The following is a 64,982-nucleotide window of genomic DNA, read 5'->3' on the forward strand; positions in this document are numbered from 1 at the left end:
AAATCACTGTTCCATCCTAAAATTTTGGGATATGACTAGAGAGGTCAAGAGGGAATCTGCGGATTCATAGATGATGGGGTTTGAACATCATCTTTCCTTACAGGTAAGAAGGGGAAGGAAGTGGAAACGATAGAGAAGGGTAGTTAGTATTGAACCGAGTCCCAGTATGATGTTAGGAGAATTGTGTTGATAAAGAAGTTGTCTTGAAAACAAAATTTAAAAAAGTGTTCTAACCTCTTGGGGTCCATGAGGCTTCTTGCAAGAGTAATAGTATTAACTCTGATCAAATTCCAGTTTGCATGATTACATTTTGCCTCTCTAAAACTGTCCACATAATTTATATTGGACATTTTTCTTTACTTCATCCTCTATAAAATTAGTGTATTGTTGATGGTGCAGAAATCAAGGGCCCTGCAATGAAGTTTGACATCATTGTATCTACAAAGATATAGCAGCCTGAGAATAAGGTCATGGAGAAAACCTAAGGTCTATTGCGAAGAGATAGGAAAGAATGTAACCAAAGCTATCACCACCTGAAAAAATATGTTTGGTTCAATTTGGGGATGTGCAAAAATTCAGGCTGGTGATTATTTTGCCTGGAGCACTTCTCCACTCTCTAGTTTCAGCTCACTCAGAAAAGTATTTGTAACATATTAATATGCCTGAGTAAACCTCAAATTCAACAATCTATGTCATCTCACATATAACCGGGTGATAACCCACGCTGTAACTCACGTTGCTTGGAACCCAGTGTCACTGTGCAGGAAACTCCATTTGACATTGCATTGTTAGAAAACTGGAACTTTATCAGCTTTAAATAATATGCTGACTGTCTAATAATATTTTGCTAACAGCAGATAAGTCATAGATGCTCACTAAATATTTTCCAGTGCTCAAGAAGTAATGTCATCCCCTCCTAGTTTACAATACTTTTTTTCTTCTTTGTTTTACATTAATTTAAAAAATAATAAGCAGAGTACTACATTATATAGGCACTGTACTTCTTTGGCATAGGACTAGAAAATTAGCCAAGGAAAAAAGCTATTAGCTTTTGAGATATGCCCCTACCCATATCTATACGGTAGTGATATTAGAAGGAGCTTTAGAGTAGCTTTCAGAATCTTGCAATTTGTTCCTGCATTTATTCAAAAGTATATGTATGTGAGAGACAGAAACAACAGTAAGAAGTGAAGTGTAAAGTTCAGTAACAAGAGACACAGTAAGCACGAGGTATAGTGTGTTGACTGCTGGTGATACTGAACTGAGAAGAGTTCTCTCTTAAGTACCAGGCAATGAAGGCTGAGAACTGTTGTTATAATTGAGGAATTCAGTGAGAGATGGAGTCCTTAAGAATCAGGGAAAGCCATACATAACTGTAAAAGGGCAGTAAAATGGAGGTGTTCACCAGTTAGTTACCTCTGACCAGACCCAAGAAGGAAGCAAGGTGAGAAAAGGAGGAGGAGGAGGAGAGGGGAGAAGAGAAATATGGTGGCTCAACTGACCACCCATTGCTCTCTACCACACAGTGCACTCAAGGGCCACATTCCGGCAGGGTATATGCAAGTGCAACTGCATTAAGGTCTTAATATGTCTCAAAAATGTTTACAGACAGACTTAGCCCTGGTCTACACTATGGGGTTAGGTCAAATTGAGCTGCATTAGGTCGTTTTTAAAATGAATGCATCTACACAACCAACCCTGTTCCGGTGACCTAAAGGGCTCTTAAAATCTATTTCTGTACTTCTCCCCGGCGAGGGGAGTACCGCTAAAATCAACCTTGCTGGGTCGAATTTGGGGTAGTGCAGACGCAATTCGATGGTATTGGCCTCCGGGAGCTATCCCTGAGTGCTCCAATGTGACTGCTCTGGACAGCACTTTGAACTCCAATGCATTAGCCAGTTACACAGGAAAAGCCCCAGGAAATTTTGAATTTCATTTACTGTTTGGTCAGCATGGCGAGCTCAGCAGCACAGGTGACCATGCAGTCCGCCCAGAATCACAAACGAGCTCCAGCATGGACCGAAAGGGAGACACTGGTTCTGATTGCTGTATGGGGAGAAGAATCTGTGCAGGCTGAACTCTGATCAAAAAGAAGAAATGCTAATATATATGCCAAAATTGCACAGGGCATGGTGCAGAGAGGCTACAACAGGGACACACAGCAGTGCCGCGTGAAAGTTAAGGAGCTCAGGCAAGAGCTGAAGACAAAGGAGGCAAATGGTCGCTCCGAGTCGGAGCCCCATACATGCAGATTCTATGATCAGCTGCATGGCATTCTGGGGGGTGGGGGCCTACCACTACCGCACCACTGTCTGTGGACACCTGCAAGGGGGGAGTCTCACGCAACAGGGAGGAGGATTTTGTGGATGAGGAGGAGGAGAATGTGCAGCAGGTAAGCGGTGAATACATTCTCCCCGGCAGCCAGGACCTTTTCATCACCCTGGAGCCAATACCCTCCTAAGGTGGGATCCCTGACCCTGAAGCTGGAGAAGGCAACTCTGGGGAGTGCACATTTGTAACTACAGTATAGGGTTTAAAAGCAATAGTGTTTAATGTTTGATTTGCCCTGAAGACTTGGGATGCATTCGCGACCAGTACAGCTACTGGAAAAGTCTGTTAACATGTCTGGGGATGGAGCGGGAATCCTCCAGGGACATCTCCATGAAGCTCTCCTGGAGGTACTCTGAAAGCCTTTGCAGAAGGTTTCTGGGGAGGGCTGCCTTATTTCGTCCTCCACGGCAGGACACTTTATCACGCCAAGACAGTAGCAAGTAGTCTGAAATCATTGCAGCACAAAGCATGGCAGTGAATGGTCCTGGGTTTTGGTCACATTCAAGCAACATTCGGTCTATATCTTCTGTGTTAGCCTCAGGAGAGTGATATCATTCATGGTCACCTGGTTGAAATGGGGAATTTTTGTAAGGGAACAGTAAAAGGACCCTGTTCAGGCTGGGTTGTTTGTGCTTGGCTAAAAGGAATCATCCCGGAGAATAGCTGTTCTGGGCCATGGTGCTCGAAGCACCACAGGTCCAGCAGGAGTACTCTGAGAAAAACGAGGCTTACACACAGCTGTGAGTCATTGGCTTTATTGAAGGTTAATGACCCACCCGCAACAGGGATTCCAAGCGTTGCAGTCACGGAGGCGGGGAACCCAGCACAACGGAGCTTTGCCTGGGATGGAGTCCAACGGAGGGGCAGACAGTCAGCATTAATAAGCATTACACAAAAACAGCTCATGAATATAAAGTTAGGTGCTTCTTAAAGGGAGGCTTTCTACAACCTGGCGAAGGGCCATGCAAAGCAGCTGTGTCCTTCAAGAACTATCTCCTACAATAACAAAGCAGCTGTGTCCTTCAAAAACTATCTCTATCCCACAATAACCTCTCGGCTCGAGAAAGCGGAAGTTCCCTGGCTAGGCCGTAACAAAGTCTTCTGCAGTCCCTTACAATAGCCACTTGGTGGGATGGGGGAGGTTTGTGCTGCACATCCACCCGAAAACCGCAGCCCCTCCTTTTAAATGTGAAACCCAGCCAGATTGCTTGCTATGGGAAAGGATAGCGCTGTAGTTTGAAACCATTCCCATATGTTATGAAGGCATAAAAAGCCAACCCCGCATACCAAAAGGCTTACCATGGCTGCCTGGAAACCGAATTCTGTTGCCCAGACGTTTGTGTCACCGTACCGGTAGGCGCTCAATATAAAAGGCAAAATGCGACCTTGTATCTAAAGCACATGTGCTGTCTGCTGTGAATTGCTTGATTCACTGTGAAAGAGTCTCCCTTTTGTTCTCAGAAATGTATCATCTTAAATTTTACTCTCCCTTTTTATCTTCCCCAAGGTGCAAATGTTTCTATGCTCCCACTATCATCTCCGTCTCTGAGGTTATCGCAGATTAGAAAGCGAAAAAACTCACTCGCGATGACATGTTTTACAAGCTCATGCAGTTGTCCCGCACTGATAGCCCTGATCTACACTAGGCGTTGAGGTCGAATTTAGCAGCATTAAATCGATTTAACCCTTCACCCGTCCACATGATGAAGCCCTTTTTTTCGACTTAAAGGGCTCTTAAAATCGAATTCCTTACTCCACCCCCAACAAGGGGATTAGCACTGAAATTGGTTTTGCTGGGTCGAATTTGGGGTACTGTGGACGCAATTAGACGGTATTGGCCTCTGGGAGCTATCCCAGAGTGCTCCATTGTGACCGCTCTGAACAGCACTCTCAACTCAGATGCACTGACCAGGTAGACAGGAAAAGGCCCACGAACTTTTGAATTTCAATTTCCTGTTTGGCCAGTGTGGCAAGCTGCAGGTGACTATGCAGAGCTCATCAGCAGAGGTAACCATGATGGAGTCCCAGAATCGCAGAAAAGCTCTAGCATGGACCGAACGGAGGTACGGGATCTGATCGCTGTATGGGGAGAGGAATCCGTGCTATCAGAACTACGTTCCAGTTTTCGAAATGCCAAAACATTTGTGAAAATTTCCCAGGGCACGAAGGACAGAGGCCATAACAGGGATCCGAAGAAGTGGCGCGTGAAACTTAAGGAGCTGAGGCAAGCCTACCAGAAAACCAGAAACGCTAACGGCCGCTCCAGATCAGAGCCCCAAACATGCCGCTTCTATGATGAGCTGCATGCCATTTTAGGGGGTTCAGCCACCACTACCTGAGCCGTGTTGTTTGACTCCTTCAATGGAGATGGAGGCAACACGGAAGCAGGTTTTGGGGACGACGAAGACAGCTCACAGCAAACAAGCGGAGAAACCAGTTTTCCCGACAGCCAGGAACTGTTTCTCACCCTGGATCTGGAGCCAGTAGCCCCCGAACCCACCCAAGGCTGCCTCCCGGACCCGCCATGAGGAGAAGGGACCTCTGGTGAGTGTACCTTTTAAAATACTATACAAGGTTTAAAAGACAGCATGTTTAATGATTAATTTGCCCTGGCATTCATGGCCCTCCTGGATATACTCCCAAAGCCTTTGCAAAATGTTTCTGGGGAGGGCAGCCTTATTCCATCCACCATGGTAGGACACTTTACTGCTCCAGGCCAGTAGCACATACTCAGGAATCATTGTAGAACAAAGCATTGCCGTGTATGTTTGCTGACGTTCAAACAACATCCATTCTTTGTCTCTCTGTGTTATCCTCAGGAGAGTGATATCATTCATGGTCACTTGGTTGAAATAGGGTGCTTTTCTTAAGGGGACATTCAGAGGTGCCCGTACCTGCTGGGCTGTTTGCCTGTGGCTGAACAGAAATGTTCCCCACTGTTAGCCACGCGGTTGGGGGAGGCAAAATGCGACCTTGTAAGGAAAGCACATGTGCTATGTATGTAATGTTAACAGCAAGGTTTACCGTGAAAGAGTGTACCCATTGTTCTATAAAATGTGTCTTTTTAAATACCACTGTCCCTTTTTCTTTCTCCACCAGCAGCAAGTGTTTCAAGGATCACAGGATCTTCTCCTTCCTAGAGGCTAGCGAAGATTAGAAGGCGAAAAAAACGCACTCGTGATTAAATGTTCTCTGAGCTCATGCTGTCCTCCCATACTGACAGAGCACAGACGAATGCGTGGAGACAGACAATGTCAGAGTGCAGGAAAGCACAAAATGACTGGGAGGAAAGGTGGTGGACTGAGGAGAGTAAGTGGCGGACTGAAGAGAGGGCTGAAGCTAAAAGGTGGCGGCAGCGTGATGAGAGGAGGCAGGATTCAATGCTGAGGCTGCTGGAGGATCAAACTAATATGCTCCAGCGTATGGTTGAGCTGCAGGAAAGGCAGCAGGAGCACAGACCACTGCTACAGCCCCTGTGTAACCAATCGCCCTCCTCCCCAAGTTCCATAGCCTCCTTACCCAGATGCAAAGAACGCGTTGGGTGGGGGGCCTCTGGCCACCCAGCCACTCCACCCCAGAGGATTGCTCAAGTAACAGAAGGCTGGCATTCAATAAGTTTAAAAGTTTAAAACTTATTGAAGTGCTGTGTGGCCTTGTCCTTCCCTCCTCCACCACCCCTCCTGGGCTACCTTGGTAATTATCCCCCTATTTGTGTGATGAATTAATAAAGAATGCGAATGTGAAGCAACAATGACTTTATTACCTCTGCAAACGGTGATCTAAGGGAGGTGGGGAGGGTGGTTAAATTACAGGGAAGTAGAGTAAACCAAGGGGCGGGGGGTTTCATCAAGGAGAAACAAACAGAACTTTCACACCATAGCCTGGCCAGTCATGAAACTGGTTTTCAAAGCTTCTCTGATGCGCACCGCACCCTCCTGTGCTCTTCTAACCGCCCTGGTGTCTGGCTGTGCGTAACCAGCAGCCAGGTGATTTGCCTCAACCTCCCACCCCGCCATAAACATCTCCCCCTTACTCTCACAGATATTGTGGAGCGCACAGCAAGCAGTAATAACAGTGGGAATATTGGTTTCACTGAGGTCTAACGAGTCAGTAAACTGTACCAGCGCGCTTTTAAAGGTCCAAATGCACATTCTACCACCATTCTGCACTTGCTCAGCCTGTAGTTGAATAGCTCCTGACTACTCTCCAGGCTGTCTATGTATGACTTCATGAGCCAAGGCATTAAGGGGTAGGCTGGGTCCCCAAGGATAACTATAGGCATTTCAACATCCCCAATGGTTATTTTATGGTCTGGGAAGAAAGTCTCTTCCTGCAGCTTTTGAAACAGACCAGAATTCCTATAGATGCGAGCGTCATGTACCTTTCCTGGCCATCCCACGTTGATGTTGGTGAAACGTCCCTTGTGATCCACCAGTGCTTGCAGCGCTATTGAAAAGTACCCCTTGCGGTTTATGTACTCGCTGGCTTGGTGCTCCGGTGCCAAGATAGGGATATGGGTTCCATCTATGGCCTCACCACAGTTAGGGAATCCCATTGCAGCAAAGCCATCCACTATGACCTGCACGTTTCCCAGGGTCACTACCCTTGATATCAGCAGATCTTTGATTGCGTTGGCTACTTGCATCACAGCAGCCCCCACAGTAGATTTGCCCACTCCAAATTGATTCCCGACTGACCAAAACCTGTCTGGCATTGCAAGCTTCCACAGGGTTATTGCTACTCGCTTCTCAACTGTGAGGGCTACTCTCATCTTGGTATTCTTGCGCCTCAGGGCAGGGGAAAGCAAGTCACAAAGTTCCATGAAAGTGCCCTTATGCATGCGAAAGTTTTGCAGCCATTGGGAATTGTCCCAGACTTGCAACACTATGCGGTCCCACCAGTCCATGCTCGTTTCCCGGGCTCAGAATCAGCGTTCCACCGCATGAGCCTGTCCCATTAGCACCATGATGCCCACATTGCCAGGGCACGTGCTTTGAGAGAAGTCTGTGTCCATGTCCTCATCACTCTTGTAACCGCACTGACGTTGCCTACTCGCCCGGTTTCGCTTTGCCAGGTTCTGGTGCTGCATATACTGCTGGATAATGCGTGTGGTGTTTAATGTGCTTCTAATTGCCAAAGTGATCTGAGCAGGCTCCATGCTTGCCGCAGTATGGCGTCTGCACAGAAAAAAGGCGCAGAACGATTGTCTGCTGTTGCTCTGACGGAGGGAGGGGCGACTAACGACATGGCTTACAGGGTTGGCTTACAGGGAATTAAAATCAACAAAGGGGGTAGCTTTGTGAGAAACTGAATGGCCGCCTCAAGGATAGAACTCAAAACTGGGTTTAGCAGGCCGTTGATTTCACAGAGGGAGGGAGGGAGGGAGGAGAAAATGAATACAAAACAAATCTGGTCTATTTCTTGTTTTGAGCCACTTCATCTATCTTTATACATCTTGTTGGCAGCAGACTATGCAGTACGACCGCTAGCCATCGTCACTTCCTGGGTGCTCGGCAGAAGATGGTGCAGTATGACTACTGGCCATCATCTTCTGCTGGCTGCAGATTAAAAGACAGAGCACTGCTGGTAGGACTCAATCACCATGAGACAAAACAAGGGAAATGACCTGGTTGAGTCACTCCCATGTTTTTCCAGGCGCCCGGTTAAAAGAGCACCCCGGACTACGTCGACAACGGCTACCAGTCATACTGCACTGTCTGCTGCCAAAAGGCAATAAACTGCTGCTGTGTAGCAATGCAGTACCAAGTCTGCCAGCACCCAGGAGACATACGGGGACGGTTAGCTGAGCGGGCTCCATGCTTGTCATGGTATGGCGTCTGCACAGGTAACTCAAGAAAAAAGGCGCAAAACAATTGTCTGCCCTAGCTTTTACGGAGGAACGGGGGCCTGACGATATGTACCCAGAACCACCCGTGACTATGTTTTAGCCCCATCAGGCACTGGGATTTCTACCCAGAATTCAAACGGGCGGTAGAGACTGTGGGAACTGTGGGATAGCTACTCACAGTGGAAAGCCCCGGAAGTTGACGGTTGCCTCGGTACTGTGGACAGACTCCGCCGACTACATGCACTTAGAGCATTTGTGTGGGGACACACACACTCGACTGTATAAAAATGCTTTCTACAAAACCGACTTCTATAAATTTGAACTAATTTTGTAGTGTAGACTTACCCATAGGGCACAGCTTAATGCATGGAGGTATTCAGTGCCAGAGGCCAGGAAAGCATTAAGTGAGCATGAAGAGCAGAGGCAGGAGGCGATGCTGAGGCTAATGGGGGAGCAAATGAACATGATGAAGCGTCTGGTGCAGCTGCAGGAAAGCCAACAACAGCACAGATCCCCGCTGCATCCATTGTATAACCGCTTGCCCTCCTCCCCAAGTTCCATAACCTCCTCACCCAGACGCCCAAGAACGCCAGGGGCTGGGGAAGGCTCCGGGCACCTAGCCACTCCACTCCAGAGGATGGCCCAAGCAATAGAAGGCTGTCATTCAAACAGTTTTGATTTGTAGTGTGGCTTCAATAAGCAATGTGGCCTTGTCCTTCTCTCCTCCCGCACCCCACCCCACCTGGGCTACTTTGTCCGTTATCTCACTTTTTTTTTAAATTACTAAAGAAAGAATGCATGCACAAGAATGCACTATTTCAAAACAATAGTTACTTTATTTGCTTTGCCAGCTGTGATTGAAGGGGGGAGGGTGGTTGGCTTACAGAGAATTAAAATCAACAAAGGGGGCAGGTTTGCAGCAAGGAGAAACACACACAACTGTCACACCATAGCCTGGCCAGTCATGAAACTGGTTTTCAAAGCCTCTCTGATGCGCAGCCTGCCTAGCTTTGCTTTTCTAATCGCCCTGGTGTCTGGCTGTTCAAAATCGGCTGCCAGGCGATTTGCCTCAAGCTCCCACCCCGCCATAAATGTTTCCCCCTTACTCTCACAGATATTATGGAGCACACAGCAAGCAGCAATAACAATGAAAATTTTTCAGAATAGCAGCTGTGTTAGTCTGTATTCGCAAAAAGAAAAGGCGGACTTGTGGCACCTTAGAGACTAACAAATTTATTTGAGCATAAACTTTCGTGAGCTACAGCTCACTTCATTGGATGCATTCAGTGGAAAATACAGTGGGGAGATTTATATACACAGAGAACATGAAACAATGGGTGTTACCATACACACTGTAACCAGAGTGATCACTTAAGGTGAGCTATTACCAGCAGGAGAGCAGGGAGGGAAAAAAACCTTTTGTAGTGATAATCAAGGTGGGCCATTTCCAGCAGTTGACAAGAAAGTCTGAGGAACAGTGTGTGGGGGGGGGGGATAAACATGGGGAAATAGTTTTACTTTGTGTCATGACCCATCCACTCCCAGTCTCTATTCAAGCCTAAGTTAATTGTATCCAGCTTGCAAATTAATTCCAATTCAGCAGTCTCTCGTTGGAGTCTGTTTTTGAAGTTTTTTTATTGAAGAATTGCAACTTTTAGGTCTGTAATCGAGTGACCAGAGAGATTGAAGTGTTCTCCAACTGGTTTTTGAATGTTATAATTCTTGACGTCTGATTTGTATCCATTTATTTTACGTAGAGACTGTCCAGTTTGACCAATGTACATGGCAGAGGGGCATTGCTGGCATATGTTGGCATATATCACATTGGTAGATGTGCAGGTGAACAAGCCTCTGATAGTATGGCTGATGTGATTAGGCCCTATGATGGTGTCCCCTGAATAGATATGTGGACAGAGTTGGCAACGGGCTTTGTTGCAAGGATAGGTTCCTGGGTTAGTGGTTCTGTTGTGTGGTGTGTGGTTGCTGATGAGTATTTGCTTCAGATTGGGGGGCTGTCTGTAAGCATGGACTGGCCTGTCTCCCAAGATCTGTGAGAGTGATGGGTCGTCCTTCAGGATAGGTTGTAGATCCTTGATGCTGCGTTGGAGAGGTTTTAGTTGGGGGCTGAAGGTGAGTGCTGAAGTCTAACCTAGTCAGCAAACACGGCTAGCGAGCTTTTAAACATCCAAAGGCACATTCTATCACCATTCTTCACTTGCTCAGCCTATAGTTGAACTGCTCCTTACTACTGTCCAGGCTGCCTGTGTACGGCTTCATGAGCCATGGGAGCAAGGGGTAGGCTGGGTCCTCAAGGATAACTATTGGCATTTCAACATCCCCAGTGGTAATTTTCTGGTCTGGGAAGTAAGTCCCTTCTTACAACTGCTCGAAGAGCGCACAGTTCTTAAAGATGCAAGTGTCATGCACCTTTCCCGGCCATCCCATGCTGATCTCGGTGAAACTTCCCTTGTGATCCACCAGTGCTTCCAGCACCATTAGGAATTACCCCTTGTGGTTTATGTACTGGTTGGCAATGTGGTCCGGTGCCAAGATAGGGATATGCATTCTGTCTATTGCCCCACCACAGTTAGGGAACCCCATTGCAGCGGGCTCCATGCTTGCCATGGTATGGCGTCTGCACGGGTAACCCAGGAAAAAAGGCACCAAACGATTGTCAGGGAGGAGCGACTGACGACATGTACCCAAAACCACCCGCGACAATATTTTTGACCCATCAGGCATTGGGAGCTTAACCCAGAATTCCAATGGGCAGCAGAGACTGTGGGAACTGGGGATAGCTACCCACAGTGCACTGCTCTGTAAGTTGATGCTAGCCACGGTATTGAGGACATACTCCGCTGACTTAATGCGCTTTGTGGGGCCATACACAATTGACTGTATAAAATCGTTTTCTAAAAATCGACTTCTATAAAATCAACCTAATTTCACAGTATAGACATACACTTATAAGAATAGATATTTTTTCCCCAACACACACACAAATGCAGATGTTCTAACTTAGTGGTTCTCAACCTTTCTAGGCTACTATGCGCCTTTCAGGAGTCTGATTGGTCTTGCATACCCCAAGTTTCACCTCAGTTAAAAAATACTTGCTTACAAAATCAGACATAAAATATAAAAGTGTCACAGCACACTGCTACTGAAAAATTGTTTATGTACTCATTCTTACCATATAATTATAAAATAAGTCAATTAGAATATAAATATTATACATACATTTCAGATGGTGTTGATATATAGAACTACAGGATATAGAGCAATATAAACAAGTCATTGTTCGTATGAAATTTTATTTTGCACTGACTTCGCTAGTGCTTTTTATGTAGCCTGTTGTAAAACTAGGCAAATATCTAGATGAGTTGATGTACCCCCTGGAAGACCTGCACACTCCCAAGAGTACATATACCCCTGGTTAAGAACCACTGAATAAAGGCTCAGCTAAGATTTTTAATACTATCAGTGAAGCTGCTGAAACTTGATCCTAGTTTGTGAGGGTGGTTTTCCTATAAATAAGGTATGCTGAACAGGCATAGAAAGTAATTACTTAAGGCAGATTAAACTAAAATTCATGCATTTACTGGTATATGTAGGGTCCTACCAAATTCACGGTCCATTTTGATCAATTTCACGGTCATATGATTTTAAAAATCATAAATTTTATTATTTCAGATATTTAAATCTGAAATGTCACAGCGTTGTAATTGTAGGGGTCCCAACCCAAAAACGAGTTGTGGGTGGGGGGTTGCAAGGGTATTGTAGGGGGGTTGCAGTACTGCTACCTTTATTTCTGCGCTGCCCCAATGTGAGAAACACTGGTCTTCCCCCGTAAAATCTGTATAGTACAGGGTAAAAACATACAAAAGGCCAGATTTCACGGGGGGAGACCAGATTTCATGATCCATGACACATTTTTCATGGACGTGAATTTGGTAGGGCCCTAGGTATTTGGTGCAGTTGTATGTTTCTGTCAGGCTATTCAACAGTAATCCTATCTGATTGCCCAGGCTAGGCCTTTTTCAGTGATCTTAGAAATGTTGCTTGTGGTGACAATCTAGGATAAGCAATGTGGCTGGTTATTTTTTGCTGTAACAAGCATTGTGGCTTATTATTCAGTTGTTTTATTATTAACTAAGATTTAATGTTGATTAACTTTTGACTTCTTGCTATTTAATCTTCCGTAATAAAGTAGATCCTAGTATAACAGATGCATACAATCCAGTCTTCTAGCAAGGAAAACTGAGTTCTTCCTGGTAATAAAGCAAGCTTGCTGAAAAAATGCCTTTAAGAAATTAATTAACTAGCATTTCAAATTCTTTCATGTTTCACAACAGTAGGCGGTTTCCCCCAATTGCTTTAGCTAACTAGAATTTCTTCTGCACCCACAGCTGTTCAGCAAGCTCTTTGCTATTAGTTTGCTGACATCCACCCCAGAGGTTGACTGGATTTCAGTGATGTGGTACATTTTTATGCAGTATAGCCTGTAAAGTGCTCTGGGGAAGAAAGGTGCTATCAAAGTAAAAAACTTTGTTATTATACAGGAGCATTGTTTATGTTTCTAGAAACCACTCAGTTATCTCTTAGTTATCACTGAGAATGGGGACAAATTTTCCAAAATGGCCTCTGACTTTGCATTTGTAATGTTGCATGCATGCATAACAGCTTGATTTGCACAGGTAAAATAATTCATTGCAGGTGCAAATTTGGAGGTTGGATTAGGATTGCTTTAAAAATCACTGCATTCGAAACACATTTTCAATCCTGGACAAATACGTGCTCTCCCCAAAGCACCTGTCACAGAACACTATATAACTAGACACTGAGCTCAATATCATCTTGTACCTCTGATCCTGGAGTTGCCAGAGCCCAGATTTGATGCCTTCCAAGGCACACCATAAGTATTACTTGCTTTCCCATTACATTCCTTAGGGTGGGGTTGAGTAGATTGACAGGAGGGGAGAGGATGGGATATAGCTTGTTGTGACATTGAGAAAGTTTTAGGAAGTCTATCTAATTTTTTAAACTTGCAAATAAACTCCACCATATGTTCTAAATAAACAACACCATAGGCAGTCATAGGATAAGAGGGAAGGTCCTCTTATGGGTAAGTAACTGGTTAAAAGATAGGAAACAAAGGGTAGGAATAAATGGTCAGTTTTCACAGTGGAGAGAGGGAAATAGTGGGGCTCCCAAGGATCTGTAGTTGGACCAGTGCTATTGAACGTATTCATAGATTGTCTGGAAAAAGATGTAAAGAGTAATGAATTTGTAGATGACACAAAATTACTCAAGATAGTTAAATCCGAAGATGGCTGTGAAGAGTTACAAAGGGATCTCATAAAACTGGGTGGCTGGGCAATAAAATGGCAAATGAAATTCTATGTGGATAAATGAAAATTAATGCACATTGGAAAACAATCCATACATACAAAATGATAGGGTCTAAATTAGCTGTTATCATTCAAGAGAAAGATCTTGGAGTTACAATGAATAGTTCTCTCTAAAAATCTGGTCAATGTCCAGTGGCAGTTAAAAAAGCTAACAGAATGTTAAGAATCATTATGAAAGGGACAATTAAGGTAACATAATATCATAATGCCATTATATAAATCAGGGGTGGGCAAACTGCGGGCTGGATCCGGCACCTCAGGGCTTTGTATCCGGCCCGCGGGATTGCCCCCCGTGGTGCTGCAGGCCCCGCGCCACTCTCAGAAGTGTCCGGCACCATGTCCCAGGGGCCCCGGAGGGGGGGGCCATGTGCAGAGGGCTGCATGCGTTGCCCTTGCCTCCAGGCACCGCACGCCGCAGATCCCATTGGCCGGGAATATGGAACTAGGGGAGGTACCTGGAGGTGTGGCAAGGGCAGCACGTGGAGCCCTGTGTGCCCCCCACCCCTGGGACTGCGCAGAGGCCTGGTGCCAGCCGCTTCCCAGAGTGGTGTGGTGTGGAGAGCGGGTAGGCAGGCAGGGAGCCTGCCCTGGCCACAGAGCATGCCGCCATCACCCCAGAGCCGCTTTAGGTAAGCGGCGCTGGGCCAGAGTGTGAACCCCTCCTGTACCGTGCCCCCCAACTCCCTATCCTAAGCCCCCTGCCTGCACCCCAACTCCCTGCCCTGAGCCCCCTGCTGCACCCTGCACCCCCGTGGACTCCAATTCCCTGCCCTGAGCCCCCTGTTGCAACCGCACCTCTCCTGCACTCCAACCCCCTGCCCTGAGCTCCCTCCCGCACTCTGCACCCCTCCTGCACCCCAACCCCCTTCCTTGAATCCCCCATACACCCTGCACTCCTCCTCTGCCCCAGTCCCTTGCCCGGAGCCTGTTCCTGCACACCGCACCCCAACCCCCTGCCCCAGCCCTGCTTACAATTCCTCTCCTCCGCCCCCCCCACCCGGTTGTGGCCCTCAGCCCAAAAATTTTCCCACCCCTGATATAAATCCATGGTATGCTTACACCTTAAATATCGCATGTAGTTCTGGTTGCCCCATCTCAGAAAAGATGCATTAGAATTGGAAAAAATACAGGGAGGGGCAACAAAATGATTAGGGATATGAAACAGCTTCCATATGAGGCGAGATTAAGAAGACCAGGACTGTCTAGTTTAGAAAAGAGATTACTAAGGGGGCATATTATAGAGGTCTATAAAATCATGAATGATGTGGAGAAAAAGTGTTGTTTACCCCTTCTCATGACATGAGAACCAGGGGCCACGCATTTAAATTAATAGGCAGAAGGTTTAAAACAAACATAAGGAAGTACTTCTTCATACCACACACAGTCAACCTGTGGAACTCATTGCTAGGGGATGTTGTGAAGGCCAAAAGTATAACTGGGTTCAAAAGAGAATTAGACAAGTTTATAGAGGATAGGTGGTCCATCGATGGTTATTAGCCAAGATGGTCAGGGACTGAACCCCATGCTCTGGGTGTCCCTAAACCTCTGACTGCCAAAAGCTGGGACTGGATGATAGGGATGGATCACTCAATAAATTACCCTGTTAAGTTCATTCCCTCTGAAGCATCTGTTGCTGGCCACAGTCGGAAGACAGAATACTGGGCTAGGTGGACAGTTGGATTGACCCGTACAACCATTCCTATGGCTGTACATTCAACACCGTGACAATATGCTAGGGTTATAAGGATTGGTACAGCATATCTATACTTGATTTGCAGTACCAATGTGACCCATTCATCTCTGCTCACCAATTTCTATAAATTTAGCGCAGCAATCTGAAACACATACGCTCTGAAACCCAGTTGCACTGGCACCAAGAAGGGCTTATTAATTTTGTTGTAGTCTTATGAATAATACTAGTAAAAAAGGTTAAAAGTGAGGAAATGAGTTAAATATGATTGAAGCTGTATAAGCTGAAATTAGTTTGATCCTGGATTTAGTTTGACCTTTTAGGAAACAAAGAGAGAGCATCCTGCAAAAAAAATTGAGTATAACTGACCTGAATGTCCTTAGATTATAAAAAGGACATTTGCGCCTTTACATAAGAACATAAGAATGGCTATACTGGGTCAGACCAAAGGTCCATCCAGCCCAATATACTGTCTACCGATAGTGGCCAATGCCAGGTGCCCCAGAGGGAGTGAACTTAACAAGTAATGATCTAGTGATCTCTCTCCTGCCATCCATCTCCACCCTCTGACATACAGAGGCTAAGGACACCATTCCTTACCCATCCTGGCTAATAGCTATTAATGGACTTAACCTCCATGAATTTATCCAGTTCTCTTTTAAACCCTGTTATAGTCCTAGCCTTCACCAGGGCCGGCTCTACCATTTTTGCTGCCCCAAGCAGGACGTCTGAAGACAGAAGCTGCCGCCGAATTGCCGCCACGGTGCAGCTTGCAAAGTAAGGCTGCTGCTGATTTGCCGCTGCGGCAGCCTGCAGATTAAAGCTGCTGCCGAATTGCTGCTGCAGCAGCCTGAGGAAAGAGGTTGCCGCTGAATTGCTGCTGCTGCGAAAAGACGAGACACCACCCTGACGGCATACAGACTGCTGCCCCTTTCACAGTGCCGCCCCAAACACCTGCTGGGAATGCTGGTGCGTGGAGCCGGCCCTGGCCTTCACAACTTCCTCAGGCAAGGAGTTCCACAGGTTGACTGTGCACTGAGTGAAGAAGAACTTCCTTTTATTTGTTTTAAACCTGCTACTCGTTAATTTCATTTGGTGGCCCCTAGTTCTTATGGGAACAAGTAAATAACTTTTCCTTATTCACTTTCTCCACACCACTCATGATTTTATATACCTCTATCATATCCCCCCTTAGTCTCCTCTTTTCCAAGCTGAAAAGTCCTAGCCTCTTTAATTTCTCCTCATATGGGACCCGTTCCAACCCCCCTAATCATTTTAGTTGCCCTTTTCTGAACCTTTTCTAATGCCAATATATCTTTTTTGAGATGAGGGGACCACATCTGTATGCAGCATGCAGGATGTAGGCGTACCATGAATTTATGTAACGGCAATAAGATATTCTCTGTCTCTTTTTAAATGATTCCTAACATCCCGTTTGCATTTTTAACTGACGCTGCACACTGCATGGACGTCTTCAGAGAACTATCGACGATGACTCCAAGATCTTTCTCCTGATTAGCTGTAGCTAAATTAACCCCCATCATATTGTATGTATAGTTGGGGTTATTTTTTCCAATGTGCATTACTTTACATTTAACCACATTAAATTTCATTTGCCATTTTGTTGCCTAATCACTTAGTTTTGTGAGATCTTTGAAGTTCTTCACAGTCTGCTTTGGTCTTAACTATCTTGAACAGTTTAGTATCATCTGCAAACTTTGCCACCGCATTGTTTACCCCTTTCTCCAGATCATTTATGAATAAGTTGAATAGGATTGGTCCTAGGACTGATCTTTGAGGAACACCACTAGTTCGTCTCCATTCTGAAAATTTACCATTTATTCCTACCCTTTGTTCCCTGTCTTTTAACCAGTTCTCAATCCATGAAGGGATCTTCCCTCTTATCCCATGACAACTTAATTTATGTAAGAGCCTTTGGTGAGGGACCTTGTCAAAGGCTTTCTGGAAATCTAAGTACACTATGACCACTGGATCCTCCTTGTCCACATGTTTGTTGACCCCCTCAAAGAACTCTAATAGATTAGTAAGACATGATCTCCCTTTACAGAACCATGTTGACTTTTGCACAACAATTTATGTTCTTCTATGTGTCTGACAATTTTAGTCTTTACTATTTTCAACTAATTTGCCCGGTACTGATGTTAGACTTACCGGTCTGTAATTGCCAGGATCACCTCTACAGCCCTTCTTAAATATTGGCTTTACATTAACTATCTTCCTGTCATTGAGTACAGTAGCTGATTTAAAGGACAGGTTACAAACCATAGTGAATAGTTCCACAATTTCACATTTGAGTTCTTTCAGAACTCTTGGGTGAATGCCATCTGGTCCTGGTGACTTGTTACTGTTAAGTTTCTCAATTAATTCCAAAACCTCCTCTAGTGATACTTCAATCTGTGACAATTCCTCAGATTTGTCACCCACAAAAGACGGCTCAGGTTTGGGAATCTCCCTAACATCCTCAGTCGTAAAGATTGAAGCAAAGAATTCAGTTAGTTTCTCTACGATGACTCTATCGTCTTTAAGTGCTCCTTTTGTATCTCGATTGTCCAGGGGCCCCGCTGGTTGTTTAGCAGGCTTCCTGCTTCTGATGTATTTAAAAAACATTTTGTTATTACCTTCTGAGTTTTTGGCTAGCTGTTCTTCAAATGCCTTTTTGGCTTTTCTTATTACATTTTTACACTTAATTTGGCAGTGTTTATGCTCCTTTCTATTTACCTCACTAGGATTTGACTTCCTACTTTTTAAAAGATGCCTTTTTATCTCTCATTGCTTCTTTTACATGGTTGTTAAGCCACGGTGGCTCTTTTTTAGTTCTTTTACTGTGTGTTTTAATTTGGGGTATACATTGAAGTTGAGCCTCTATTATGGTGTCTTTGAAAAGTGTCCATGCAGCTTGCAGGGATTTCTCTCTAGTCACTGTATCTTTTAATTTCTGTTTAACTAACCTCCTCATTTTTGCATAGTTCCCCTTTTTGAAATTAAATGCCACAGTGTTGGGCTGTTGAGGTGTTCTCCCCACCACAGGAATGTTAAATATTATTATATTATGGTCACTATTTCCAAGCGGTCCTGTTACAGTTACCGCTTGGACCAGATCCTGCACTCCACTCAGGGCTAGATCGAGAGTTGCCTCTCCCCTTGTGAGTTCCTGTACCAGCTGCTCCAAGAGGCAATCATTTAAAGTATCGAGAAATTTTGTCTCTGCATTTCGTCCTGAGGTGACATGTACCCAGTCATATGGAGATAATTGAAATCCCCCACTATTATTGAGTTTTTTATTTTGATAGCCTCTCTAATCTCCCTTAGCACAAAGGAGCTTATTTAAAAGATCCTTATAAATTGTTTTGTGAGAAAGTATGAAAGAGAAAAAATCTCTTTCTACACGGAAGGAAGCAGAAGACTAATGGAAAGAGACAGAGAAAGACTCCTAGAAGAAGATGACAGAGAAAAAAATGAAGGGAAATGGAATGTGAGTGAAGTTGAAAGTAACAAATGTAAGTCAGTCTAGCTACTGGACTAGTCAGTAGGTAGCTACAAGGAATATTCAGGGAGAAAACTAGACTGGAACTTAAAAGTATTTCTCAGACCTTGCTCAGTTGACAAGTCAGTGCTTAAGTGAGACACAGAATTACCCCTAGATCAGAGAAAGGCATTTCTGAACTTTAAGTATATTATTTAACGGCTGAAGTTGTCCACCACTTTCTGCAAAGTCCAGGAATGAATCCATATGGGGAAAGCCATGAACCTAGTACTTGAGACCAGTCAAGGGAAGAGAAATCAAGAAGCAGAGGTTCCTGTACCATGTTGTCCAGCCAGCTGCCTCACTTTCTACCTGCATCTGCATTGCAAGCAAAAAAAACCAAACCAAAAATGAAAAACCAACTAACCACCACCTAAAACCCCAGAGCAGTGAGTCTCAGGGTATGTCTACGCTACGAAATTAGGTCAATTTTATAGAAGTCGATTTTTAGGAAGCAATTTTATACAGTCGATTGTGTGTGTCCTAACTAAGCACATTAAGTCGGCGGAGTACGTCCACGGTACCGTGGCTAGCATCGACTTTCGGAGCAGTTCACTGTGGGTAGCTATCCCAAAGTTCCCAGAGTCTCTGCTGCACATTGGAATTCTGGGTTGAGCTCCCAATGCCTGATGGGGCAAAAACATTGTTGCGGGTGGTTCTGGGTACATGTCGTTAGTCACCCCTCCCTCCCTCCCTCCGCGAAAGCAACGGCAGACAATCATTTCGCGCCCTTTTTCCTGGATTGCCTGCGCAGACACCATAGCACTGCACGCATGGAGCCTGCTCAGATCACCGCTGCAGTTGTGAGCCTTGTAGACACCTCGCGCATTATCCTGCAGCTATCTGCAGTATGTGCAGAACCTGCAAAAGCAGGCGAGCAGAGCAGGATCTAAAGCCTGCAGTAGGGGGCAAGAATCCCAATCTCCAATCTCAGGGGCTGCAGAAAGAATTGTGTTTCCTGACTAGGTTTCAGAGAGCTGGACATTGTTATAGCAAGTCCTAGACCAAGGATTCAGCAGGGGCTGGATTGAGAGCCCTCCACTCCTGGGGAAGTTTCACTCTGAGCCCCTAGTGTTATACAAGAAGCTGCAAGTGTTTTCCTACTCCTTTTCCCCCTCTGTCACCTTCCCCCACTTTCTTTACCTCCCTTCTCCCCATCTCTTACTCTCTGTAAGAATCATACAAGGACCCTGGTTAAAAAGTGAAAGGAAAATTCCAATTGTTCCAATTGTTATTGCTGCTTGCTGTGTGCTTCACAATATCTGTGAGAGTAAGGAGGAGATGTTTAAGGCGGGGTAGAAGGTTGAGGCAAATCGCCTGGCGGCCGATTACGCACAGCCAGACACCAGGGCAATTAGAAGAGCACAGCTGGGCACGCTGCGCATCAGAGAAGCTTTGAAAACCAGTTTCATGACTGGCCAGGCTACAGTGTGACAGTTCTGTTTGTTTCTCCTTGATGAAAACCCGCCCCCTTGGTTCACTCTACTTCCCTGTAAGCCAACCGCCCTCCCCTCTTTGATCACCACTTTCAGAGTTAATAAAGTCATTATTGTTTCAAAATCATGCATCCGTTCTTAATTCATCACACAAATAGGGGGAAAACTCGCAAGGTAGCCCAGGAGGGGTGGGTGAAGAGGGAAGCACAGGGTGGGGTGGTGGATGAGGGGAGGAGGGAAGGACAAGGCCACACTACAATTCAAAACTTATTGAATGCCAGCCTTCTGGTGCTTGGGGAATCCTCTGGGATGGAGTGGCTGGGTGCCCGGAGCCTCCCCCCTCGCGTTCTTTGGCATCTGGGTGAGGAGGATATGGAACTTGGGGGGGAGGGCAGGCGATTATACAGGGGCTGCAGCGGTGGTCTGTGCTCCTGCTGCTCCACCAGACGCCTGAGCATGTCAGTTTGCTCCCCTATTAGCCTCAGCATTGCATCCTGCCTCCTCTCATCACACTCATTTAATGCAGGGGTCAGCAACCTGCAGCATGCATGCCAATTTTTGTTCCGTTCACCCAGGCCAGCAGCGGGCTGAGCGGGGACGGCGGCTGGAACCCCAGACCGGCAGTGGGCTCAGCAGCTCAGCCCGCTGCCAGTCTGGGGTCTGGTTGCCTGCTCCTGCCAGCCGGGTCCCAGCCCTGCTCAGCCCAGCCCGGGTTTCTGTCCATGCCCTTGGAGATTTTGGCATCTTATTGGTATTTCATCTTTTGGAACTGAGTTCTGCCTGCACGGATTCTTCTCCCCATACTGAGATCAGATCCAGTACCTCCCGTTCCGTCCATGCTGATGCGCTCGCCACACTGGCCAAATAGGAAATGAAATTCAAAAGTTCCCGGGGCTTTTCCTGACTATCTGGCTAGTGCATCTGAGTTGAAAGTGTTGTCCAGAGCAGTCACAATGGAGCATTCTGGGATAGCTCCTGGAGGCTAATACTATCAAATTGCATCCACAGTACCTCAAATCCGGAACAGCAATGTCAATTTTAGCGCTACTCCCCTTGCCGAGGTGGAGTACAGAAACTGGTTTTAAGAGTCCTTTAAGTCGACAAAACCGGGTTGGTTGTGTGGATGCATTTAGTTTTAATTTGACCTAATGCGGCTAAATTTGACATAATCGTGTACTGAGGACCAGGCCTCAGAGCCTGCATCACTGACTCAGGCTTGCGAGGCTCTTGCTATGGGGCTACAAATAGCAGCATAGATATGCCGACTCAGCTTGGAGCCTGGGCTCTGAAAACTGGTCAAGGGGTAGTGGCTCCAGCCCAAGTAGGAACCTCTACACTGCTACTTTTAGTCCCATAGCATGAGTCTCATGAGCTTTAGTCAGTTGAGCCAGGCTCTGAGACTCAGTGCTGCGTTGTTTTTTCCCCCGGTGTAGACATACCCTCAGTATTACCTTCCACTTCAAGTATTAAAAGCCTAGCTGGGGTAATATCTATGATTGAGGAGAACTATGTATGACTCTCACAAGATAGCTCAGTTCAAAATCCCATACAAGCCCTCCCCAAGACAGGGAATATCACCGTACCATATGCTATAGCTCTAACTAAGTTATGGGCTTGATGCAGAAGCTACTGGGTTTTATACAGGAGATCAAACTAGATGATCATAATGGTGCTTGTGGCTTTTCATCTTAACACTTAATTAAGAATCCTTGAAAATATCCAAATTCCACAGTTGGAATCAGAAAGTTCCTGCAGTCTGCAAAGAGAAATAGGCTTTTAAGTATTAATATCTTACTTGAGATTCACTGCAAAACTTTTGCCAAGGTTGAGCCTGTTGTTTCTGTAAGTGGCAATGAACACTGTAAACTGAATGAATTGTAAAGAGCTTCATAATATGTAGTTTTGTAGTGCAGTCTATGAACTGTGCAGAATTGCATTATGTTGCAATATGACCCACTTTTTTGGATTCTTGTTTTTAATAGGTGACAAAAGTATAATTTAGTTTACTACATAGATGGAGTCCTGAATCACTGTCTTGGAGTATACTGCATTCTAATTAATTTGGGCTTCCCCTCAGCAAAAGTCAGCCTTCTAATAAAATTTTTCCAGAGTTTAAGATTTTGTTTAACTTGCTCTTCAAGGAATTAGTAGCCCTTCCAACCCTTTCCCACACCCTTACCTGACTCTCCCCATCCAGTGGATGTTAATGATGCAGATGAAAAAATAAAGAACAATCCTTTCTTGTACTGAACTGGGGTTGAACATACTCCATGATGAGAAACTACAAATGCCTCCAGTAGTTTCACTTAGCTGTTATTCCTGTTTTTGCAGAAAGATAAGAGTAAAAAAGCCAGACTAACAGGAATTTCCCACAAATATTTTCAGGTTCATTGGTCAGTTTCACTCACTATCTCTCCCTCAACTTGCTAAAGCAAATACTTCTACTGCACGTACTGAGGTAGCAGGACACGGCAAAACTCCTGTACAAATACATTCTATTATCACTGAATTAAAGACTCTAAAATTGACCTGATGTCTCAGAGGGAACTAGCCCTGGGATTCAGGGCTTTCCTCAAACTTTAGTACCTCAATCAATTGCTCTTTGCATCTCAGTCCTGAACATTTCAGCAAACCTAGTATTCTGTCTTTTGATTTTTCTATTACAAGAGAATTGTAGAAACAAGAAAATCACCCCCACCCGAAAGCAGACTGCATAGTGATGTACATACCACAAGTATTTGTCTGGGTAATATTACAAGAAGGATTTCTGGCAGCATGACTTCTGGGAAAGAACTCAGAGTATGCAGTGGTTGTACAGGGCTCTCAGTGATTGTGGGCACTCTTGAGTTTGTGTAGTTTACAGCCGCTCTACTTTGTATTGTGTTTTTGTCACACTAAACAGATCAGGGCTAAACAGATCAGTACTTGGCAGGGAGATTTCCAAGGAACATTTAAGGTTATGCAGAGTCTGGTGATTTAGTAGGTGGCACTTTTCCTTCTAATTCTGTACTGAGCTAAAGCCCTAGCCTGGCAACAGTAGAGGACTGTGTTGCTGGAAGTTTGTGGTTCTAATAAGATATAAAACTGAGCTGACAACTTGCAACATGTTTCGTATGAGTAGCAGAGATAACGCTGGGCATCCTAGTCAAACACCAACTTGGGTAATTAAATGCAGCCTACCTAGTTTCCTCCTGCCGTTTTAATTGGTTGTAGGAGTGACCAGACATTCCAATATCAGCAGGACCTTTCTGATATTAGGGGCTTTGTCTTATACAGATAATTAAGCCCTCCTCTGAAAAAAAGTGTCCTAATTTTTCACACTTGCTATCTGGTCACCCTAATTGATTGCTTCTTCATGTCTTGTGTTAGACTGTTGCATAGCATTGCTCTCTACATTAAACAGCCACTACATTCAACCTACAAGTGGCTGCATTTCATAGGTGGGTGTAGTGAAGATGATCTAAGGAGTGTTAAATTAATTTAGGATCCTTTGAAATGAAAGACACTGTATAAACGCAAGCATTATTTGGATACAGTAAAATCTGTTTTAAGTGACTGAAAGTGACCAGAATAAATGGTCTAAAAGATTAACAAAATTGTACAGAAAAAAAAAAAAACCCTTACAGATGCCTTCAAGTGGTCTCTTAAGATTGGGAGATGGTCTGTACTGCAGGTTTTACTGTCAGAGATACATGTATAATTACACACACAAAAGTACCTTAAAAGAACATTAAAGTTGCAAAGTCAAGAACTCAAAAGTTAGGAAATGCCCTAATTAAGGTAGCCTGTTCCCTCCTACTCCAACTGCTTGTCCTGGGTTTCCTTGCCCAGCCAGTCCTAGTCCTTCTCCCCTGGGGTACTTGGTTTTCTAGCCAAGTGCCTCTGGAGTCCCACCCCTTCCAGGACATCAGTGTCCTTCAACAGTATTAAAACCCAGGTAGTGAACCTGTTAGTGAGCCCGCCAGGGTCATCTTCAATTCCAGTCTCTTCACCAAGTGACATGAAAAGACAACAACAACTCACTTTTTCCCCTATAGGTTTGAGATTTCAGTCTCTCTCCCAGTTCCCCTTTGTTCTATTGTCAGGGTATCCTCCCCCCAGTTATTTCCCTCAAGTTCTGTCCAGGGCTGGGTCTAAGGGTGGGCAAGCAGGGTGCTCACACCTAACTTTTTTGGGGGGGAGGGGCTTAGCTACTTCAGGGGGACAGCTCAAAATGTTTTTCACCCTAGCTAACAAATGGCTAGGGCTGCTCCTATTCTACCTCTTTACAGACTCACCATTAAAGTTATTGCTAGCTCCTGCAACTTATTCCTCTCTTCAGCAACTCCACCCAAAAGAAGAATTCTACCCAACATCTCCCCTAGCCTTTCTCCTCAGAAGAGAACAGATGGTCTTAGTGTCCTAGTGTGCTGAATTCCTTCTTTTATGGCAACCACCCAGCTCCTACCAGCTGGTTTTGATACCAAATTGAGCCTGACCCACCCTCTAGGTGTAACATGGTGAGCTAATTGGGCTCTCAGCCTCCTGTTAAGGGTTGTATGATGTTTGTATACCCTATCACACCCTGACACAAAGACCATCCCCCCTGCCAAATATCAAGTCCCTGCTCCAAAATATGGGGACCCTTGAACTGTTCAAACAAAAGGTTGCCAATTTTTTTTATATGGACAAAACAATGTATTTTTCCCTAGGCTTCTTCTCAGAAACAGCCAAACAGTTTTGCCTGAAATTAAGAAAGGAAAATAAAAATCAACCTGGGGCAGACACCTAGCATGGAAAATTTAAGCCCAAATGGTTAAAATTTGACAAAGTTATAAACAACTGAAAACAGGATCTGATAATGGGAAGTCTTAAATGGGTCCTATAATGGGCAACTGAATAAAAGGTGGCACTATCAGTCCCATCTATAATCAGTTTTTTAAAAAAGCAGCCCACAGAATGCAGACACAATAGAAATTCCAAGATTTGCTGCATACGACTAGCTGAAACACTGTATTGAGGTATGTTGCCTAAGGCATAATTTCAGTGGAGCCAGAGTAAAGAATGCACAGTGTAAAATCAAGCTCAGAATGGGCAGTGAATAGTAAACTTGAACCAAATTAAGCTCTGTACATATCCATTCACAATACTGCTGCAGAGATCATTTTCCTAGCCTAGTGCTTTGAGCATGTCACCCTTCTCTGGCTCCCCCTTCTCCATTGCATAAAACATAAGCTACTTGTCTTCACTTTCAAGGCCCTTCACATCCTATCCGCACCCTATCTGTCATCTTTCTTTCCCTACTGAGAGGTTGATTCCTTTCTCTAGTGAGCCTCCATGGCCCACTTGTTGAATTTTCAAATAAGCATGTTCATGCTGTCTCCCATGCTGCTCCTCATGCTTTGGAGGAGCTCCCCATAAGCATATGCCAAGCTACTTCGTTTTTCTCCTTTGAATGCCTCCATAAAACTCTCCTTTGCCATGATGCTTACAAAAAGCTTTACAATGGTTAGACTGGTGGTGTGCAGAGATCTATTATGCTGACCACTATTGTCTCATTGTTTCCTTATGTTCCCAGATCAGTCTGTCTGTATCTGTTGTCCCTTGTCTTCTACATAGACTGTAAACTCTTTGGGGAAGGGACTGTCCTTTTGTTCTGTGTTGTACAGCACCTAGCACAGCAGAATCCGGGTCCACAACTGAGTCTATTAGATGCTATGATAACAGTAATAATAATAGTAATAATCATAATAACAATATGGGGGCTTAACCTCAGTATGGTAGTGCATGGTGAATCTGAACCAGGATAATTTATCAAATTAAGCTGAAATGTTATCAGTCAATTGTAAACTGATGTAAGTGGATCTGGGAGTTTGCTCTGATTTAACTAAATGTGTTTAAAAATTATTTTAGTTGAACTGGTGCTGGTTCTCCCACTAGTATTCTACAGTGCCCTGGCAGCTTTACAAAATCTCCCAGAATGCACTGCTTCTGGAAGCTAAGCCAGAAATTGTGGGCGAGTTGCCCAGAAAGCATTGTAACTGAAGTTATTTAGTACAGTTCTACTATGAATTTGGAGAAAAACTTAAACTGGTTCAGTACAATGGGTGTGGATGCACTGAAATATTTTTTCTTAAACTGGTTGTTACAAATGGTTCAATTCTGTGGCATAGATAACGTCTTGGAAATAGTGATCTTAATATTCCACTTCCTGGGGCATGATCCACAGCTTAGGGAATAACCTAGGCATGGGTAGTGCACCTGTAGCAAAAGGCGGTTGCAACATTATAAAAAAGGGAATAAATAACTTGAATGAACAACTGTCAGAGACAGGAATCTAGTTGCTTTCACAAAAAGAAAAGGAGTACTTGTGGCACCTTAGAGACTAACAAATTTATTAGAGCATAAGCTTTCGTGAGCTACAGCTCACTTCATCGGATGCATTTGGTGGAAAAAACAGAGGAGAGATTTATATACACACACACACACACACACACACACACACACACACACACAGAGAACATGAAACAATGGGTTTATCATACACACTGTAAGGAGAGTGATCACTTTAGATAAGCCATCACCAGCAGCAGGGGGGGGAAAGGCGGAAAACCTTACATGGTGACGAGCAAGGTAGGCTAATTCCAGCAGTTAACAAGAATATCAGAGGAACAGTGCGGGGTGGGGTGGGAGGGAGAAATACCATGGGGAAATAGTTTTACTTTGTGTAATGACTCATCCATTCCCAGTCTCTATTCAAGCCTAAGTTAATTGTATCCAGTTTGCAAATTAATTCCAATTCAGCAGTCTCTCATTGGAGTCTGTTTTTGAAGCTTTTTTGTTGAAGTATAGCCACTCTTAGGTCTGTGATCGAGTGACCAGAGAGATTGAAATGTTCTCCAACTGGTTTTTGAATGTTATAATTCGACGTCTGATTTGTGTCCATTCATTCTTTTACGTAGAGACTGTCCAGTTTGGCCAATGTACATGGCAGAGGGGCATTGCTGGCACATGATGGCATATATCACATTGGTAGATGCGCAGGTGAACGAGCCTCTGATAGTGTGGCTGATGTGATTAGGCCCTATGATGGTATCCCCTGAATAGATATGTGGACAGAGTTGGCAACGGGCTTTGTTGCAAGGATAGGTTCCTGGGTTAGTGGTTCTGTTGTGTGGTTGCTGGTGAGTATTTGCTTCAGATTGGGGGGCTGTCTGTAAGCAAGGACTGGTCTGTCTCCCAAGATCTGTGAGAGTGATGGGTCGTCCTTCAGGATAGGTTGTAGATCCTTGATGATGCGTTGGAGAGGTTTTAGTTGGGGACTGAAGGTGATGGCTAGTGGCGTTCTGTTGTTTTCTTTGTTGGGCCTGTCCTGTAGTAGGTGACTTCTGGGTACTCTTCTGGCTCTGTCAATCTGTTTCTTCACTTCAGCAGGTGGGTATTGTAGTTGTAGGAATGTATGATAGAGATCTTGTAGGTGTTTGTCTCTGTCTGAGGGGTTGGAGCAAATGCGGTTATATCGTAGCGCTTGGTTGTAGACAATGGATCGAGTGGTATGATCTGGATGAAAGCTAGAGGCATGTAGGTAGGAATAGCGATCAGTAGGTTTCCGATATAGGGTGGTGTTTATGTGACCATCGTTTATTAGCACCGTAGTGTCCAGGAAGTGGATCTCTTGTGTGGACTAGTGGCTATACTTCAACAAAAAAGCTTCAAAAACAGACTCCAATGAGAGACTGCTGAATTGGAATTAATTTGCAAACTGGATACAATTAACTTAGGCTTGAATAGAGACTGGGAATGGATGAGTCATTACACAAAGTAAAACTATTTCCCCATGGTATTTCTCCCTCCCACCCCCTCCCGCACTGTTCCTCTGATATTCTTGTTAACTGCTGGAATTAGCCTACCTTGCTTGTCACCATGAAAGGTTTTCCTCCTTTTCCCCCCCTGCTGCTGGTGATGGCTTATCTTAAGTGATCACTCTCCTTACAGTGTGTATGATAAACCCATTGTTTCATGTTCTCTGTGTGTGTATATAAATCTCTCCTCTGTTTTTTCCACCAAATGCATCCGATGAAGTGAGCTGTAGCTCACGAAAGCTTATGCTCTAATAAATTTGTTAGTCTCTAAGGTGCCACAAGTACTCCTTTTCTTTTTGCGAATACAGACTAACACGGCTGCTACTCTGAAACCTGTCATTAGTTGCTTTCAGCAAGTCATATTTTTCAATGTGCTTTTCTTCCACAAGTGTAGTTAGTGTAAATAATACAAAAGGAATCTCATTTATGTTTGTTTCCTCTGTTCAATAATGCAAGTAACAGATATTTTCTGAATAAGTTCCCTTCAAGACTCCAGTGCAACTGGTTATTGCTCTTTTCCAACAGCAATCCTCTGTATGAGAGTATGTCAGGTAGCGAGATTGGGAGTGAGCAGGACTGAGAATGACTGTCTTCATCTTCACATATGAAGTCTAGAGAGTTCCTCAGCAGCATGAGAGCAGATTTTCTGACATCAGGAAAGCCAACATCAGGAGACTGTAAGCTCTTTGGGGTTTTGTTCTCTGTTTGTACAGCACCTAGCACAATGGGTTCCCGGTCCATGACTAGGGTTCCTAGGAGCTACCACAATATAAATAAATAATAATAGTACATGCATAAGTTGGCTGTGTTGGTTCAGTCATCTATGCCCTCTGTGTCTCAGCAGTTCCTGTGCACTGTAACTAAGTGGAGAATTTATCTTCGTAGAAGAAGTCTGAAAAGTTCTTTATAACTCTGAAAGCATTTTACACATTGTTGGGCACTATACCAGGCATCTGATGCACCAGTCTGTCCAGGAAGAAGATCCACAGGTAAAAGTAACATATGTAATAATAGTAATCAGATAAAGACCTTTTGCATGATAATTTGTCATGTATATTACAATAGGTTAATGTGTGTGGCAACTCTACTGTATTTATTGGCATGTCTACTCTGTACTGTATTTAGTTCTATTCCAGCGATACTGAGACCTCAATGGTTCAGGAGCCAAATTAGTGATCAACATTACCCAAAAGAGCTACAGTACTGTGAATTCATTGTTTCTTTTACTATAGGACTATTCATATTTAAACAGTATGATGGGGATAAGTGCTAAGCACCAGCGCCACCCAGTGACTTCATTAGCAATTGAAGGTGTTCTACGCTTCTCTGGGGGAACTCATCACCACACAGGATCAGTCCCTTAATTAATACAGAATCAATATGTGATTTATTTTAAAATGCCCATAGTAAATAGTAAGTAGCTCAAGATGCCCAAGGCTGGAAATTAACGAGAAAGTAGGTCTCAACTGACAAAGCATTGTTTGGAGTAAGGTGTGAAAATACCACTGTTTATTGACACCTGGAAAATGCTACCAAGCTTTCTCAATCATCTATCCTGAAGTTAAAATGAGAGGGACCACTGTTCCCCTGGTTAAAACAAAGGGCATGATTCTTTGTTGCACTGCATCTAGCGCACCATTTATATTAGTGCAAAGTTAGTGCAAAATTTGTGTAAAAAAACTACCATTTTGCTTCTGTAGCATTTTACACTCACTGAGCAGGTGTAAGTGACTACACAACATGCAGCACAAAGGAGAATAAGGTCTGCACTAGACAGCTGTACTGCTTTGACCATACAGGTATACTTAAAGGGATACTACCTCCCCTCTGCACCCTCCACACTCTTTTATACTATTATAAGTGCATCCACACTAGATCTTGTATTGGTTTAAAAAAAAAACAACCTAGCCAATATAGTTATACAAATGTTTTTCAAAAAGATTTGCTCTAGGAATTATTTTGGGCAAGTTCTACAGCTTGTGTTATACAGGAGGTCAGACTAAATGATCACAGTGATCCCTTCTGCCTTGGAATCTATAGGTGTAGACCAAGCCTCAGGCCCAAATGCATTTCAGTCAAATTTGTAGAGTGGTCTAAAGGAATAACAAATCAGTCTTGTCAAAATGTTTTACTATTTGATCTCTGCTTTTTTATCAGGTCACCCTTCTAGGAAAATAATCCAACTTAATTTTTTCATTCAGGCTGGAGTTATTTCCTTTCAACTCAGATTCAGTTGCATTGCAAAAACATCAGAACATATTCACGGAGGTCATTATTTTATATACAGCATTCAGATTTTTATTTGAAAGTCAAAAGTAGTTTACATGTTCAAAACTCCTCTGGAAAAAAAAAAAGCAAAGTGTTTGGAAGAGAGGAAGCAACCCCAAGCCCTTTTTATTACATGAGATAGATGGGTGGGGGAAAGCTTAAATGTGTTATGAGTTTGAACACATAACAATTTAGCAGGACAGTACAATGTAGATTACGTGCATTCTATTAAACCAAGGACTTGAATGCAATTTATGAAAATATGGTAAAGGATTGTAAACCATAACACCAGTGCTGCCGGACACCATTGCTAATTGATCATTGATAGGAATTATGCCCCTAACAAATGAATAACTGCTCTAGAGCAGTTGTTGAATGCCCTCTGTTGATCTATCACACTCTTCCTATTATGGGTTTCATGAAATTCAGCATCATCATGAAACTGCAGCGAATTTCCACTATTATTATTGCTTTTAAATCCTCATCACAGATTGTCATTTATTTCATTTTGACATAGTTATTACTTCATAAAAGTTACATTTATACTTAGTTGTAAGATTTGGAGGGGTACATTCACCCAATGATACCAAACATAAAGGGCCTGATCCAGAACTCACTGAAGTCATATGGAAAGCTTCCTATTGACTTCAATGGGCTTTGGATTCAGCCCAAAAAGCCAAATTCTGCTCACACTTACACCTGTGCATCCTCATTGAAGTCAATGGGTTTGCAGGGGTTTGTCTGAGAGTAGAATTTGGCCCAATGTATTTCTATCATTTCCCACTCTCTCTCTCAGTTATAGGCTGTACGTTTATATAATTATGTAGGGGTCTGCCATATTCACATCTCCATTAAACTCAGACTCCATCTTCTCAATCTATTTTTTTTAAGTATTTTTTTCCTTTTGCCACATGATGATGGTTGGGAACATGTCCTCTGTAGCCTATAACAGTGATGTTTGTTTATATTACATAAAATATAATAGAAATGTGCTAAAAATGTAAGTGGAGAATACATTTTGGGGCCAAAGTTTAGGCTTGACAATAGTGAGGGTTTGGTAAATTGTGCGTGAAGTGAAGAAAGACAACTCATAGCCAAGTTAGAGATAACTTAGGACATAACCCTAGGCCATGTTGTAAATGTGTTCGGTTCTAACAAGAGTTTTGGATGTAATGTAATTGTTTTGGAAGGATGCTATCTATACTGACTGTTAGTGGAATGGCATTTACGCAGTTTTTAAAGATAATGTTTAATATTAAATAGCCAATACAGCAGAAATATAGATATGGTAAAAGATAGGCTTAATGCTAATCAATCAAGGATGTTATTGTAAATTATTTTAAAAAGGATAACACATTAATTTTAGATTAGCATGCTCATTCACTATCAAGGTACTATTAGAAAAAGGATTATCTACCCATTCTTCTCACTCAGGGAATGGTCACCCCTGGTGCACCATTTCATTTTGGAATGCGAGTATAAAAATGCAGTGTATGGTTATATCATAATTCCTGTTTGCGTTAACCATCTATTATATTTTCAATTTTTATTTTAAATGAAATATTTAATTCTATCACTCATGGTGTCATTCACAGTCTTTGACTAAACTAAATTTATCTGTAACCACCCCAGAGCCTTAAACCTAAAGAATTTGATTTGGTTATTGGTATTATTATTTATACTGAATATACTAATTGAAAAATACTTACACCTCCAAGGGCTAACAGCTGGACCACTTCAGAGGTCTGGGTGCAGATGCCAAAACATCAAAGTAAATTCTGACAGCTGAGATGAGGCCTTTCAGCTCAAAGCAATAAAAGCTCTTTCAGCTCAGTTTTAGTGATTAGCATAAGTGAAAATTTTCAGTGGCCCTGGGCACAGACCCTTCAGGAGAATAACTGTTACTATGGATCAATATGCAAACCGTGTAAACTCATCAGGACATCTACAATACCATGGTAGGCCTGATCCTGAGAGCTACTGGGTGTCACAACCAGGTGTCAAACCAAGAAGTTAGAGCAAGAGTCAGCTGGGTCAGGATACTAGAAGGTCAGAAGCAGAAGACAAACTGGGGATCAGAACCACAAGTCAAGAACCAGAGTCAAGATGGGTCAGGATACCAGGAGATCAGAGGCAAGAAACAAACTGGAGTTCCAGAACCACAAGTCAGATGCCAAGAAATCAAGGACATGGAGCCACAAGGCACATAGTCCCAAGCAGAGTGGAGCCCAGTTGTTTAGACAACTTACTGTTCCTGTTGCAGTCCTAAGTTGGGCCAATCAGCTGCTTCAGGGCTCTGCCAAATGGACCTCAGGGCAGAGCCTAACCCTGGGGCTGGGCTTCATGGGTCCCAGGTAAACCATTGGCAGCAGACTGCCAGGTGGCGGGTTGATGTGTGGTTGTTCCTATGGCCTTTGAAAACCTGGGTTTGAGCCCTGTGGGTCATGACACCAGGGACCTGCAGCTCTCATTGATGTCAATGAGATGCTTGTGGATTTGGGTTAATGGAAGTTATAGCTGCTCAACATCTCTAAGGATCAGGTATATAAAATCACCTCCTATGCCAGTTATCACAATGCACCATATATCATGTCCAGCCAACGTGAAATATCAGACTCAAAGATGGTGGCCTTTGATTCATGGGTTTAAAGAAAAATTCACTACACACAATGAGCCAGAGCCCTCAGTTCACCCATAATCAACCATTGTACACCATACAACCACTAACACAGCAGATGTGTTAAGACACTGAAATATAAAGCCTGCCCAAGCACCCTCAGAAATGTTGCTGCTAGAATTAAAAGTCATGCACTGTGACACATGTGATATACAACTCCCTAGCTATATGTCCCGGGTTAATGACGATGGATTTTTGTTTCGGGCACCAAAGTACCTTAGCTAGAGAAAGGCCCAAGCCAACTTGGAACCAAACATCAGGGTTGTTTGGTTTGGGCCCAACTCCAATGATAGCTCTTGATGTAAAAATTGTCACATTGTAAATCAGGCTATATACAGTTTTCATCTGATACATTATACAGCTTCAGTTCTGATTTATACTATTTCTAATTCTTCATATTCCCTTGCTAATTCTTCATATTCATTTTTTAGTACAGCACTCATTATTATAGATATTCTTGATTCCTGGAAAGCAGTTCATTCAGATCGGTAGTCGTTTTTGTTCTGGAAGGCAATCTTGGCTTGCCTGATTTATGATTTTTTTCCTCCAAGAGCTGCTGCTACAATTAAGCCAACCACGAGCACAAACATACCAACAGAAAGCAGTACCGTGATCACTATCATTCCTCCAGCCCGCCCTAAGAATGATCCATCATATGCCGTGAAGCTTGTCACTAAAATGTAAAGACAAAATATTTAGGGAGTTAAAGCCATCGGGGTAGATTTTCAAACCCATGTTTCCCTTTTGCACCATGGTGTGAGGGTGTAAGTAGTACTATTTAGTAGAATTGTCATCGCAGTTAACAAAATAATGTAAAACTTTAGCGCCTACAAGTCCTCTCAGTCCTACTTCTTGTTCAGCCAATCACTAAGACAAACATGTTTGTTTACATTTACAGGAGATAATGCTGCCTGCTTCTTATTTACATCACCTGAAAGTGAGAACAGGTATTTGCATGGCACTGTTGTAGCCAGTGTTGCAAGATATTTACATGCCAGATATGCTAAACATTCGTATGATCCATCATGCTTTGATTTGTAGGCTCTAAAGTTTTATATTGTTTTGTTTTTGAATGCAGTTATGTAAAAAAAAAAAAAATTATACATTTGAAAGTTGAACTTTCACGACAAAGAGATTGCATTATGGTACTTGTGTGAGGTGAATTGTAAAATTCTATTTCTTTTGTTTATCTTTTTTACAGTGCAAATATATGTAATCAAAAATAATATAAAGTGAGCACTGTACACTTTGTATTGTGTTGTAATTAAAATCAATATATTTGAAAATGTTGGAAAACATCCAAAAATATTTATACTAAATTTAAATTGGTATTCTATTATTTTTTAAAAGTGCAATTAAAACTGTGATTAATCACGACTTTTTTTTAAATCTCACAATTAATTGCAATTATTTTTTTAATCGTTTGACAGCCTACTATTTAGACATCTAAGCATGTGGTTTTTAGTTGCATTCAGATACTCAGGCTTTGTTTACACACAAACTAGCAGTTTGTCTAAAGGTATATGTACACTGCAATCAGAGATGTGATTGTAGGACAGTCTGACATACTGACATTAGCTTTAATCTAGGTAGTGCAGCTAAAGGTAGCAGTGAAGAGGTGAAGGCACAGAGTTCAGCAAAGGCTAGCAATGCAAGTATGTGCCCAGAGTACTTGGCATGCCTGCACTGCCATGCTGCCACATCTTCAGTGCTATTTTTGGCCATACTAGCTACATCAAAGCTAGCACAGATATGCCAGCGCATTCCGCAATTTCACCTCTGATTTCAGTGTAGTCATATCCTAAACATCTGTTTTTTTAAGATCCACAATTAAACTGGTGCAGTCTCCAGATGGAATCTCTCAAATAAATTTTAAAATGGCTTATGTCAATTCAGCTTAATTCAGCAAGGAATCCATTTATGCTAATTCAATATAAGTCAGGTATAAATAAATTTAAGAGTGTCCAAGCTGAGCTTTTGCACTGGTTTAAGTAAATCAGTTTTTATACCATATTAGTTAAATCCATACAACTTTGTGTGAAGACAAGGCATTAGATGTCTAACCTAGTGTGGAAGTCGTTGGTTACTTATTTTGAAATCTCAAACAGATTAATTATTTGTTATTAGTATTAGTTAACCCCTATACTGTAGTGATGAATCAGGCTAAATGAAACCAGAGGCCTGCTTCTCGCATGCCTTCCACCTTTTTGTAGACCTTTTCACCTGTGTAAATTAACTGATTTACTGCAAAGTGGATATAAAATACTTCTGATATAAATGATAATCCAGTCCCAAGTTTCTGCACAGTTCTATGAACTGGATAGAGAAAGGCTAGTATTAACATATCGTTAGCAGAACAGCTTATTATCCTGTAACAGGGTGATTTTATGACTCCGAATGACAGGAGCTTAAGGAGAATAACTGAAGTGACTTTTTCACCACGTTAGAGACTCACCATTGTTTGTTTGTATGGCATCTGACCAGCCTGTGTGAGCTCTGATTACAGCATTTTCATCCAGAATAAAGAAATTCACCCTTAAATAAACATGGAAAAAAATAAACATTAGACATTCTCCTTAACAGGATCATACAAAATACCACTGTATGTCTAGTTCAGTTTTTAGCTCTGGATTGTTTTTAACCTAGGATAATATTGTCCACCATAAACAATAGCAAATTCCATTTTATGGTGGAAAATTGCTGTCACAGCCTGTTCTGTGTTCATAAAGAAGGACCTTCTGACTCCCATCCCACCATTACTTGAAATGGTTCCTTACTAAGATGGACCCATGTCCAAAATGGTGAATTGGCATTCAGCTCTAAAGCTCACCCGTATTTGGCAGGAGGGCTTTTGGACCTAGTGTTTTGGTTTGGGTCCGTCACTGTTTCTTACTCACCTAAGAAACTATCCTCATTTTTCAAAACTCTGCATGAATTTGCTCCTCCCTTCCTCTTTGACTTCATATTCACCCATACTCTTCTATCTCCACGTTTCATTCTTAATTCATCCATGTAAATGGAATTCTTTCTTTAATCTCTCTGAATCACTCTACGGGCTTGTTTCAAAGCCCATTGAAATCACTGCAAAGACTTCCTTTGAACTTGGTAAGCTTTAGACCAGATCTTTGTTCTCCACCTATAACTTTTCTTTTTGTGTGAGTTTACAGTTATGAACTATCACTTATGGTATTTGGTAATAAGGAAGCTTTCTAAAGATAATGCATTACATTAAATAGAGCATTTTGATTTTCAGAAGGTATAATGAGAAAAAATAGAAAAACAGTGCATGCATCCATTGCATCTTCACAAGCTGGCATTGTACATTCAGATGCCCATATGTGCTTGCAAAATGGGATTCTGCCTCCTCAATTCTTAAGGCTTTTGTCGGTCAAACTTTTGTCAGGGGTGTGAAAAAACACACCTCTGACCAACAAAAGTTTTACCGAGAAAAGCGTTGGTATGGACAGCACTTTGTTGGCGGGAGAGGCTCTCTCGCTGACATAGTTACCACCCCTCATTGGGGGTGGTTTTATTTTGTCAGCAGGAGAGCTTTCTCCTACCAACAAAGAGTGGCTACACTGAGTACCTTATAGTAGAAATAGCCTTAGCTGCCCTAGCCTCAGCATAAGTTAGAATAGGTATGGGGCTGCTGTAATTTGTAACAATTGGCTATGAACTCTAAGGCTTATCTATAGAGTGTAGCAGTGTGAACTAGAGGGGTGTGATTTGTAAAGTGCACCAATGTGTTGTGCACTAACTGGCCTGTGTAGACCATGCTGATGTGCACTAAATGCTCCACAGTGCACATTATTGTAGATCTGTTTCAAACAGCACTCAAGTAACGTGCACAAGTGAACTTAGTTAACACCAGCAAGGTCTACATGGGCCAATTAGTACACAACGCCTTGGTGCACTTTAGAAATCACACCCCTCTAGCATGCACTATTGCAATGTGTAGATAAGCTGTAAGTAACCATACCCAGCTGTGAATTGGAAAAGCCCTTTGAATTCCCCAGCACACCTTCTGGTCTGTAGTGGGGATTGGTTGGCATGGGAGCCAGGTCTGCCAGCTTTAGTCAAAAATCTCAAAATTTTTGCAAACCAGATATCGGGGGGTTTGGGGCAATCAGAATGTTATGTTTCAATCATTTTGAAATGTTTCTTTTTGATTTTGGCCTTTTTAATATTTTAAAATGTACTATGATTAGCTTAAATTTAGAAACAAAATGTGGTTTCAAACCAGAAAACTGACAATTTTTTGCTTAGAAAAATGTCAAAAAAGGACGTTTCAACAATTTCAAAACTTTTTTCAACATTTTTTCAAGTTCAGAAATTTGTCAAAATTGATTCTTTCCCACAAAAAGTTTCAGTTTTGACAAGTCAGCAGTTTTCAATGAAAAACATTTTGTCAGCAAATTCCTAACCAGCTCTAGTCTCAACCCAGCAGCTCTGGCCAGATTCTGGATACTTTGCAAAGGGGCTGGAACCAGAGGAGAGAATTTGCCCTGTGTACATAAGAGCCCATTTCTGAATGCATATCTATGTTTTTTAAGAGAGCCCTCATGTTGCCTTCCCCAGAATATCTCAGTCCTAAGATAGTTGTGGAGCCTGAAAGGTTCATTTCTTATACCACTGCGTTTGGTTTCAGTGGGTGTCTAAACAAAATGTATTAAACATTAGGGACCAAGAATTAGAAGTAAGGAAGTTGCATTTTTGGGAATGCACCTCTCCTGAATTATAGCTGAAATGACTGTATTACGCAGGGCAGGAAACAACTCTTAACTCTGAGCCTAGCACGTTTTAAAAAAACAAATATTTAACCCTTTTTATATTTGCTAGAGAAAGAAAACCCTCTCATGCTTTCATGTTGCCAGCATCACCTTGTGTAAGAGCACTGACTTATCAAAGGCTAATATTTTAGCACTACTGAATGCACTTTCGTTTCTGTTAGCTCATATAGTACCTGTAAATCGACGATGGCTGAAGGGCTCGATTGCAGAAGGAGCCTTTAGCTTTTTCACAGACTTCTACCCCCACCTGGTAGCCTACGACTGTGTTCAGCTTGTAGTTCCCATCATCAATGTCCACGCTCACAAGATCCCTGGCTATTCTACACGAGACACTCTTGAATTCTCCCGCAAAGTAAACTTGGGCAGTAGAGGAAGAGTGGAGGGATTTTATCTGATTGGTGTCTGTCACAGCTTGAAAAAGGACAGCATAAAAACTTCACATTAATCATATGACCAATCAATGCAGCAAGATCATAACCTATTACCAACGCTGTGGTTTGAAGATGTTATCTAAGAAAGGGCTCAAGCATCCCATACAGGGGAGTAAGGAACCATAAGGTGCCCCTTTCTCTCCTCTGGGTAGGCAATATGGGTTATAATGTGTAGGAGAAGTAGCCGCCCTGCGGGTGTTATTCCCTCACCAGTGCAGATAGGCGAGGAGTGGAAAGAGCATTGGCACAGGATGAGATGACACAGAGGGGGACAGATTGCAAAGTGCCAACCTAGTCCTCATTGTCTGTATTAATGAGGGAAGAAAGGATAGTGTGAAAATAGAACTGAACTTTGAAAATGATTTTCTCTCCCAAATTTATAGTGTGCACATAACTCACGGGCCACAACCGTGTTGCCTCAACTAAGCAACATCGTGACTAGCCAGGGGTCAGAGTAGGTATATGGACTGAGCAGTGTGGGTATCTATAGGGCATGGATTGGATAACATGGCTACTTGCAGGAAGAACTAGTTGGAACACAGAAAAAACTTTAATGGAAATTCTCTTTGAAAAATGTTTCCACCTTTCTTACAGGAAAAAGCTTTAAACAAAAGTTTTCTGACTAGCTGTCCCTGAAGGCCACAGCCATGTTGCAGGGAATGAGATGCCTCCAGGACAATTATAGGACACAGATGTGATACCTGTGTCCTGGCCTTACAGAGCCACTAAGGATGCCCATAACCCATGCAGCATGAGTGGGAATATGAATAGGGGAGCAAGACAAGTCCCCCAAAAGGAGCAAGAATTTATTTTTAAAAAATAGAAAGAAAGAGAGAGAAAAACAGATGAAAAGGAAAAGAAAGAATGGAGACAGAAGAGAGGAAATGTCAGAGAGGGAGAACAGACAGAAAAAAAAAGATGCCGCACGTGTCAGAACATGGCACAAGGATACAGGTGGAGGCGATTATTGGTCAGTGCATCACAAAGGAGGGTGGCAGGGCCATCCTTACCCAGATGCAAAGTACGCAGCTGCATAGGGCACTAGGAAATTTGGGGCACCAAATTTCTTGGTGCCCTACACAGCTTTGTGCAGCTCCAGCCCCTGCTCCGCCTCCTCCCCATGGCCCCCATCCCTACCCCTGCTCCGCCCCAGCCTCTTCCTCCACTTCTCCCTGCCATGCAGTGAGTGCAGGGTCGGGCCTGCCCTGCACTCACTGGACGGCGGGAAGTGGAGCGACCTGGCCCCAGCCCGCTCCGCCGGCTTGTGCTGCGGGGCAGTTTCGCCCCTACCCCCAAAATCTGCTCCTGCCTCCCCCTGCAGAGGCCTGGGGCCACACCCCCCCCCCCGCAGGGCGGAGAGTGGGGGCTGCGTAGGGCACCAAAATGGCTAGGGCTGGCCCTGCAGGGTGAGCTCAAAAAAATAACTGGGAACCACTGCTTTAGGGCCTCAGCACCATTAAGTGACTAGCATTGTCTACTGCATGATGCCACAAACTTACTACAAATTTATCACAGTCTTTGGTGACCCTGGCACGGAACATTATAGAACAATATGCAAAAAGCCTCAGGACTAGCCTGGATTCCACTCATAAATTCAATACTGAAATCCAGCCAGGATTCCTACTTTTAGTGACTTAAAGTCATTGCAGTGGACTGTGTGGCATGACCTGCTGGTATCAGTTAAGTTGCTGCTAAACAGGTGGCTATATCAAAAAAGCTATCTAACTATAGTTGTCCGCCTTTTTGACAGTCCCATTAAAGGGCAAGGATTGATGGGCATGGAGATTAACCTGCCCTATCTCGCATAGAAATCTTCCTTCTAAGTCATGGTTGAGTCACATCAGTGAGGCATTGTGAGGAAGCTTGCACTGTTGTTGCTCATACTCTATCTGGTCTTCTGTGGATGGCTGGAGGACTTTGGCCTTTGAGGGTGTCCATCTGTCATGGTTTATAACCAATAAAATAATGACAAGTTACAAGAATTGACACATCAGAAGAGAAAAATCACGAATACGTCATACCTGGCATAGTAATTTTATCACCAACAGCCGCTACTGCTGGTCTAATCGTGGTGGGTGTGAATTGAGAGGAAGGAATACACTTAGGAACGTTAACAATGAAAGATGAACTCATTCTTGCTGCTAAAATCACACTCGCATTTGGAAAGAAATCTAGTGCTGGAAATGAAAAAAAGATAATGTTAGAGCAAATTTGTTTCCATGTAAATATATGATGACCAGGAAATTTAGCTAATGGATATTAATATATTTATTAGAACTGATGGGGAAATAACTTTTTTCCATCATGAAAAATCTCTGGGGACACAAAAAAATTTTTTTTTTTATTTTCATTACATTTTTCAGATTTTTGGTTTTTTTCCAATGAAAGCCAAAATTATTCAACAAAATGGAAACGTTTTCACAAGAACTTTCTTTTCATTGAAAAGCCATTTTCCACTATTCTGATAGACAATTTTGGAACAGCTTCGCTATTTATCTTGTGCTTTTTTCTTTTCTTTTTTTTAATGCTACAGATGCTCAAGGAACAGATCAAATGTTTAGGAGAGCGATATTAGTTATCTTAATAAGGTGAATGTACCCATGAAACGTACGGTTTGCGGTTACTACTAAAGTAACCAAAACAGGTTTCAAGTTCCTTGCTGGGTCTGTGGTTGGGAGCACAGCAGAGGCCCCTCTTGAGTGCAGAATACCTTACCTTGTTCTGCTTTATATATCTATGTTGAAAAACAAACAATATCTACTAACCTAAGAACTAAGCTTACTAGCCTCTGTGAAAAAGACGTGCTGCCACTCCCCTAAAGCCACACTCTCTGCTATTTAAAGGAATTGAAGAGTTACATGCTGTTTGATTTTAATAAATTGTTAATCCATTTAAAAATAATCTATTTTAAAAACATAGGGCCAGATTCTCTGTTACTCTAGTCCAGCCCTGAGCACAGGGCCCATTGGAGGCAGGGAAAGGTGTGGCTTGAAGCTATGTTTGCACTTCCTTAATTGTAGCCCCAGTCCCAACCCAAAAGCTTTGATGCTTCCACTTTCTAAATGCAGTGCCCAGGTGAGAAGCCAACCTCTCTCCCACAGCTATTGAAAAAGAGGAGGATGCTGGGATTCCTACCAGGCTGCTGTCCCTTGAGTCTGTTTGGAAGCCCCATTTTTCTATCAGCCATTAGGTAGTATGTTACTGATAAATTCCTCCCCAATTCTCTGACTCTGGAAAGGAGAAGGAAAATTCCCTCTGACAGTTCACTCCCTCTGTTCTCAGAGCCTTCTGCTATTTTAACCCTCCTGCAGCTTCCTGGCTGCTGTGGTGGAGGGAATCTGAAGAGCGGTAAAGCCTCCACTGCTCCACTCTTCCATCAGCTCTCTTAGCTGCTGAGAGGCTTGGGATTTTGGTTCTCTACCTCTCCCCAGCCCTGCTTTTCAGTCTTCCTCCTTGCTAATAGCCCCAGCACCTGCCACTGCTGATGCCCACTACTTTCCCAAGCAGCTGCAGAATGAACCTCATCTAATTCTCGTCAGCTCCATTGTTGCCCACAAGATACTGAACAGCAACTGTGAAATCTCAAATGGTCAGTTTTCACTCTGTTGCTGGTTCGGGGGTCTTGAAGCAGCAGCAGAAGCACTGGGGCTGTCTGACTGCAGACTTAGGAAGACAGCACTGCAATAGCTTACATTCTGTTCACAGCTGGAAGGTTTTCTGCATAACCATAAGGGCCAGAATCCTTAACATAAAATAAAAGAAAGGAAGCTTAGATTCTTCAGGAAGCTGTTGGCAACCATCTGGGAAAATTTCTTACTTACAGTGGATAAGTTAGTTTTTCAAGCTCTCTGTGTGGGTATTGTATGAAGTCAGTAGCAGGTCAGTTTATAGTGAGAAGCATTTGTAGTTATAAAAGATTAATATTACAGCTAGTTTAAGCATCAGCCTTTATACACTTAAAAACAACTCTTTATATTTTTAATAACATCTCTCCTCCTCATTAATGCCCCCAAAGAAGTAAAAAATGCTTCTCGTTACCAAGGAAAACAAATATGGAGACATTTAGTAGATATGACGTACAAAACAAAACAAACAAAAAACACAGACCTTTTTATAAAAGTGAAGAACATCAATGTCAATAAGAGAGGCAAAGGCAGCTTTATACTACTTTTCCATGCCCACAATCCAGGGGTCAGCCATATGTTAAAGCAGCTTACAGGGCTGCTCTAACTTTCTCAGCTAGAACAGTCTCCTAAGGACTGTTTCAATGGCAGAGAATTGATGCCCACTATGTAGATAGAAGAGATTTGACGATTTGACCATAAGCCTTAGGCTTGGCTTCCCTTTAGAAGACTATAGCCCTATCTGTACTAGTAGAAAGCTAAACTGGTTCTGAAATGGGTTTCCAACTACTATCAAGTCAGCAAGTCCACACTACTTGTCATGCCAGATGCTTGCTTAAGCACACATGTATCAAACAAAATTGCAATATGCAGATGCAGAATGTTCCATCTACTTATATACCATGTGAATTTGAGGAACTCAGCTTGTAGCTTTGAGGGACACTATCAGATACTTGAGGCTATGTCTACATTACACTACAATAAATCACCCCCATGAGTGACATAAGTTACACCAACATAAGCACTCATGTGTACAGCGATATGTCGGTGTGAAGAGCTTTTCCCACCAACATAGCTCCTGCCACTCACGGAGGTGGTTTTATTATGCCAACGGGAGAGCTCAGAGACGGGAGATGCATTGCAGCTGCACCACTGCACGGCTGTACGTGTAGACATGCCCTTGAATCTAAAACTTAACTTTTGTTTAAATAACTAGATATGTAAATTCCTTAAGTAAATCTTTTAATTAAAATGGGTTTTGCTCAGGTTGTAGTAATTTCCTACAATGCAAAAGATCCAGAAAGTGAAACTGACTAGAAAGGTTTCAGAGTAGCAACCGTGTTAGTCTGTATCCGCAAAAAGAAAAGGAGTACTTGTGGCACCTTAGAGACTAACAAATTTATTTGAACATAAGCTTTTGTGCACATGCATCCGATGAAGCGAGCTGTAGCTTATGCTCAAATAAATTTGTTAGTCTCTAAGGTGTCAGAAGTACTCCTTTTCTCTTTTGACTAGAAAGGGACTACAAAGAAAAATGAATGATCTGATCTAATCTAATTTCACTCTCCAAAATGAGTGAAATACAAAGTATAAACAGACTAGTGGAAAGTAAATTAGATTTTTTTAGAGTTAGATTTTCTGCTGATCATTTCAGTGATGCCACTGGAACTATCTGGCATGTCTCCAGTTCACCTAGGATGTGTATAAGGATGTCTATAACGTTAAGCCCATAAGAATGCCCATTGACTTCAGTGAGACTACTCATATGCTTAAAGTTAGACACATGCTTAAGTATGTTGTTGAACTGGGGCCTAAAACTAATGTAACAGAGTGGAGAATCAGGCTCTTAATATTCTCTAATGCAGGGGTTCTCAACCCTTTTCTCTCTGAGGCTCCTCACAGCATGCTATAAAAACTCCATGGCCCACCTGTGCCACAATAACTGGTTTTCTGCATATAAAAGCCAGGGCTGGCATTAGGGGGTAGCAAGCAGGGCAATTGCCTGAGGTCCCACACCACCGGGGCCCCCGCAAAGCTAAGTTGCTCAGGCTTCAGTTCCGGGTGGTGGGGCTCAGGGCCCCGGACTTCATCCCCATGCAGTGGGGCTTCAGCTTTCTGCGCTAGGCCCCAGCAAATCTAATGCCGGTCATGCTTGGCAGCCCCCTCTGAAATCTTCTAGCAGCCCCCAGGGGGCCTCAGACCTCTAGTTGAGAATGCTCTAATGTACTGTTAGTAATGACTCGGGGTTTTTTTTTTTTACATGTAACTTTTAGTCTGACAGTATTCCCCTTAGTCACATCTGAGATAGAGCCCTTGGGCTCTCCTGTTCTTGCTGGAAGAACAGGTACAGCATTTTAGTCAGCCTGGATACCAATGTAATGTGAGCCAGTTCATTATGCTCTCTACAGGGCCTCTGGCCATTTGTCCTAATGCTAATTCTTTTTCCTTTTGCATTCTGATGTACTGATTTCAGTTGTATGCAGTGTAGCTGTAGCCCTGTGGGTCCCAGGATATTAGGGAGACAAGGTGGGCGAGGTAATATATTTTATTGGACCTGTTTCTGTTGGTGAGAGAGACAAGCTTTTGAGCTACACAGAGCTCTTCTTCCAGTCTGGGAAAGGAACTCCCAGCGTCTGTTCCACCTTGCATTTTGCTATGACCCTGGGAATCCCTTTCCCCAGACCTGAAGAACACATCTATGTAGCTCGACAGCTTCTCTCTCTCACCAGCAGAAGTTGGTCCAATAAAAACAATTACCCTGATCTTTCAGTCCTTAGGCAAAACTCCCATGGAATTTTTTCTTGCTTGAGGACTACAGGGCTGGAGCCAAAGGCCCGGACTCAGCTCTGAATAGAAACCCAGAGCAACTTGATTGGCTTGAACAGCCTTACTTTGGGTTTACACTGGTATCACAGAGAGCAGAATCTGGTCCAAAATGTAAAAATAAATAGTGCCATTAATGAATTACTAACAGTAGATTATATTCTAATACCTCCTTTCAATCAGAAGGAATCAACAGAGTTTTAAAGAATGTACCTATCACTCATCAAAGACCTGATCCATCTCCTGTTATAATCAATGGAAAGACTCTCATTGACTTCAGGCAGTATTGGGTTGGGCGTTAAGTGAACACATTATTATACACATAATGAAATATGCTGGGGACTTCATTTTCAGAGGCGCTGAGCACCTGTACCTCCAATGACTGCTGAAAATCAACCTCTATATGAATAGTGAATTGGGGTAAAGAAAAGGATCAAGAATAGGTATGTTTGACCTTAAAAATGTTGCACTCCTCTAAAGAATAATAGGATCTCTAGCTGCACTAATTGTACTCTAATGATAACTAAAATGCTTATATAGATAAATGAAGTGACCTTACACATTTCTTCTATGCATGTGCACTATTTATCTTCCCTTGACTAAGACAGTACAGAATGTTACCAACAACTTTCCTGCCTTTATTATTCTATCACCCTTTGGAAACTGGTTTGGGAGCATTCTGATCAGTGTGAAAGACACTGCTAAATTACAAGATTGTTACAATGTATAAGTTTGTTGCAGTATATCAGAGACATTTTCCTTTCTTCTTCTTACAAACTACATCATATAATCTGGTACTTTCCTAATACTATGTTTTATTTTGGCTTCAATCTAGATAGTTTCTTTTCACCTATCATTCATGTAGCGTGGAATTTTAATTTTTTTCTTTGTTCAGTACACATATAAATATCAGATTTAAAGAACAAAATTCTTTTCTCAGTTACACCTGTGTAAATCTAGAATAATTTGATTATTAACTTTATTAATATTACCTATTCTTATTATTTTATATAGTGTCATGTGCATGCATGGAGCTGTACACATCAGTAAATTTCTTAAGGAAAAGGTATAATTTCTTGCCCACACTATGACAGTGGAAGTTGACGTCCATGGAGATACTTCAGACCTATGCTGGTGTAAATGATGGCAGAATTTGGCCTGAAATGATTCAAAATTTTATATCACATAGAATTATGTTTTACAATCAAGGATTCACATGGGAAATATGTATATCTTCTAACAAAGACATTTATTTGTCTGTAAAACTCCTTATATGTATGGCTCTACATAAATACCAAAATCTGAAATAAAATTAAATATTGCTATATTATTTCCTGTTCATCTAAACCTGGGTTGTGCTGTTACAGCATCAATTCAGCTAAGCATTACTAAACATAAATACATTAATTCAAAGCATAAAACCCAATGTAGTTTACTACTACTGAAACAGAAATGTGGTACTTACAGATTTTGTCTAAACTGGACAGTTGAACAGTCCATCCTATTCCAAGGCAGCCAGCAAAGCAAACCAGCTGAATTAGCTTCATTGCTGTAATGTGAAGGGATTAGTCTATCTTGGTGGATAACTGAGAAGTAAGTTTTTTGGTCTATAGATATTCTGCCTTGGAAAAGTGGGAGGGATTTGCATTCATTAAACATAGAAGGGGGATGGGAGAAAAGGAAAAGAGGAGACAAGGGAGATGCATATACTAGATAAAGCTGCAATTCTTGTCACACAGTGAGGTAACAACATGGATGTAAAGGTAATGGGAACTTTAAGGACTTGATCCAGTAAAGGGCTTAGAAGTAGGAGCTTAAGTCCTTTCCTGGATCTGGGCCTAAATGCTCAAGAGAGCAGTGAGAGGACTTCTGCCCACTGGTGATGGCCAACCTGATGAGAAATAATTTCTAAATGACATTCAGATAATAGATTGATTTCATAGAGAAAATCACAACCCAATTTCATCTTTACATGAAATACAGAAAAGATGCTTATGTTAAAGATGATGCACACAGCTGATGTAAAACACATACTGATGAAATAATAACCTACCCAAAATTCTCAGTTTTTTTCCATAAGGCACCCAAGGAGAAAAGGAAAGATAAGTGAAAGGTAAAAGAACCTATAATCTCTAGGAGTCAGCATTCTAATAGCGGGGTGCTTTGGTTTAGTTAATTTCAATCAATTTGATAGGATGAGCTATATCCTTTACTCCACTATAAATACTGTATCATTTTTCTGGGGGATGGGAGGGGGCAAGATTAGCCATTTTTATAATGCAGGGACCCAGGATCTTATCCAGGGCTCCTTTAGGTCTGCCCTCAAAAGATTAACGTAATCAGATCTTTATACAGTAGATATGAGAAAGTGATAAATTACCCACTTCACAGATATGTATTCCTACAGCTTTCAAACAAAAGGTGGGACAAAATCCATCTAGTAGGCAAGAAGGTTTTTCTCAATATATTATACTGTAGTCTGTAAGAGTAGCTTCTATAAACTTTCTGCTCAAGAGTGTAGTGAACCCAAGGTACATCAACTTTATTTTTGGAGGAAATAATATCCCCATTTTCTTGAATCCCTGAATATTGCGATAAACTAGGAGGAGTGAGGAAGCCTGGATGACATATACTCCAGTCCCCCAGGGAAAACAGAGGAGTTGGAGGCTATTGCTTAGAATTTCCTACTAGATTTTTGATGAAACCGAACATAGAATAAAAGTCAAATGTTCCCGTCCAGTTTTGGATCAAGAATACTAACCTTAGCTAGGACTTAAGGCCTTCAAGCTAAGTGGTGCTGTATGTAGGCATTGGTGTTGGAGATTCATGAGTACATGGAACTGAGCAAATGGAAGTCTACCCTCTGAGTCTGTAATGAATTGTTGCCTGATATGTCTTTCAGATAAGAGGTAAAAAAACAAGAAATCCATTTCTGGTCAATTAGGATCACATGACACAAAATGACAGGTTTCATAGTAGCAGCCGTGTTAGTCTGTATTCGCAAAAAGAAAAGGAGTACTTGTGGCACCTTAGAGACTAACAAATTTATTAGAGCATAAGCTTTCGTGAGCTACAGCTCACTTCATCGGATGCATTTGGTGGAAAAAACAGAGGGGAGATTTATATACACACACAGAGAACATGAAACAAGGGGTTTTATCATACACACTGTAAGGAGAGTGATCACTTAAGATAAGCCATCACCAGCAGCAGGGGGGGGGAAAAGGAGGAAAACCTTTCATGGTGACGAGCAAGGTAGGCTAATTCCAGCAGTTAACAAGAATATCTGACAGGTTTCAGAGTAGCAGCCGTGTTAGTCTGTATTCGCAAAAAGAAAAGGAGTACTTGTGGCACCTTAGAGACTAACAAATGTATTAGAGCATAAGCTTTCGTGTAGCTCACGAAAGCTTATGCTCTAATACATTTGTTAGTCTCTAAGGTGCCACAAGTACTCCTTTTCTTTTTAAGAATATCTGAGGAACAGTGGGGGGTGGGGTGGGGGGGAGAAATAACATGGGGAAATAGTTTTACTTTGTGTAATGACTCATCCATTCCCAGTCTCTATTCAAGCCTAAATTAATTGTATCCAGTTTGCAAATTAATTCCAATTCAGCAGTCTCTCACTGGAGTTTGTTTTTGAAGTTTTTTTGTTGAAGGATAGCCACCCTCAGGTCTGTAATCGAGTGACCGGAGAGATTGAAGTGTTCTCCGACTGGTTTTTGAATGTTATAATTCTTGACGTCTGATTTGTGTCCATTCATTCTTTTATGTAGAGACTGTCCAGTTTGACCAATGTACATGGCAGAGGGGCATTGCTGGCACATGATGGCATATATCACATTGGTAGATGCGCAGGTGAACGAGCTTCTGATAGGGTGGCCGATGTGATTAGGCCCTACGATGGTATCCCCTGAATAGATATGTGGACAGAGTTGGCAACGGGCTTTGTTGCAAGGATAAGTTCCTGGGTTAGTGGTTCTGTTGTGTGGTGTGTGGTTGCTGGTGAGTATTTGCTTCAGGTTGGGGGGCTGTCTGTAAGCAAGGACTGGCCTGTCTCCCAAGATCTGTGAGAGTGATGGGTCGTCCTTCAGGATAGGTTGTAGATCCTTGATGATGCGTTGGAGAGGTTTTAGTTGGGGGCTGAAGGTGATGGCTAGTGGCGTTCTGTTATTTTCTTTGTTGGGCCTGTCCTGTAGTAGGTGACTTCTGGATACTCTTCTGGCTCTGTCAATCTGTTTCTTCACTTCAGCAGGTGGGTATTGTAGTTGTAGGAATGCATGATAGAGATCTTGTAGGTGTTCGTCTCTGTCTGAGGGGTTGGAGCAAATGCGAAACAGACTCCAACCAGAGACTGCTGAATTGGAATTAATTTGCAAACTGGATACAATTAATTTAGGCTTGAATAGAGACTGGGAATGGATGAGTCATTACACAAAGTAAAACTATTTCCCCATGTTATTTCTCCCCCCCACCCCACCCCCCACTGTTCCTCTGATATTCTTGTTAACTGCTGGAATTAGCCTACCTTGCTTGTCACCATGAAAGGTTTTCCTCCTTTCCCCCCCTGCTGCTGGTGATGGCTTATCTTAAGTGATCACTCTCATAGAATCATAGAATCATAGAATATCAGGGTTGGAAGGGACCCCAGAAGGTCATCTAGTCCAACCCCCTGCTCAAAGCAGGACCAAGTCCCAGTTAAATCATCCCAGCCAGGGCTTTGTCAAGCCTGACCTTAAAAACCTCTAAGGAAGGAGATTCTACCACCTCCCTAGGTAACGCATTCCAGTGTTTCACCACCCTCTTAGTGAAAAAGTTTTTCCTAATATCCAATCTAAACCTCCCCCATTGCAACTTGAGACCATTACTCCTCGTTCTGTCATCTGCTACCATTGAGAACAGTCTAGAGCCATCCTCTTTGAAACCCCCTTTCAGGTAGTTGAAAGCAGCTATCAAATCCCCCCTCATTCTTCTCTTCTGCAGACTAAACAATCCCAGCTCCCTCAGCCTCTCCTCATAAGTCATAAGTCATAAGTCTCCTCATAAGCCTCTCCTTACAGTGTGTATGATAAACCCATTGTTTCGTGTTCTCTGTGTGTGTATATAAATCTCCCCTTTGTTTTTTCCACCAAATGCATCCGATGAAGTGAGCTGTAGCTCACGAAAGCTTATGCTCTAATAAATTTGTTAGTCTCTAAGGTGCCACAAGTACTCCTTTTCTTTTTATGACACAAAATGGAAGTGTTAATTCCAGTGCACTAGCCAAATTCAAGTGTGGATAATGTCATTTTGTTCATGTAAATTCCATCGAGAGTATCAATTGGCGAAATGATTATTAATAATTTGTATTGTGGTAGTGCCTTTGGGACCGCACTCAGGGATCAGTGGCCTATTGTGCTAGGCAAACAGATGGGGCAGGTGAAAGCACCATGTAACAGCAGACAAGTGTAATAAGCAGCAGTCACAATACACCAGCTACCGCTCCATTGTCACAGTTTTGTAGGTCTTTTCCTGCATAGGTCTTTTCCTCTTAAAAAACTGTAGGGTGGTATAATGTAGTGCTGCTAGCAAAGAATGTCTGCCACATTCCACCCCAGAGCTGGCTGCATTCCAGTGGTGGGTGGATGGAGTATGAGGTCTATAAATCATTTTTGAGATGCCTCTGGAAGAAAAGTTTTGTATAGTAAATATTATTTTTCCTATTTATCGTCCAAAACCCTCAGCTCTGGTTAACTCTCCCTATATAAACACAATGAGCTGGCAGCTGTTCTAACTGGCAGTTCCAGATGGTCATAGTTCATTCAGGTTGGTTGCTCTTTAGCAGGTTAATTACCTTCCCAACTTGAGACCCCCCCGCTTTTTTTTTTTTTTTTTTTTTTTTTTTTTTAAGGGACATGGTTCATGTCAAGTCTTAATAGGAGAGCAGCAACGTGTGGATCTGATCATAGAGCTTTGTTTATATTTTAACCTTATGACTCAGAAGTTGGGCTAATGGTGCCTCTGTGGCATCAGCAGGTGGATTGCTCAATCAAATTCCATCCATAGATCCTAACTGGAAAGAACTGCAGACTGTTCCAGACATTCCTTTAAAACTGGTTTCGTGGGGAAATGAAAATATGTACAGTTTGGTCTTTCAAATGGAAAACCCTGAATTTACATAGTATGTTGGGAGGGAAACCTCTGCCTTCCCATTCAGCATACAACAGACTGCTACTCCTGGTGTGTACTGTAATTCCCCATAATCTTTGGTCTATAATTCCTGTAATTTAAAACATGAATCCGCTGCATTCAAGGAGTTCCTTTTTTCCATAGCCCAGATAAAAGCATGAGATGTAATTGCTACTCAATGATTTTATTATGCTCATTTAGGCATTTAGCCCTTGCAGGTAAATACGTTGAACATCAGAGCATTTCTTCAAGGAGCAACATCAGCACTTGGACTGAATGTGGACAGACATGAATGTTGTTTTCTTTCTAAGGGGTCGAGGAGAAGACCCTGCAATAACTCACAAATTGAGAACAGTACGGTTTCTGAAAGAGCAGCTGAAGAAGGATTTAAAAATAATCTCCAAATCTACTCCATCCTTGGTTTGTTGGCTGAGATTGGTGACAAAATGTGAGATGGTGCTAACTTTGCTGTGAATGGACTGAGACTAACAAACTCATCTCACAGCCTTCTGACTGACAGTGTCTAGTAACAACTTTCGCTCACAGCCAACCGTGGTCTGGATAAGAACTGGTGATTTGTGGCAGAGATGAAAGACTAATTATCTCATTATCATTTCACATAGCCATATAGTACCCCAGCAGGATATTCTCGGGAGTAGGGCCAAGAGAGTCTAGTTCTACCAGATAAATGTTGCAAGGAAGGGATAAGATTCAAGAAGGAGGAGACGGGGGAAAAAAGCTGCCACTATCTGACCAGGATTCCAGATATGAAATCGTTTACCTAGGTTCTATGTCTAGGTGCCAGTTGTCATATTACCTAAGTGTCTCTGTAGTTTTTGAATGTTGATTCTGCACCCAACTGGCACCCAACACAGAATGTGTAAACACCATACAGTGACTGCTAACTGAAAAACCAATGCCAGTAGCTCAATAGAAGATGATTTATGTTTTGTATTGCAATAGGTCTCAGAGATCCCTGATCAGGATCAGGGCCCAGTGCTATGTACTGTGCAAACACAAAGATTCCTTTGCAAAGTAAACAAGTGACAAATTCAGTTATATTAAATTCCAAAATAATCCCTAAAATAGGAAAAAGGGAAACTGGATAGAAGAAAATAAAAATCAACAAAACTAACCAAAAGGCTCTACAAGGCTATATGCGGTGGTGACAGTAGGATCTTCCTTCTAAACCTTCGCCAACTCAGTGCTCTCTGATGCACTCTCTTTGTAGCCCACATTTTAGTAGCTGACAATCCTAATGCGAACCAAGCGACATAATAATCCATTGTCTAACTGTGAAAATGTTTGAAACCACAAGTAAAACCTGTTGAGCCATCCCACCCATTCCTTCTCCTTTCCCTGCCTTCCACGCCCAAACTTTACAAGCTCCACAAGCAAGTTTGGTCACATATCTGCTGGCTAATAGCTGTGGCTGTAATTTTTAACCATAGCGAGTCTCAGGACAGAGAGTCTGTTACACATGTTTAGGGCAATATTCCATAACATTCCAGCTAGAGCCTGAACTGAGGGGACTTTAGAATTAGCTCCATGAGGTGAATTTAATGCACTTGATTTTCACCCTCAGAGATCGGAATTTGAATCTTGATTTTGGTTCCAGGCAAAAATATACTTTGTGGTCTCATCTTAGCACCCCTTTTTTTTTTTAATGTCTCAGTTTGCAATGACAGGTTTCAGAGTAGCAGCCGTGTTAGTCTGTATTCGCAAAAAGAAAAGGAGTACTTGTGGCACCTTAGAGACTAACAAATTTATTAGAGCATAAGCTTTCGTGAGCTACAGCTCACTTGCATCCGATGAAGTGAGCTGTAGCTCACGAAAGCTTATGCTCTAATAAATTTGTTAGTCTCTAAGTCCACCAAATGCATCCGATGAAGTGAGCTGTAGCTCACGAAAGCTTATGCTCTAATAAATTTGTTAGTCTCTAAGGTGCCACAAGTACTCCTTTTCAGTTTGCAATGATTTATCTTGACAGGCAGTCTCTGCACAGTAGAGCCCAAGGATTGGAATAGGAGAGGAACTGAAAATCAGGACAGAAACGTCCTTATAGAACTGTGTTGGAAAATATAAGCAGCACATATCTGTACTGTGCTTGGCACAAAGTTAATGCAGTTAGGGTTATATTGACCCCTTTGCAGAGAAGTCCTCAGAAGAAGGGATTATTCTCATTCCAGCACAATGGGGTCTCTATTCCAGCTGGGCCTTTATACTTTACCATAATATAAATATTTGTTGATAAAATGTGAGCACCACTTAAATCCTCTAAGTAAAGCTTAAGTGGTGCAGCATTTTGTAGACCTTGTGTGGGCTCTTGACACTGATGTAATTTTGACCCTTAGCCTCAAACTTTCATAAATACTAAATTAATTCACAAATACATTATTCAAAAGTTAAACAAATGTGAGGAGAGAACAGAAAAGAAAAATTTCTTTAATTGAATCATGTTTACCATTGAAGTCCTTACCTCTACTGTCTTATCAGTGCTCTGGATATATCCTAAAAGATAAACAAGTGAACAGCTACTTTCCTTAAATTGTCTCACAGAGCCCTATCTGCACTGGAGAAAGGGACTGTTGCAATTTTATTGAACCAGTACCAGCTGTGACTCTGCTCAGTGCAGCCATGCTAATTATCCTGTTTTGCAGCACTCTCTACATGCATTGCAGGGCCAGTGGGATAGGTAAGACTAACACAAAATTCCCAAAACAACAGGAGCAGATGCATAATGCTTCTGGTCTATACTGTATATTTGCACCTGCTTGCAGTATTAGTTTGTTCCAATGGAGGCTGTCCAGGGCAAAAATTTGCATATGCACCATAAGGGGCAGGGACTGTACTGCTCTATCCCCGCACTTGGAATTGCCATGGAGAAGTATCACCTCCTCCCTCATCACAAGCTACAGCCAACTGACTGAGTGCAGGCTGGCCAATATTGGGAGCACAATCAGGTTTGGGTAGGGATGCCTGAAGAGGTAAGGAGCTTAACTTTACTCCTTATGTTCTTTTATTTGATTTTTTTTAAAAAACCTTTCAGTTGGTTTCATTAATTCTTGTGGATTTTTGTGTTCATGTTGCACTTTTGTAGCTGCAATAACAGTTTCTCTCTCCCTTGTTTACTGTAGGTTTGCTAGACAGGAGTGGTCTGGGCCCATCCAGAAAGAGGACAATGTCCCTCTGATAGGCTCAGGAGGTTCCTACATCCCCTTTCCTCAGCAAGGAACCAGAGATGGAAAGGAAACAAGTGAATGGCTGGAGCAGAGTGGGGGAGGTGTTGTGCAAGTGGCTTTGCTGAGTATCCTTTAATGACCTCATTCTGTGCCCTGTCGTGATGGTTGTTAGGTTTGGGCACAGTCTTGAAATCAGTTGAGCGCCCTCATCTCCCATTTAAATCAGTATATAGACATTTAAGATCTTGCAGGAAGCATTTTTCACTTTGCAGGTGGAGCTATTCAGTTGTTTTTTCAACTGAAAAATTTTCCCATCAAAAAATGGGGTTGTTAGAATGTGAAATTTGTAGTAGAAAAATGTTATTTTCATAAAAATATTTTGACAGGAAATTTCAAAGCTAAACAACAATTTTCATTTAGAATTGAAATCTTCATTTTGATTTTCAAGAAACAAAAATTTGTCAAAGCGTTGGGGTGTTTTTCCTCACTTTTGGGGGGGATTCAGTGGAAGGATGGAGAGAGAATGTCATCTGGAGATTTTTTCATTCCCTTTTTCCTCTCTATAACTTCAAAATTACCTCAATTTTTGAAAACTTGCAGAGGGACAGAGTTCCTTTTGCTACCCTAACTTTTCAAAAGTTGGAGAAATTTTGAAAAGTTAGAGTGAAAAAGAACAGAACATATGTGGGGGATACAAGGAGCAGGGGAAGACCTAAACATTCATGACATTTCATTCAGTAAGGAAAAAGGAAAAGAAAGGGAAGGGTTTTAATTTTCAAAAAACATTAAAAATGTTTCATTTTGATTTTTTCTTCAAAGAATGCAAAACATTTCAAATTAAAAATTTTTTTGGGAGGGAGGACCAAACCAGGTCTTTCGACCAGCTCTACTTGCAGGATTGGGCCCTTTGGCTGAATGCAGCTTTCTACTAGATAGGAGATTAGTCTACTGCTCAATGGGTCTATTCCTTTACACAGATATTGGTAGAAAACCTGATAATTTTCATTCTATTACTAGACCTCGAATGACAGCTGTAAGTTAGTATTGAAATCTTGAGATATCTGTCATACAACTTATCTAAACAAAGCTAGGGAGAGTTTATTTTGGTAGCAAACTGAACTCAGAATGACTGAGAAGGCATCTAATTTATTGAACTTAATACTTGCTACTTACAGTGCACATGAAGCTCTCAACTTAGGTTTGGAGCCAGGCACATGCTGAAAAATGTAGCTTTGGGTTGACCAAAACATTTTGCAAATTTTTGCCAATTTAGAAAAATTGAGATGGAGGGGGAGGGGGAAATGGAAGTGTCAAAATGAACCATTTCAACATTTTCAAAACAAAACATTTTAATTTTTTGGACTGGATTCACAAGGGGATTCAGGTGCCATACACAAAAACAACATAGGAATGTCATGCCTCCCTAATAGCCCAGTGGTCAGGGCACTCACCTGGAATGTAGGACAACTTGGTTCAAACTTGACTGAGTCTCCAACATCCCAGGTGAGAGACCTGACCACTCTGTTATTGGGTATAAAGATGGCACCTTCTCCTTGGTATTTCTGATTCAAGCCCTTGATTTCCTTTGCTTTTGTTAAAAATCCCAAACCAAAAGTTTCCCAATTTCTTTCAATTCTGTTTTCTGTTCAGCATGAACTAAACTCTTTCTTCTTCTTCTTCTTCTTGAACCTCCAGGAAACAGAAAAATCAGTGATTCATGCAACTAGAATTAGATGGCACCTGCCCCTTGCTGTTAGGGACAATGCATCACTGCTCTGTGTTTATACAGTGTCCAAGAAGTCTGTATGTACACATCTTGTTTTCCTTCTGGCTAACACAAAATTAACCAGTAGGAGCAGAAGCAGCCAAAACAAGGACGAATGCACTAGGGAGAAGGGGGTAAAATGTGGCCCAGATGGGGCTACCCCTCCTCCCATAAGCCCTCTGCACCCAGAACTGTGCTAGGGAGATCCCGCCTCACGAGGGTCACTAGGATCCCAGCAGTGCCTTCCACCTCCACATGTGGCTTGGAGGAGAACTACAGAGAGGAGCCAGCTAGAGACTCCAGCCCATAGGAAGAGAAGCAGCCCAGACAGGGATCTCTGGACATTGCAGTCAGAACTGTAAAAGTTGTCTCTCTCTACCCTGTGATGACAGGCTCCAACCTACCCCTCCCTCCTCACAGTCTCTTCACTTCAGCTTCACTCCACACCTGCCCATCTTACCCTTTTCTCCCCTGTCCTGGCCCCGTCTCCTTTCCTTTCCCATTTAACTGATCCCCCTAAATTCTCCCCCCACAAAAATTGTTCACTCTGATTGTATGTTCTACACCTTCGCCCACCCTGTGACTGTCTGGTACATTTAGAAAGGGCTGTCTCATTGCTTCCTTGTACTCCCATATATGCACCCATCTGTTGTTGCCTCTTGTCTTACACTTGGATTGTACATCCTTTAAATCCAGGCCCATGTTTTTGTTTCATGTTTGTACAGCCCTAGCACAATGAGGTCCTGTTCCATGATTCAATAATAGATTATTTCTAGGGCAGTCAAGCAATTAAAAAAATTAATCATGATTAATTGCGCAATAAAAATAATGAATTGTGATTAATTGTGCGGTTAAACAATAATAGAATACAATTTATTTAAATTTTTTGGATGTTTTCTACATTTTCAAATATATTGATTTCAATTACAACAGAGAATACAAAGTGTACAGTGCTCACTTATATTTATTTTTTATTACAAATATTTGCACTGTAAAAAAGAAACAGTATTTCAATTCACCTAATACAAGTACTGTAGTGCAATCTCTTTATCATGCAAGTTGAGCTTACAAATGTAGAATTATGTACAAAAAATAACTGAATTCAAAAATAAAACAATTTAAAACTTTAGAGTCTACAGTCCACTCAGTCCTACTACTTGTTCAGCCAATAGCTCAGTCAAACAAGTTTGTTTACATCTGCGGGAGATAATGCTTCCTGCTTCTTGTTTACAGTGTGAGAACAGGCATTCACATGGCACTGCTGTAGCTGCTGTCACAAGATATTTATGTGCCAGATGTGGTAAAGATTCATATGTCCCTTCATGCTTTGACCACCATTCCAGAGGACATGCGTCCATGCTGATGACAGCTTCTCCTCGATAATGATCCAAAGCAGTGCAGACTGATGCGTGTTCATTTTCATTATCTGAGTCAGATGCCATCAGCAGAAGGTTGATTTGCTCTTTGGGTGGTTCAGGTTCTGTCGTCTCCATATCGGAGTGTTGCTCTTTAACGACTTCTGAAAGCATGTTCCACACCTCATCCCTCTCAAATTTTTGAAGACATTTTTAAACCTTGGGTCAAGTGCTGTAGCTATCTTTAGAAATCTCACATTGGTACCTTCTTTGAATTTTGTCAAATCTGCAGTGAAAGTGTTCTTAAAAGTGAGCTGGGTTATCATCCGAGACTGCTATAATATGAAATATGTGGCTGAATACGGGTAAAACACAGAGCAGGAGACGTACAATTCTCTCATAAGGAGTTGAGTCACAAGTTTAATTAATGCATTTTTTAAAAGGATAATTGGCATGGAAGCATGTCCTCTAGAATAGTGGCTGAAGCATGAAGTGTTATAAGAATGTTTAGCATATCTGGCACGTAAATAACTTGCAACACCAGCTACAAAAGTGCCATGAGAATGCCTGTTCTCATTCTCAGGTGACATTGTAAATAAGAAGCGGGCAGCATTATCTCCCATAAATGTAAACAAACTTGTTTGTCTTAGTGATTAGCTTAACAAGAAATAGGACTGAGTGGACTTGTAGGCTTAAAGTTTTACATTGTTTTAATTTTGAGTGCAGTTAGGTAAAAAAAATAATTTACATTTGTATATTGTACTTTCACAATAAAAAGATTGCACTACAGTACTTGTATGAGGTGAACTGAAAAATACTATCTCTTCTGTTTATCATTTTTACAGTGCAAATATTTGTAATAAAAAAATAATATAGAGTATGAAATGTACACTTTGTATTCTGTGTTGTAATTGAAATCAATATTTGAAAATGTAGAAAAACGTAGAAAATATTTTTAAAAATTTAATAAATTTCAATAGGTATTCTATTGTTTAACAATGCGATTAAAACTGTGATTAATCGTAATTAATTGTTCTGAATTAATCACGTAGGTTAACTGCAGTTAATTGACAGCCCTAAATATTTCTCCTTCTACTCCTGACTGGATTACAGTATTCACCTTTTATCCCAGGTTTAGGGCCCTTTTTGGGTGAGGACCACTACAGCTACAACACTGTGAAATTTCGGATTTAAATATCTGATATCTTGAAATTTATGATTTTTAAAATCCTATGACCGTGAATTGATCAAAATGGACTGTGGATTTGGTAGGGCCCCACCCAAGTTACATGACAAAAGGACATGAACACATTTAACACAGGTCTAAATTTCTCTACTAATTAAAAACGATGCTTGTTTACAGTATACCTAAAGAAGCTTGGATATAGTGAGATTCTTTATTTTAAGTGCTGTTTGTTGTGGTGGTGGTATTACATCGTTAGCCTTTTATTTTAATTGCTGTTATGGAACATAATTATTGCCTAGATTTCTCTACCCTCTCCCTCCCCACAGGCTAACAAAGATCTAAAAATGAGATTACCCAAGTGTTGGGCCAAAGTCCGAGAAAGACAAGGTGGGAGAGGGAATATCTTGTATTGGACTAGCTTCTGTGGTGAAAGAGACCAGTTTTTGAGCTTACATAAAGCTCTTCTTCATATCTTGGAAATGTACTCGGAGCGTACTCATAGCCTCATACAAGGTGGAATAGATTTTTTAGCATAAGAAAGGTGGGGGGAAATCTGGGGGGAGGAGTTAGTGGGTTATAGCTTATTGTAATAATCCATAAATCCAGTGTCTCTACTCAGTCCATGATTTTTTGTCTCACAAAGTTATGAATTTAAGCTTCCAGGCTCAGCTATTGAAGGGCTTGTGCAGTTTTTCCTCCTTTTTCCCCTATAATGGAGAGGCTAACCCTCCAGTTTTTTCTCCTTTCCCCCATGACTGGAGGGGTATTAAGTAGCAACGTCACCTTGAATGGCCTCTTGAAATAGGTTGTATGCTGTGTTGTTGTAGCCATGTTGGTCCCAGGAATTAGAGAGAAAAGGAAATATTGAAACGTATGTTAACTACTTATGTTGAACAATCTGTTTCACCTTGTATTTGGCTGTGACAATGAGCTTGTTTCCCAGACATGAAGAAGGACTTGTCTTCATTATCAGGGTAAGTCGGCCTAAGTTACGCTACTCCAGCTATGTAGCTTAGGTCAACTTACCCCGGTGTCTTCACTGCACTGCATCGACGGGAGACACTCTTCGGTCAACTTACCTCAGACCTTGTCTACACTACCACGGTATGTCGACCTACACTATGCAACTCCAGCTACATGAATAATGTAGCTGGAGTTGACATACCTTAGGTCGACTTACCAGGAGTTCTATACCCCGGGGTGGGGGTCGATGGGAGACTTACCTTACTCTTCTCCTTGTGGGTAGAGTACAGGGGTTGACTGGAGAGTGATCTGCAGTCGATTTGATGGGTCTTTAGTAGACCCGCTAAATCGACTGCTGGTGGATTGATCTCAGAGCATTGATCCCTGCTGTAGCGTAGACCTGCCCTTACTCTTCTTGGGGACCTGGAGTACCAAAGCTGACTGGAGAGCGCTCTGCCATTGATTTAGGAGGTCTTCACTAGATCTGTTAAATCGACACCCAGTGCATTGATTGCAGCAGCATTGATCTCCCTGGTAGTGAAGACAAGCCCAAAGAGCTCTGTGTAAGCTCAAAGCTTCTCTCTCTCACCAACAGAAGTTGGTCCAATAAAAGATATTACCTCACCCACCTTGTCTCTCCCACCTATGACAGTTTAGGTGTTTTATTGCTTCTTCAGTTCTTTGATTAGGGAGAATGATTGGGTGCAATAATAGGCAAGCTAATGCTACACTAGCTCCTGTATCTCTTTCATAGGTCACTCTAATTCAGGGGAGGGCAAACTTTTTGGCCTGAGGGCCACATCTGGGTATAGAAATTGTATGGCAGGCCATCAACGCTCACGAAATTTGGGATTGAGGTGCAGGAGGGAGTGACAGCTCTGGCTGGGGGTGCAGACTCTGGGTGGGGCCAGAAATGAGGAGTTCAGGGTGTGGGGGGGCTCTGGCCTGGAGCAGGGAGTTGGGGTGCAGGTGAGGGAGGGTTCCAGCTCGTGGTGCAGGCTCTGGAGTGCAGGAGGATGGGAGGTGGATCAGGACTGGGTCAGGGGGTTGCGGCACTGGAAGGGGTCAGGCTCTACGTGGCATTTGACTCAAGCAGCTTCCAAAAGCAGCAGCATGTCCCCCCTCCCGCTCCTACATGGAGGCATGGCTAGGTGGCTCTGTATGCTGCCCTGTCTGCAGGCACCACCCCTGCAGCTCCCATTGGCTTCAGTTGCTGGTCCATGGGAGCTACAGGGGTGGCACTTGGGGCAGGGGCAGCAGCAGCATGCAGAGCCCCCTGGCTGCCCCTACACATAGGAGTTGGAGGAGGGATATGCTGCTGCTTCTGGGAGCTGTGCAGCGCCACAGCACACATGGAGCGGGGCAAGCCCCAGACCCCCCTCCCTGGCAGGAGCTCAAGGGCTGGATTAAAACATCTGCGGGGGCTGGATGTGGCCCCCGGCCTGTAGTTTGCCCACCCCTGCTCTAATTGCAGTAGTCCACACCTATCTTTAACTGGATGATTCTGTCCTAGAGACAAGAATTACACATATAACAATAGCCAGTAGGATGTCTGGGAAGAAACATTTTATTATGATGATGTTTTACATTAAAAGAACGCCCTTTGTACACTTCTCTAAGGAGTTTAACTGTTAAAAACCAGAAAAAAATATGCTTTTTTCTTTCAGTATATCTTAATGCAAGATTAACAAAAACTTGGATAATTGTGCCAGTGATATGTTTATTAGCCATCCATTCTACTGGTGGCTGCAAAAAGACTGATATTTGCTAAACCGAGACAGGCTTAAACTGACTTCAGCACTAGTCTATGAAATTTATTATGTCAGTGACAGCTATGTGAATGTTATGAATAGTTAGTTGGGTACGGTAGGAGTTGCTTATGTACACAATGTTTATGAGAAGGCTTCAAGCTAGACACCTATTCAGTGCAACTTGGGAAGGCTAGTGGGAGGAGAAACTCAATGGTAGTATAATTTTTCCACTTATACTGGTCAGTGGGACAGAATTGTAGTGAAGGGAAGAAATACATGACCAGCTCACTTCTAGCAGTATAAGTTAAGAATGCACTGTTTCAACAGTTCACGTTACTATAGTAGAATTAGCAGCTGATGGAACCAGCCAAACCCCACTCCACTGTCACGGTGGATGAAGTGTCAAGGATACCCCAGCTCTCAATAGTAGAGGCTACACATTCCATCACTCAGCTTTCATTAAAAGTGACTTTGTCGCTCAGGCAGCATAACTTCCAGCCACTATTTTAGTTGAGAACACTAATCCTGGAGAGAGATAGAAGCTCTCTGAATATTTACAGCCCAGATTTTCTAGGGAGTTGGACACTAAGAACTTCCATAAGAAGTAGGGTTGCCTAGCTGTACTAAGAGAGATGCTTTAGTGTTGTATACCAATGCTAGTCCACAGTTATTTAGAACTAGAGTCCTGAAGTTTGGCCATTGCAGGGAAGTGCCATTTAAAAAAAAATTGTAAGGATTGGGGGGGGGGGGGGGCTGTCTAGAGCTGAGAAAGTTGCTGATGCCCTGTGCATCCATATCTCTCAGTTGTAGTTTCTAGCAGGTGGTTAGTTTGCCTCTGCCCTTCTTTAAATGAAATTTTGGTAATAAGAGCTTGATGTCTCAGATCAGAGGCCAGCTGCTATCAAGCCTTTACTAAACTGCATACACTATTAAGTACTGTTCTCAATATAAAGCCTTTCCTTACCTACATCACATTCTTGTAGGTAAAAGCAGCTAAATAAGAATCAAAAGGTTGAGCTCAGCTTTAGAACTTATTTAGCTTCCAACCTCTAAACAAGGATAATTATGTACCAAAATAACCCTAGCCCAGTGAACTTGAAAGTTGCGAGTATGTTACTCTAGCCCACAGTAATACACTTGGTCATTTTCTCTCTCCTCCTACTAAGCCAGGCAATCACTGAGGACTATGAACTGCACTCTAGAGTCAGAGCTGTCTACCACTCTTCACTTTTGGAAGTATGCAACCAAAACAAACACCAAACAAACAAAACAAATACCAAAAAAACCCACGAGTTAACTGTAGGATAGAAGTGCTGTGAGCCTAACAACAAGATTACTTGGTGCCATAATTTGTGACTGCAGCCAAATGAAGATAGTGGTGCTACTCTCTAGGAGTTGAAAGAACACTATACGTTTAGAACACCTGTGCCATTCAGCTTCAGTTACTGAACTTGAGTATCTAATCAATGTGACCTATTCAGAGTTCAGTAGAAAAGGACAATTCTTTAATATCAGTACATTTGTAGTTGTTGAGTTGATGTTCAGCCATGGTAATGGACTCTTTCCCTCAAGGCTCACTGGTTCACTCCCTCAGAGCTGCCCTGAGATCTTGGTACACCCTGCTGGGTAGTCAGAGACTCATGTGTGGTCTCTGTGGATGCCTCTCCTGCTGCCCTGCTAGAAGAGAAAGAGCTTTTAATTCTGATGGAGGTTTCTTAAGCTATAGGTCAGTCACACAACCGATTTGGAAAGATTAAAGCATCACTTATCACTAAGCTTTATAAAAAATCTACCCATCTTTTTTAGATGGTTGTTTCTCTTCAGTTATTTAATCTAGGACTTAATCCTATACTGTTTAGTCCAAAAATCAGGCAGGATTCATGGCATGCAAGACAAGAACTTTAAGACAGCAGTTCTAAGAATGAGATTTTTTTGCCCCCCATTGGAAGAACAGTGACAATGTCAAGGTTTAAGCTTCCCCCTATGTAAGTTAGAGTTACCTAAAGAGTTCATTTCCCTAAGCCTCACAGGGCCTAAGTTGATTCTTAATGACTAGTTTTCTCCCCTCTAATAAGTCAAGAGGCCATTCACAGCAGCAGAGTCTGACAGAAGTCTGCTCAAATTGTTATTCATTGCAGAGTGACAGTTGTCATTAGACATCTCTTGGGAGGCAGGAAGATCCAATGCCTAAGTAATCATCCTTAGCAGGTGCAGCATTTGGTCTATATTCCAGGTCAGTAAGCCAACTCCCCAGTCTCCCTTTAGAACCTTGTACCCAGTTCAAGAGACTGGAAGTTATTCCCATGTTCTCATAGCAAGACCATGTTCAGACTGTAAGCAAGCGCAACTCCATGACTTATTGTGTTGCACCCACTTAAGTCAGGTGAGCACTAAGGCCAAGGTTCTAGTAAAAGAGTGTGATTTAGTGTGTAGGAGGGACAGGCCATTAGCTTTCTTGGTTTGTCCTCATGACCCTACCTCTCAGGGGAAGATGCTGCTTTTAGGTGCAGATCAGAAGGTTGAGACACCTGTGCTCTTGATTTTAGTCTCCCTAACACTTGTTTATTACACTAGCTGAGAAGGTATAAATTCCCAGCTTGAGACATTCTTAATGAGGGGTCAGATCAATCATTGGATCGATTAGACACTTGGCGTTTAGTTCTGCACTCAGACTGTGAGGTGTAATGGTAACTTACATGACAAAGAAGAATATGGAGGCAAGAAATCCAACAACTAGAAGGAACATAAGAGTGCTTAAGACTGATGTGATGACAATCATTCCTCCACTCCTTCGCCCAGGCCAGGTATCAATTGTTGAAGGCTGTTTTACTAGGAGAGGTGGGATGAAGGGGAAAAAAAAAAAAAAAAGTATTACTGTACATATTTAGAAGTGCCAAGAGACCAGAAAGAGTGACTAAACAGCATAAACTAGGAAAGTTAGTGGCTCAAGCCTTCCCCACCCCTTAGTATCTGGTGTTACTTTTGAAGTCCATGTTCTGCTTTTCTTGGCATTTCAACATCCTTCATTTGAAATCTTGAAGTCCTTTACAGAATTAGTTTAAGCCTCAAAAATAGCCCTGTAATAAAGGGAAACACCACCTCTCTACACCTCTATTTAAAGAGAGTAAGTGATTTAGCTATCTAGTGACTGCAGCAGAGGCAGAAATAGAATCCAGACCTAAGCTCAAACCACCACACACACCCCTCCACCCATCTTTGTCATGTTTGAGCTTTTTGTCCTGAGGGCATCAAGGGAGGAGTAGTATTCCAGAGTTACCTCCACCACTTAGCTTTAATAATGCATAAAGCTTTTTTTGGTCAGAGAAGACTGGAATTTCTCTTTAGCCAGCATCTTGGCAGAAAATGCCTAAATGTCCTAAAGCACATTGTGACAGGGTCGGGCCAGATGGCTACAGGAGAGTATTTTTTTTTTTTTTTTTTTTTTTTTTTTTTTTTTTTTTTTACAGGCAGCAGCCTCTGCAGCAGCTCCAGGCAGGCAGAATGGACCCCTCTCAGGTGGTGGTGCTGGTGGTGGTATCCACAACAGCAGTGGCTGGGGTCCCTCACTCCTCCTCTCTGGGGAGTGGGCTAGCAGCCCCCCCCCGGGGTTGCAATTGGAGCAGTAGCAGCACCCGAGAGTGGGGGGTCCAGCAGCCAAGTAGCAGAGAATGGGGGGTGTCTGGCCCAGCCAGGGGAGCAGCTGGAGCAGCAGGGAGAGCTTAGGGCCTAGCAGCAGCAGGAGGAGCAGCTTCCCACCTCCCTCCAAGCTAGAACGCTATGGGAGAGCAGTCTTATTGGGATCCGGGAAGTGGGCGGGCGAAGCCCATCCACTGCTAAAGGGTCCCCCCCAGCCTAAAAGGGGGATCCACAGGACCTAGATACCCAAAAAATTCCAGGGGATACAG

At 42.5% G+C, this 64,982-nt stretch overlaps 2 protein-coding genes across 4 annotated transcripts in view; both read right to left on the reverse strand.

The window, feature by feature from the left end:
- Nucleotides 1-30,197: 30,197 nt before the first annotated feature.
- On the reverse strand, nt 30,198-53,446 carry UPK2 (uroplakin 2). Of its 2 annotated transcripts, none has more exons than XM_038368954.2 (5): nt 53,355-53,446; nt 40,286-40,441; nt 38,007-38,244; nt 35,499-35,578; nt 30,198-33,716 (listed from the first exon to the last, which is right to left on the reverse strand). In XM_038368954.2, exons 2-5 carry the CDS (start codon nt 40,395-40,397, stop codon nt 33,574-33,576), a joined length of 573 nt encoding a protein of 190 aa, XP_038224882.1. In that variant the 5' UTR covers nt 40,398-40,441; nt 53,355-53,446; the 3' UTR covers nt 30,198-33,573. The 2 variants fall into 2 exon arrangements, with proteins under 2 accessions (XP_038224882.1, XP_043371274.1); XM_043515339.1 differs by lacking the exon at nt 53,355-53,446 and adding an exon at nt 46,176-46,448.
- A 7,431-nt stretch (nt 53,447-60,877) lies between these two features.
- The window catches only part of UPK3A (uroplakin 3A), a 10,866-nt gene continuing 6,761 nt past the window's right edge, over nt 60,878-64,982 (reverse strand). The window contains exons 5-6 of one of the 2 annotated variants that reach the window (XM_038388144.2): nt 63,774-63,906; nt 60,878-62,751 (exon numbers count right to left, since the gene is read on the reverse strand). In XM_038388144.2, the coding sequence (XP_038244072.1) occupies nt 62,652-62,751; nt 63,774-63,906 (233 nt within the window). In that variant the 3' untranslated portion in view covers nt 60,878-62,651. Of the gene's footprint in view, nt 62,755-63,773; nt 63,907-64,982 lie in introns of both variants that reach the window. The other variant, XM_038388143.2, reaches the window with a different exon arrangement.

Source organism: Dermochelys coriacea, chromosome 1, assembly GCF_009764565.3.
Source record: "Dermochelys coriacea isolate rDerCor1 chromosome 1, rDerCor1.pri.v4, whole genome shotgun sequence".
In the NCBI taxonomy this organism is placed as follows: domain Eukaryota; kingdom Metazoa; phylum Chordata; order Testudines; family Dermochelyidae; genus Dermochelys; species Dermochelys coriacea.

Bases quoted from the DNA above. Each gene is read 5' to 3' on its own strand.
- UPK2 (XM_043515339.1), bottom strand. From the start codon at position 46,257: ATGAAGCTAATTCAGCTGGTTTGCTTTGCTGGCTGCCTTGGAATAGGA. The intron at 38,245-40,285 runs GTATGACGTATT...TCCTTTTTCAAG, and splicing joins TGATAAAATTACTATGCCAG to CTGTGACAGACACCAATCAG. The intron at 33,717-35,498 runs GTGAGTCTCTAA...TTTACATTTTAG, and splicing joins TGCCATACAAACAAACAATG to TGACAAGCTTCACGGCATAT.